The following is a 71,521-nucleotide window of genomic DNA, read 5'->3' on the forward strand; positions in this document are numbered from 1 at the left end:
TTTTCTTTTTTTTTTTCCCCCGAGATGGAGTCTCACTCTGTGGTGTGATCTCGACTGACTGCAACCTCCACCTCCCAGATTCAAGAGATTCTCCTGCCTCAGCCTCCCAAGTAGCTGGGACTACAGACCCCTGCCACCACGCCCAGCTGATTTTTGTGTTTTTAGTAGAGACAGGGTTTCACCCTGTTGGCCAGGATGGTCTCGATTACTTGACCTCGTGATCTGCCGATTCGGCCTCCCAAAGTGCTGGGATCACAGGCATGAGCCACCGCACCCAGCCTATTGCCTCATTCTTAAAAGTGGATAGATTATCAAAGATTGCCAGACTTTTAAGGAAAATCTGTAATGTGAATGAGAAACACAAAAGAAAAGAGAGGAATGTATTAAGAGAACTAAAGATAAATTTATAAGACAATTCATAAAACATAAAAAACTTTTTAAAAAAAAAGATTAGGCTGGGCACGGTGGCTCACGCCTGTAATCCCAGCACTTTGGGAGGCTGAGGTGGGCGGATCACCTAAGGTAATCAAGAGTTCAAGACCAGCCTGGTCAACATGGCAAAACCCCGTCTCTACTAAAAAAATACAAAAATTAGCCAGGCGTGGTGGTGTGCACCTGTAATCCCAACTACTCGGGAGGCTGAGACAGGAGAATCACTTGAACCTGGGAGGTAGAGGTTGCAGTGAGCCGAGATCTCGCCACTGAACTCCAGCCTGGCGACAGTGCAAGACTCCATAAAAAAAAAAAAAAAGATTACTATGTATCCTCAAAAATATACAGAAGATACTACACTTATAAAACAAGAACCAGCTGCTATAAAATTTTTAAATATAATAATTCAATTAAATAACAGAAAGAGTTTTGGGAGATTAACAATTTGATGGCTGAAAAAAATAGAGGTTAGAAGGTAAGGTCAAGAAAGTCTGTCAGAAAAAAGAAACAAGACAAAAAAGTACACCAAGAAGAAAGTTAAGGCCAAGCACAGTGGCTCACACCTGTAATACCAGCACTTTGGGAGGCCAAAGTGGGAGGATCACTTGAGTCCAGGAGTTAGACCAGCCTGAGCAACATAGGGAGACCTCCATCTCTACAAATAATTTAAAAATTAGCTAAGCTTGGTGGCACATGCCCGTAGTCCAGCTACTTGGGAGGCTGAGGTGGGAGGGTCACTTGAGCCCTGGATGTTGAAGCTGCAGCAAGCTGTGACTGTGCCTCTGCATTCTATCCTAGGCAACAGAGCGAGACCCAGTCTCAAAAAAAAAAGATGAAAGTTAATACACATGAAGACCAATCCAGAAGCCCAATATTTAACTAAAATGATAATTCAAGAAATAGAAAATGAAAGGATTTTAAAATTAATAATACCAGAAAAACTCCCAGAATGACAGACTGGACTCGGGAAGCTGAGGCAGAAGAATTGCTTGAACCTGGGAGGCAGAGGTTGCAGCAAGCTGATATCACGCCACTGGACTCCAGCCTGGGCAACAGAGTGAGACTCTATCTCAAATAAATAAATAAATAAAAACACACAAAAATGGAAACATATTCCATTTTCATGGATTGGAAGATTTAATATTGTTAAAATGATAATACTACCCAAAGTAATTTACAGGTTCAGTACAATCCCTATCAAAATTATAGTAACTATTCTTCAAAGAAACAAAAAAAGCAATCCTAAAATTTATGTACAACCATGAAAGACCCCAAATAGCCAAAGCAATCCTGAGCAAAAAGAACAAAGCTGGAGGCATCACACTACGTGGCTTCAAAATATACTACTACAAAGCTACAGTAACCAAATCAGCATTGTACTGGCATACAAACAGACACACAAACAAAAGAAACAGAATAGAGAACACAGCTATAAATTCACATATTTAGTCATTTTCAACAAAGGTGCTAAAAACATATATTGGGGAAAGGATATGTTCTTCAATAAATGGTGTTGGGAAAACTGGATATTCATAAGCAGAAGAATGAAAACAGATCCCTATTTCTCACCATATACAAAAATCAAATCAAAATGGATTAAAGACTTAAATCTAAGCCAGGCACGGTGGCTCACGCCTGTAATCTCAGCACTTTGGGAGGCCAAGGCGGGTGGATCACGAGGTCAGGAGATCGAGACCATCCTGGCTAACACGGTGAAACCCCATCTCTACTAAAAATACAAAAAATTAGCCAGGCGAAAGGGAAAGGGAAGGCAAGGCAAGGCAGGGCAGGGCAGGGCAGGGCAGGGCAGGAAAGGGAAAGTGAAAGGGAAAGCAAGGGAGGACAGGGCAGGGCAGGGCAGGAAATCCCAGAAACAGTGGATCCAAGTTAAAAGAAAAATGGAAGATAGTCAAGATGAGAGTTGAGCAGCAGGCTAGAAAATACTGAGAATAGATTAAACAAATTGACTCCAAAAAAGTTATTTAATAACCAGTGTCCAGACGCCCAGACATTTTTTTCTACTACCTTTCTCCAATAAAAGAAGACATTAGTGATTCTAGGTCTGGAAAAGGAAATACAAAAGATAAGCCTTGAGCATCTTGTAATACCATAAAGTAAAGTACTTCAAAAAATGATGGGAGTGGCTGGGTGTGATGGCTCACGCCTGTAATCCCAGCAGTTTGGGAGGCTGAGGCGGGTGGATCACTTGAGGTCAGAAGTTCTAAACCAGCCTGGTCAACATGCCAAAACCCTTCTCTACTAAAAATACAAAAATTAGCCAGGCGTGGTGGCAGGCGCCTGTAATCCCAGATACTCGGGAGGCTGAAACACGAGAATCGCTTGAACCCAGGGGTGGGGGGGTGGAAGTTGCAATGAGCTGAGATGGTGCCACTGCACTCCAGCCTGGGCAACAGAGCAAGGCTCTGTCTCAAAAAGAAAAAATAAAATAAAAAATAAATGATAGGGGTATGTCAAAGGGACACAAGAACCAAGGGAAAGAAGATCCCAATTGCCAAAGCTGGAACAATTTGAACAACAAAATTTAAAAAGTACTACTGAATTATAACCCAAATTATAAAATATATATCCGTGAGTCTATATTCACATAAATGATTGAATAAATTAATACATCAGGGAAAAGAAACAAATCTCTGTTTCAGAACAATTTCAAATAATTTATGTAGATACTCTGTCCTCAAGGAAGGAGGAACATAAATGGAACACAAACCTTCATTCCTTAAGTATAGATTACACACAGTTACTTCCTTCCAAAGTGTTCAGTGTGGAAAGGTTGGGGGAGAGTGAAAGAATAACTTTACAGTAGAAAAACAACAAACACTACCTCATCCAGGTGATCAAAGTCAGCATGAACAGTGATGAAATATGTTGACAGTATGTACCCTTAATATGATATAGTAAAAATGACACTTTACCTGTGTGGTCTTCCTCCCAGAAACCAATTAGCCAGTATCATAATGAGAAAAACATCACACAAATTCCAATAGAGGGGCATCCTACAAAATACTTGACCAATACGCCTCAAAGCTGTCAAGGTCATCAAAAACAAGGAGAGTCTGAGAAACTGTCACAACCAAGAGGAGAGTAAGGAGACATGACAACTAAAGGTAATATAGCATCCTAGATGGGATCCTGGAAGAGAAAGACATTAGGTAAAACCAAGGAAACCTACATACAATATAGACTTTGGTTAATAATGTAACAATATTGGATCATCAGTTGTAAGAAATGTACCATACTAATGCAAGATGTTAATAATAGAGCAAACTGGGAGTAGAGTATATAAGAACTCTCTACTATCATCTCAAATTTTCTGAAAATCTAAAAAGCCTTTTTTTTTTAAGGAGGTATCTAGAAAAGTAAGAGATGCAAGAGATTTGATATTGTCTGTAAGAAGTTGGAAGAACTTAAGGATGAGAAAAAGGTGGGAATACCCCCAAAATGGACAGCAAATAACCTCCCCATCGCCCAAAAAAATCTCTGCAAAAAGACTGGTAATGCCAATATACTACACCTAACAACCTATGCAATCACCAATATTTAAATAGTTGTAATAATGTGATCACTGCTTGACGTTTAACCTTTAGAATAAGCTTATAGCGGAAACAGATGTCATAAATCAAATTAATTAACAGAATGCAAACTTATCAGTCTGATAATGTTGAAGTATGTTGAAGTATGAGGAGACATTAAGTAGAAAGGAAAGTTAGGAGTACTAATTAGACTATTTTGTAATATGAGTAGTCAGGAGAAATGGCCTATAGTTATAATAAGAAATCAAAGTGTAAGTTCATCATGTCATGGTTTTGTTTGTTTATTTGTTTGTTTGTTTTTGAGACAGAGTCTCGCTCTGTCGGCCAGGCTAGAGTGCAGTGACACAATCTTGGCTCACTGCAACCTGTTTCCTGGGCTCAAGCAGTTCTGTCTCAGCCTCCCAAGTAGCTGGGATTACAGGCGTGTGCCACCACACCCGGCTAATTTTGTATTTTTGGTAGAGACGGGGTTTCATCATGTTGGCCAGGCTGCTCTCAAACTCCTGATCTCAGGTAATCCGCCCGCCATGGCCTCCCAAAGTGTTGGGATTACAGGTATGAGCCACTGCACACAGCCCATCATTTCATGTTTTAATAATAGCCAATAAAGAAAACCAAAAAGAGTTTTGTAATGGATGGAAAGAAGAGATGCAGGAATCAAGTGAATTAAAGTTTTATCAGAGCTAACTTGACAGGTAGAAGTCCAAATAATGGAAATTCCCGTATTATTTAAAGAACGAGGACAATCAATAGATACACTAAAAACAGACCTTAATAGGCAACATCCGTCTCCCTGGGGAGCAGAATGGGAGTGGGACGTGGGTAACAGTGAAAAAGAGGATTGCTACTTTTTATCATGGGTCTTTCTATACTATGTAATTTTGCAATTATGTTTATGTATTGCTTTGATAAAAGGATTTTAACTTTCTAAAGAAACATTCTTTGTAAAGCATTTAGCACACTCAGCAAGGAGCTCACAACCTTGGCAAAAATTCTTGGATCCATGTATGGCACAAAAGCTTCAAATCCTACTTTGGTAAAAACAGTAAACAGAAAACAAAGAACGCCATTTCTCTACTCACATCCCATTTCTAGCACCGATTCTAGAGTGTTTTTCCAACACCAACAACCAATTCTCTGATTCTCTGGACACAAACTGGGTGTCCAATAATTCAACTCAATACTGAATTCAATTCAATTCAATACTAACTACCCGGAGTTAAAGCAGACACCACAGGTTAAGAGCTCAGTCTCACAAGACTGCTCCCCACATCCAAGTCCAGGCCACCTGTATTTATGACCAACTGGGTATAAATCAGGGGTTCCCACAAGCCACTCCTTGGGTTCAGTAATTTATTAGAACATCTCATAAAACTCAGAAAAACAATACTTAAATTTACAAGTTTATTATAAAGCAAACAATTCAGTGAAGGAGGGGTCAGAGCTTCCATGCCCTCTCCAGCTGTGCCACCCACCCAGCACTTTGATGTATTCACCTGGAAGCTCATCAAATCTAATTATTCAAGTTTGTATACAGAGGTGAGTGGGTGGGGCAGAAAGTTTCCACCTTCTAATTACTTGGACTTTCTGGTGACCAACTTGATCCTGAGGCCTTTTTGGGGCCCCACCCTAAGTCACTTCATTAGCATAAACTCAGATGTATTCAAGAGAGGCTCCTTGTGAAAAAAAAGGGACACTTACGTGAGTTATTTTACAACTCTATTAATTGTAGATAACTGATAGCAATACAAAACAACTCTTGCCTTGTTCACAGTTTTTTTTTTTTTTTTTTTGAGACGGAGTCTTGCTCTGTCACCCAGGCTGGAGTGCAGTGGCGCCATCTCGGCTCACTGCAAGCTCCGCCTCCCGGGTTCACGCCATTCTCCTGCCTCAGCCTCTCCGAGTAGTTGGGACTACAGGCGCCCGCCACCACGCCTGGCTAATTTTTTGTATTTTTAGTAGAGACAGGGTTTCACCGTGGTCTCGATCTCCTGACCTCGTGATCCGCCCGCCTCGGCCTCCCAAAGTGCTGGGATTACAAGCGTGAGCCACCGCGCCCGGCCTTGTTCACAGTTTTTTAAAACTTTTGTAGAAATAGGGTCTCACTATGTTGCCCAGGCTGCTCTCCAACTCCTGGCTTCAAGCAGTTCTCCTGCCTTAGCATCTCAAAGTGCTGGGATTACCCATTTGAGCCACTGCACCCGGCCTTCTCTTTGGCTCATGTCTGTAATCCCAATACTTTGGGAGGCCAAGGTGAGAGGATCGCTTTATGACCAGCTTGGCATAGGGAGACCCCATCTCTACAAAAAGTAAAAATAAATTAGCCAGGTCCCAGCTACTCAGGAAGCTGAGGTGGGAGGATTGCTTGAGCCCAGGAATTGGAGGCTGAAGTGAGTTATGATTATGAGTTATGACTGTATCACTGCACTCTAGCCTGGGCAACAGAGTGAAATCCCGTCTCCAAAAAATATATTAAATACATAAATTTAATTAATTAAAGAAAGAAGAGAAATAATCCCATATTAGGCCTTTTATCAGCCAGTGTGATGGTACCAAGTAGGATGAAAGTAATAGTAGGAGAGGCAGACACAGAATTTCTAAATGGTTTGTTTTGGCTCTGCTTTATCAGTTAATTCAGAATTGTTGGTATAAACTTGTCCTTACATAACAGATAAAAGTATTTGCCTTTGGTGCTGAGTAGTGCATTTCAATTAGCTAGTGACTATGAATTATAATATTAATTATGTGGAACAGTTTATGTAAAGTAGTGTTATTCTTAATATTTTGGAAGAATTCAGTGGGGAAGTCATGAAGGCTGGGAATTTGTGGGAAGTCTTTAAATCACAGATTCTGTTTTTAATTTTTAAATTTTAGAAATATATTAAATCACACACCATAAAAATCACCCCTTTAAAGTACACAATTGAGTGGGTTTTTTTGTACACTCACAAAGTTATGCAACCATCACCACTATCTAACTCTAGAACACTTAAATCATCCCAAAAAGGAACTCCGTATCCATATCCATATCCATTTGCACGGGAGTCCTCAACCCCCAGGCCACAGACCGGTAGTGGTCCATGGCCCTTTAGGAGCCCAGCAGCACAGCAGGAGGTGAAAGGTGGGAGAGCAAGCATTACCACCTGAGCTCCACCTCCTGTCAGATCCGCAGGGGCATTAAATTCTCATAGGAGCTCAAACCCTATTGTGAACTGTGCACGCAAGGGATCTAGGTTGCATGCTCCTTATGATAATCTAATTAAAGCCTGATGATCTGGGTGAAACAATTTCATCCCAAAACCATCTGCCTTTCGCCCCCAATCGGTGGAAAAATTGTCTTCCATAAAACCGGTTCCTGGTGGCATAAGGATTGAGGGCCACTCACCATTCATCCCCATGCCTCTGCTCCCCAGCCCTGGCAACCACTAATCTGCTGTCTGTCTCAATGAATTTAACTGTTGTTGATATTTTGAGTTAATCTTATACTAGTGAACAACACAGTGATTAACTATTATGGATGTTATGGATATTATGTGTATGAACATTCACGTACAAGTTATTCTGTGAGCATACCCTTTCAATTCTTTTTTTTTTGCTTTTTTTTTTTTTTTTTTTTGAGACGAAGTCTTGCTCTGTCATCCAGGCTGGAGTGCAGTGGCGCGATCTTGGCTCACTGCAAGCTCCACTTCCAGGTTCATGCCATTCTCCTGCCTCAGCCTCCCAAGTAGCTGGGACTACAGGCACCTGCCACCACGCCCGGCTAATTTTTTGTATTTTTAGTAGAGACAGGGTTTCACTGTGTTAGCCAGGATGGTCTCTATCTCCTGACCTCGTGATCCCAAAAGTGCTGGGATTACAGGCGTTAGCCACTGAGCCCAGCCCCTTTCAATTCTTTTAGGTAAGAATGAAATTGCTGGATCACATGGTAACTCTGTTCAACTTTTTGAGGAACTGCCACACTGTTTTCCAAAGTGGCTGTACCATTTCACATTCCCATCAGCATTATATGAAGGTCCCAATTTTAAGTAATGTGGTTATGTTATACATCATTTTAATGGGCATTTTTTGCTTTATTGTTTTTGCTAATGACTTATTACTTGCTGTTTGTTGATTTTAAACTATGGAAATGATGTTAGACAAAAAGCAAATTTGAGTGATTTTCTTATCTGAGTTCAAAATGCATAGTGGTCGGCCATGGGAAGTTGACAACGACCAATTGAGAGCAATCGTGGAAGCCAATCCTCTTATAACTACCCATTTCTCCATTGGGTTGTGATGTACCACAAAAGGGGATTTTATACAACAACCAGCGATGGCCAGCTCAGTGGTTGGACAGAGAAGAAGCTCCAAAGTACTTCCCAAAGCCAAAGTTGCACTACAAAATGGTGATGGACACTGTTAGATGTCCTGCTGCCACTCTGATTCACTACAGGTTTCCGAACCCCAGCAAAACCCTTCCATCTGAGAAGTATGCTCAGCAAATCAATGAGATGCACCAAAAACTGCAATGCCTGCAGCCAGCATTGGTCAACAGGAAGGGCCCAATTCTTCTCCACAACGCCCAACCATACATTGCACAACCAGTGCTTCAAAAATTGAACAAATTGGGCTACAAACTTTTGCCTCATCTGCCATATTCACCTGATCTCTTGCCAACCGACTACCACCTCTTCAAGCATCTCAACAACTTTTTGTAGGGAAAACTCTTCCACTCATCCAGCAGGATGCAGAAAATGCTTTCCAAGAGTTTGTTGAATCCTGAAGCACAGATTTTTATGCTACAGAAATAAACAAACTTATTTCTCATTGGCAAAAATGTGTTGATTGTAATGGTTCCTACTTTGATCAATAGTGTTTCAGCCTAGTTATAATGATTTAAAATTGTCTGAAACCACAATTACTTTTGCACCAACCTATTAAATATATGAAATGTCTAACCATTTTTTCTAGCTTACTTTAATTATGATCAGAGAATATACTCTGGATCGTTATAATCTTTTGAATCTTATTTAGACTTGTATTATGGTATAGCAGATTGTCAGTTTTTGTAAATGTTCCACATGTACATTAAAAATGTGTACTATAGAGCCAGGTGCAGTGGCTCATGCCTGTAATCCCAGCACTTTGGGAGGCCAAGGCAGGTGGATCACCTGGGGTCAGGAATTCGAGACCAGCCTGACCAACATGGTGAAACCCCATCTCTACTAAAAATACAAAAATTAACTGGATGTGGTGGCAGGTACCTGTAATCCCAGCTACTCAGGAGGCTGAGGCAGGAAAACTGCTTGAACCTGGGAGGCAGAGGTTGCAGTGAGCCAAGAATGTGCCATTGCACTCCAGCCTGGGCAACAGCAAGACTCCGTCTCAAAAAAAAAAAAAAAAAAAAAAGAAGAAGGTACCACGCATGTTTTCTATTAATTTTGACTAGGTCGTTTAATTGTATTTTCTGTATCTCTGCCAACATTTTTGATTGTGTGTGTAATCTTCCTTTATGGTTGTGGATTTTCTATTTTTCCTTATAGTTCTCTGATAAATTTAGAAGCTATTATTGAATTGTATGTCTAGCATTGTTAAACCTTCCTTGTGAATTAGCCCTTTTATCATTGGCAACTGTTTCTCTTTACTAAGTCTTTTGACTGAAATTCTACTGTTTGATATTATTATAGCCACGGCAGCTTTCTTTTGGTGTTTGGACATCTTTTTATAACCTTTCCCTTTCATCTTTCTCTATCTTTGCATTTTATGCATCTTATAAATTGGCTGTATTATTATCTTGTTTCTCTTAGAGGATTTAGCCTATTTACATTTAATGCAATTTCTAATAGATTTGCATTTAAATTTATCACCTCACCAACTGCTTTTCCCCATATGCCACACTTTCTTTGTTATTTCCTCTTTCCTGCCTTCCTTTGGGTTGAGTGCAATTTGTTCTGTATTATCAAATTTTTGTCCCATTAGCTTGGTGGCAATACTTTTAAGATCTTAAAAATCTTTTAAAGTGGTTACCCTGAGTATTATAAAAGCAACTTTGAATATTCGAGCTTAATATATCTGTAGGCCAGGGTTGGAAAGGAAAAATAAAAACTTTAAAAAAGAAAAAAGTTTAATATAAAACTACAGCTTAATCTTTTCTCAGAAAATAAGGCCATTAAAATATTTTAACTTGATTTATCCCTCTCCCAAGTTATATGCTTTTTTTTCTTTTTAAAATTCAGATTCTCACTCTGTCACCCAGGCTGGGCTGCAGTGGCGTGATCTTGGCTCACTGCAACCTCCACCTCCTGAGTTCAAGCAATCCTCAAGCCTCAAGCCTCCCAAGTAGCTGGGATTACTGGCATGCACCACCATACCCAGTTGATTCTTGCTATTTTTAGTACAGACAGGGTTTCACCATGTTAGCCAGGCTGGTCTGGAAATCCTGGCCTCAAGCAATCCACCCACCTTGGTTTCCAAAAGTGCTAGGATTACAGGTGTGAGCCACTGAGCCTGGCCTGTTTTAAAATCACTATTCATTTATGCTGGGTGCAGTGGCTCATGCCTGTAATCCCAGCAACTCGGGAGGCTGAGGCAGAAGGATCGCTCGAGGCCAGAAGCTCAGTATCACCCTGGACAATATCGTGAGATCTTGTCTCTACAAATTTTTTTTTTTAAACTTAGCTAGGTATGGTGTTATGCACCTGTAGTCCCAGCTACTAAGGAGGCTGAAGCGGGAAGATTGTTTGAGCCCAAGAGTTCAAAGCTGCAGTGAGACATGATCACATCACTGTACTCCAGTCTGAGTGAGAGTAAAACCCTGACTCCAAAAAAAAGAAAAACAATCACTATGCATTTAATCCATATATTTACCCTTTTAATTCATATTCCTTCTTGCATCTCCAAGCTTCTATCTGGTAATGTTCTCCCTCTGCTTAAAGGCAATTTTTTTGTGTGTGCAGGATTTGTTAGGGGGAAATTCTAATTTTTCGTGTGAAATGTTTTGCTTTTTCTGCTTTTTGTTTTTTAAGACAGTCTCACTCTGTTGCCCAGGCTGAGTGCAGTGACATGATCTCAGCCAACTGCAACTTCTGCCTCCCGGGTTCAAGCACTTCTCCTGCCTCAGCTTCCTGAGTATCCCAAGTAGCTGAGATTACAAGTGCACACCACCACGTCCGACTAATTTTTGTATCTTTAGTAGAGACAGGGTTTCACCATGTTGGCCAGGTTGGTCACAAACTCCTGACCTCAAGTGATCCATGGGCCTCAGCCTCCCAAAGTGTTGGGATTACAGGTGTTAGCCACCATGTCTGGCTGAAACTTTAATTTTTCCTATTGCACCCTATTTTTAAGGACAGTTTTGCTTATTATAGACTCTAGGTTAGCAGTTATGTCATCACATTGAAAATGTCAGTCCATTATCTTCTGATTCCCATTGTTTGTATTGAGAAGTCAGTTGTCACATTTTGGTCCTTAGAAGGTAATATACCTCATTTTTGTCACTGCTCTACATTTTTTCTTTACTTTTCAACTATATTAGTAATATTTGTATGTGTATTTTTAAAATTTATTTTGCTTGAGGTTTGCAGAGCTTTTGAAATCTATAGCTTGATGATCTTCATGAGTTTTATGAAATTCTTAAGCATTAACTCCAAATATTCTCTACTTTGCTCTTTCTAGAACTCCAGTTGCTTAATGTTACCCCTTCTGTTACATTGCTTTCTGGTTCTTTTCCATCCTTTTGTCTCTGTATGTATCATTCAGAATTTTTTTCTTCTGACCAAACTTATTTCACTGTCCTCAGCTTTGTTTCATCTGGTTTGAAACTCATTCATCAAAAAAAAAATTTTTTTTTTTTTTTTTGAGACAGAGTTTTGCTCTTGTTGCCCAGGCTGGAGTGCAAAGGCGCGATCTTGGCTCACCACGACCTCCACCTCCTGGGTTCAAGTGATTCTCCTGCCTCAGCCTCCCGAGTAGCTGGGATCACAGGCATGCACCACCACCCCAGGTGATCCGCCCGCCTTGGCCTCCCAAAGTGCAGGGATTACAAGCGTGAGCCACAACACCCGGCCTCATCAAATTCTTAATTTTAGCTCTTGTTTTTGTTGCTGTTGTTGTTGTTAGAATTTCCACTTAGGCTAGGCACTGTGGCTTACACCTGCAATCCCAGTACTTTGGAGGCCAAGGCAGGTGGATTGCTTGAGCTCAAAGTTTGCAACCAGCCTAGGTAGAAATGGCAAAACCCCATTTCTACTAAAAACATGAAAAAATTATCTGGGCCTGGTGGCGCATACCTGTAGTCCCAGCTACCCAGAGACTGTGGAGGGAGGATCGCTTGAGCCCAGGAGGTCGAGGCTGCAGTGGGCCATGATTGCACCACTGCACTCCAGCCTGGGTGAAAAAGTAAGACCCTGTATCAAAAAAAAAAAAAAAATCTATTTAGTTTTTCAGTTCCCAGTTAACTAAAACTTTCAATCTTGTCTTTTTTCAAGCATACTACATTGTTAAGTCTAAAAATAATTGAATGTCTAAGAGCTTCATGTGGTGCCTACTAACTCCAGAATTAGGTAGACTAACCCACCAAGTCACAAGCAGTACTGGACCCAGGACAAGGGCCAACCAATTAAGACTTAAGAATGAACAGGCAAAGAACATATACGGTCAACCCTCACACCCATGGATTCAACCAACCATGGATCAGAAATATTCAAAATAAAAATGCATCTGTACTCAACATGTACAGACATTTTTTCCTTGTCATTATTCTCTAAACAATACAATATAACAACTATTTACATAGCAGTTACATTGTATTAAGCACTTAAGGAGGCAGAGGCAGGACAATTGCTTGAGGACAGGAGTTGGAGACCAGCCTGGCCAACATGGTGAGACACTATCTCTACAAAAAAAGTTTAATTAGCTGGGCGAGGTGGCATACAACTGTGGTCCCAGCTACTCGGCAGGCTGACACAAGAGGATCACTTGAACCCAGGAGGTCAAGGCTGAAGTAAGCTGTAATTGTGTCACTGCACTCTAGCCAGGGTGACAGAACAAGACCCTGTCTCAAAAAAAAAAAAAAAAAGAATTATAAGTAACCTAGAAATTAAATTATTTAAAGTATATAGGAGTATGTGCATAGGTTATATGCAAATACTGTGCCATTTTATATCAGAAACTTGAGCATCTGGATGTTGGTATACGTGGAAGGTTCGAAACCAGTCCCTCATGGACACCAAAGGACTATTGTACTCTGAAAGCAGAGTCACTCCCAAGAGAAAGAGAAAGCTCATCTGATTATGCTTATTTTTTTCTTCCCATTTGCTACTCCCAGGAACTCTTAGGATCATTCTTTTTTGTGTTAAATTATTAGTCCAGAGATATCGTGTAGGTAACTTTTAAGTGTCTGGTTAGCCCCAACATAAGCACAGACCTATGGCTACAAATTCTCAGGGTAAAGAACACATTTCCCCCCACCCAACCAGAATCTAAACCAAGTCATCCAAGTTGTCTCATAGTCACTCTTTACTACAGGCCAGATTTTTCTAATCTATTTTTTTTTTTTGAGATGGAGTCTCACTCTGTTGCCAGGCTGGAGTGCAGTGGCATCTTGGCTCACTGCAGGCTCCGCCTCCCGGGTTCAAGCAATTCTCCTGCCTCAGCCTCCTGAGTAGCTGGGACTACGGTGCGCACCGCCATGCTGAGCTAATTTTTTTTGTATTTTTAGTAGAGACAGGGTTTCACCATGTTGGCCAGGATGGTCTTGATCTCCTGACCTCGTGATCCACCTGCCTCAGCCTCCCAAAGTGCTGGGATTACAGGCTTGAGCCACCGCGCCCGGCCCTAATGTATTCTTTCACTAAAGAGGGCAGCTCTTTGAGATGCTGTGTATGCATAGGTGTCAGGGCTTTAAGTACCATGCTATTGGAATGGATGACGGGAAATCACAAAAGATATTAGGCAACAGAAGATGATCAGATTTGATGAAATACTTACTGGAGCTACAAGGTAAACACCTCAACCATACCGTCAAGCAGCTTATATTCCAACAGAACAATGGTTCTCAACTGGGGGCATCTCTAGCTCCAGGGACTATCTGGCAATGTCAGGAGAAATTTTTGGTTGTCACAACTGGAAGGATACTGCTCACATCCAGTGGGCAGAGGCCAAAGATGTTGCTAAATATCCTACAATGCACACAGGACAGCCCCAAAAGACTTATCCTACCAAAAATGTAGCAGCAGAATAACAGAGAAACAAGCATAGTAAAAACACACATAATATTAGTCTGTACAACGTACAGGAGGGCATGCAAGTGGGCAGGGGAATTCATGAAACACTGTAACAGGCACCTAAAGCTTAAACTGAATGATTTAGGAAGGTAGGGGGATCAGGCACTATAAGCATGAGTATGAAAGTAAGAGGTATATTCTTTCACATGTTTATTGCACTACAAATAACTTGGTACCCCTAAAACTCAGAGGCAAAGAGTAATGGGGCAAGATAAGGCTAAAAAAGAAGTCAGGGGCCAGATCATGAAAGTCCTTCCATACTCAATGAGGAGTTTGGACTTCACCCTATAAGTAATGGGGTGGGAGGAGGTTGGTATTAAAGGTTAATGAAGAGAAAACAAGAAGAAATTTATTTTCGAAAGATCACTCTGGTAACATTATGGAGCATGGTTTGAGGGCAAAATAAGGTAAAAGACCAATTAGTAAACCACTGCAGTAATCCAGGCCAGAGAAGACTAGAAACAGAATGCACCAAGAACCAATATAGTAGCATAGATTGATAAAAAGTACGATAGCCAGTCTTTAATGACAATATGAAAAGAAATTCTAATCCCAATTTTCAAGCCCCATTCACAGAGATAAGAGTATAGAAGGAGAAAATTTAATGAAAAGATAATGAAAGATAATGCTATCCCATTCAGATCACTTATTAAAAAGCTATGCAAGTATATAGACAAGATTATTACTAGGGCATATATCAGCAATATCTGTGTCCTGGTGCTTTGAACCCTGATACAACAATGAAAATATTTTAAAAATCTTTCTCTTCTATTATCATATTTTCATACATGTATTTATCTTCCTGATATTTTGTTACATTATTTTCAATAAAACACCAATGTATTTTGTTATTTAAGGATTTCTTTAATGTTTTAAAATTCAAAGCACTTTAAATCATTTTAAGAAAAAAGATTAATAAAAACAACATTACCTTTCAAATGAAACTTTATAACAGCACAGTGGAAGAATGGTAAACAGTCCCTCTTTTTTTTAAAAAAAAAATCAGTACTTAAAACCAAAGGAAGGCTTATATGTACAGCTAATTCAGAAAGGGAACAATGACACCTAAAGACATAGATAAATGCCTCATTTTAATCCAATAAATGTCCTGCCTACTGGATCTTAATAATGATGTTTTCAATATGCCATTTAAAATAAACTATCCTTGAAAATAAAGTTTTAAATCATTCGATATAATCTATGAAATAGCATCTAGTTAACTAGATTACCTTAAATATACCAAATATTATAATCAGCAAAATAAAAACCAGTAAATCAATTTGCATCTGAAAGCCTGATGTTCTGATCTACTGGATTTTAATTTTTTTTCCCTAAGATTAACAATATAAACAAATCTTTTGGGTACTCAACATATTACGACAAGCTCAGGCATGTTCAGGGTGGTATGGCCATAGACAGTACCAACATATTAGAAGGAAATTACCTATTTATAATTATTAACTTTCAACAACTCACCACTGAACACCAGTACAATATTTTAGCAATCATCTTATGTGACATGACAAGTGGAAAACAAATTTCTCAACAATAGTGGGTCACCATATTCCTCTATCTGACAGTTACTTTTAAAAAAATTAAATTTTGGAGGCCAAGACAGCAGGATTGAGAGGCCAGGAGTTTGAGACCAATCTGGGCAACATAGCAAAACTCTGTCCCTACAAAATAATAATAGTAATAATAAATTAGCTGGGCATGGTGGTACATGCCTATAGTCCCAGCAACTCAAGAGGCTAAGGCACGAGGATCGCTTGAGCTCAAGAGGTTGATGCAATAACCTATGATCATGCCACTGCACTCTAGCCTGGGCAACAGAGCAAGACCCTGACTTTAAAAAAAAAAAAAAAAAAAAAAGATTATTTTCAAAAGCTCCACATATAACAAACATGATTAAACACTTTAAAATTAAACTGAAATAAGCTATGAAATTTCATTTTTCCTTTTTACACAAAGTCTCATAAGTAAAATTGTGAACAAATTCTAAATATTTCCTTGTTGTTTTTAATTGTTCCTAACACTATTTTAGTTTAATTATTTATTTAACCGCTTCTTTAGATTCTCAAGGTGTTCCATATTAACATCTTGTAATGCCAGTACCATTGCTTTAGACAAGGAAGGATTAAATGAAATAGTCATTAGACAGCACAAATCTATTAGATCTCTCTGACATTTCTGCAACCCTTCCAGGAACTTTTGGTATTGAAGAGGATCCTTTTTTGACTGTTTCATTTCTGGTACTGAGAACCCTATCAAGCTAGTAAGTATTTCATCCACAAAGTCTACATCTAGATATGCAGTACCGTCAGACACCTTTGCAGTTATACTCCAAATGCCACCAGAACTTGAGAGATTTCCAGTTAAGGTTACAATAAATGCTTTCACTTTCACTGTTGTAACTTCCTTTGGTTTGCTGGCCATTAGAACAGACAAATAGATAAAGGGTGGAGAATACAAATCCATGGCAATAGAAAGATTAATGCTATTCTCTGATGATCTTAAAGAACAACTCTGTAAATTACGATCATTTTCATTAGAAATTTGTGAACCCCTCTTCTGTACATAGTTGACCACCTCTCTATTTAATATTTTATTATTTAAGGAATGTCCATCTGAACTGCTGGTTTGTTTCATTTTATTATCTGTCTCTAAGTTCTTTTCTTTATTTGTAAAATCATGGGCTAAGGGTACATTACAATGAACTGAAAAAATACTCCTGTTTTGGTCTCTACCAGAAGGACAACCAAATGATTTGTCTTCATTAGTCATTTCTTCAGATATATTTTTTTCACTCCAATTATTGTTTCCATTTTTGCAAGTCAAAGAAAAATTATTCGTAGTATTAGGATTATGTGAAAATCTCTCTATACTTCGATCGGCATTTCTGTTAAAAGTCAATGGTTGCAATTCTTTAGTTTCCATCTGTTCTTTCTGGACAGTTTCTTCCAAAAGCAAGGCCTCCTCCAATGAAAAGTCATCTAATTCCCCATCCATGACATGCACAGATAGGTTTGATGGTTCCTCTTTTAGTCTTGGAGAAATAACAAATTCTGGCTCAAAACTTGACTGTCTTGTGGGAATGGTATTTGAGGAACTACCTGTGGTGAAACATCTTTCTGAAGAAGTGTCATTATTTGCTGTAAGCTCATCATTTTCATCAAGACTTGCCAAGAGTTCTTCATCAGAAGGACCTAATGCAGGATCTAGAACATCTGTAACTCTGGGAATGTTTTCGTTAGAATTGTTTGGTATGACTGAAACTACAGGATCAGGTTCCCTTATTAATCTTGCAAGTACTTTTTCTTGGGCATATTCTTCTAAAAGAGCATCTACTTCACCTCCTAACACTTTCACATTTTCTGGTTTCAATAAGAGAACACCAAGACGGAAAGATATATTTCCATAAATCAAAATTTTTGTACCTGGAGGAAGATCACCATGAAGAATTGGAATAGGCTGATATTCCATTCCCTGTATTTGTACAATTCCATCAGTTAGCTGCAGCATCAACATTCGTGAAGGCTTTGCTTCCCAAGGTTTTGGGGTTACTTGTGTTTCAGCTGTAACTAGATCATTTGTTGTATTCTTTCCTCTCAACTTCTGTATCTGGGAGTACGCAGGCTGACTTACATCAACCAAGGAATTAATCTGCAGAGCATAAAATCCATTTAATTCTCCTTTTGGAATTTCTAAAATGCCATCAGGTAAAAGAGGATGCTCCAAATCCCTCAGATCAGTAAGGAGCCACTGCTCAAACACTTGTTTATTCATTTGGGCCTGACTCAAGTTAACATTATTATTTTCTTCTTGAATCCAGTTAATACAAGCTTCCAGCCACATCGGAGGTACTTTAACATGCCATGTAGCTAAAAGCCAGGTTTCAGCTCTTAATGCAATACTAGTCACATTCATTTCTTTTAAATAAAAGAAATAATATGCATCTATTACCTGAAAACAAAAAACAAAAAAATTAGATAATTCAGTATATTTGAATATAGCTTCTGTAATTCTCTACAATGCACAGACAGGCACACCCTTTAGATTTTTCACTCTTCAGCATCTTACATGGTCGAAATTGAAACACTACACATCATCAGATGGTATAATGAGAAAATCAAAAGGTTTGAGACAGCTATACCTAGGTTTGAAAGCTGGCTCTGTCAAGTTACAAGCTATGTGACCTACTATAAAATTATCAACTTCTGTAACCAGTTTTTTCATCTATAAAATGTCAACACTACCATTTATCTTATAGGATTGTTAACAGGATCACATGAATTATATTTGTAAAGCATAATGTCAGACCTATAAAGGATACTCAGTAAACAGTAGTTACAGTAGCCTCCCTTATCTATGTGGAATATGCTCCGATACCCCCAGTGGATGTCTGAAACTCTAAATATTATCAAACTTAATATATACTATTTTTTTTAAATCCGATAACCAACCAGCTACTAAGTGACTAAAGGGTGGGTAGTGTAAACAGCATAGATATGCTGGACGAAGGGATGATTCAAGTCCAGGGTATGATTTCATTACACTATTCGGAACAGCACTAAATTTAAAACTTATGAATTATTTCTGGAATTTTCTGCTAAATATTTTCAGATCTTGGTTGACTGCAGATAACTGAAACCATGGAAAGCAAAACCACGGAGAAAGGGAGACTACTGTATAATATATTATAATTGATCTAATAATCACATTCTAATTTAAAATTTAGTTAAGAAACAATGTTCACTAATGTTCTTTATGTATGTACAATAGTTCTAATTTAACTCTATTAAAACATACCACTGTGTCTGTCCATTTAGTACTTGAATATGCGGTCTAAAGATAAAATTATAACAAATAACAGCAGACTCTGAGCTGACAGATGTAAAGCATCTTATTTGTTGGGCTAAATATTTTCAAAAGTCTGGCCAAGCAAATATATAAATATTTAACTTCTGATTTTCTCAGTATGACAAAGCAGTAGCAAAACAATAAAGCCCAATCAATCATGGGTTCACAAAAGTATACTTTGTTCCTTCTACAGATTAAGATATTTACGAAGAAAAATATATTAAAGTTTTACTATGTACATAAGAAAACTTACCACGAGGAACAGCAGCACAGGATTTGATGACAGAATTTGGAACTGGTTGTTAGTGGATTACTTGAAACCTCCACTGCTCAGAAATGGCCCTGGGAGATAAGACAAAAAGCAGTAAGAGTTATAAGATGAAGTTGTAGAAAGACTGGACTATTTTCTTAAGTGCAAAAGTTTGACGGTATGGTTCATGGGGATCAGAAACAAGCGACCATAAGAAAGTTACACATTCTCTCTAAGCCTGTTTCCTTTTCTATATACTTACCTCATAGGCTTACTGTGAAAATTAAAGAAGATAGGAGGTATAGTATTTGATGTTAAGAGTACATCTCTGGTGCTAGACTTTTTTTTTTTTTTTTTTTTTTTTTGAGACGGAGTCTCACTCTGTTGCCCAGGCTGGAGTGCAGTGGCACAATCTCGGCTCACTGCAAGCTCCGCCTCCTGGGTTCACGCCATTCTCCTGCCTCAGCCTCTCCGAGTAGCTGGGACTACAGGCGCCCGCCACCACGCCCGGCTAATTTTTTTGTATTTTTAGTAGAGACGGGGTTTCACCGTGGTCTCGATCTCCTGACCTCGTGATCCGCCCGCCTCGGCCTCCCAAAGTGCTGGGATTACAAGCGTGAGCCACCGCGCCCGGCCATGGTGCTAGACTTATAAACTCTTACTTAAAAACTCCGACTCTAAACAAGTTACTCAACTTCACGATATCCTACTTATCCTTATCTGATTTGTAAAACAAGAATAACAGGATTTTCCTCAGGCTTATTATGAAGATTAGATTAATATGAAAAAAGCAGCACCTGGCACATAGCGAGAACTCAGTAAATGTATACTATTATTAGACTTACAGTGCCTACTATAGCAACTGACAAAAAGCAGCCACTCAAAAACTATACTTACTGTTATTTTATTTTACTTTTTTGAGACAGTCTTGCTCTGTCGCCCAGGGTGGACTGTAGTGGTGCAATCTCGGCTCACTGCAACCTCTGCCTCCCAGGTTCAATCGATTCTCCTGCCTCAGCATCCCCAGTAGCTGGGACTACAGGCGTGCGCCACCACACCTGCCTAATTTTTGTATTTTTAGTAGAGACAGGGTTTTGCCATGTTGACCAGGCTGGTCTCAAATTCCTGACCTCAAGTGATCTGCCCACCTCAGCCTTCCAAAGTCCTGGGATTACAGGTGTGAGCAATTGCGCCCAGCCATTATTTTAGACTGAATGACCAATTCCTACATTGGATAAGTCCTACACTGCTCTGAAATTACTGAAATGAGACTTTTTTGTAGGTTCTCAAGAAAATAATATATACCTACCTGAGATTTTAGGGGTTTAAACCCTGAAAATGCTAATACAGCTCACCTTAAGCTACTGCTATAACAAAACTATTTTACATTGCATCCCCAAAAACAGCTGAAAGAAATGCAGCACATGCCTGAGAAATGGAAGGAACTAAAACTTCAGTTTATTGCTGATTCTAATGCTAGCAGTTGAACATCTTTTCACATTTCTCAGTGATATGGATTCCTTATCACTGCCTCTAAACAATTTCTCCTCTTTTGTTCTGTACTTCTGTCCTAGCACATAGTAAATGTATGTAAGTGCTTGCTACCATTAAAAATTTTTAAATATCCCATAAAAGAAGACATAGAAGCATATAGTTCTCAGGAACCTATAAACAGTGGGTACATTATTAATTTAATTTAATGGATGATTAGAATTTAAAGGACATGGGGAAGTTAAGGTCATAATTATAGAACTGATTAATCTTTATATTAAAGAAAATGAGAGTATAAACATTTTTTAAACTATATGTAAAAAACAATGTAAAAATTCAAAAGTATGAAAAGTCTTTACTTGTGATGAAGATAAACTATGCAGGTCAAATCAGCAGGTCGCCTTAACAAAGAAACCAAATCTCCATGCCAGCTCTCTGATTTACCAAATGGAAATACTTCCTATCTTGGCTGGGCATGGTAGATCACGCCTGTAAACCCAGCACTCTGGGAGGCCAAGGTGGGAGGATCACTTGAGTCCAGGAGTTCAACACCAGCCTGGGCAACAAAGCAAGATCCCATCTTTAAATTTTTTTTTTAATTAGCTGAGCATGGTGGTGCATGCCTGTAGTCCCAGCTACTAGGGAGACTGAGGTGGGAGGATTGCTTGAGCCCAGAGGTCAAAGCTACAGTGAGCTATGACTGTACCACTGTACTCCACCTGGGCGACAGAGTAAGACTTTGTCTTTTGGAAAAAAAAAAAAAATACTCCCTATCTTATTAAGAAAAGCAAAGTATAGGTGATACGGTTTGGGTCTGTGGCCCCACCCAAATCCCCAGTGTTGGAGGTAAGACCTGGTAGGAGGTGACTGAATCATGGGGATGGATTTCCCCCTCAGTGCTGCTCTCACGATAGTAAGTGCTCCTGAGACCTGGTTGTTTAAAAATGTGTGTGGCACAGATGAGGAGAAGAAGCCCCTATGCCAGTTTTCCATGTGACACCCTCCTCCCAGTGGGTGCGGAGCCCTCCTCACTCCTCTCTGACCCGCCCTGTTACATAGCCCACCAGGGTCCAGGGAGGCATTTGTTCTTGCTTTAAGTCAGGAGTAACAAATAATTTTTTTTTTTTTTTTTTTTTTTCAATTAAGGGAAAAAAAGGGCCAGGCACAGTAGCTCACACCTGTAATCCCAGCACTTTGGGAGGCCAAGGTGGACGGATCACCTGAGGTCGGGAGTTCGAGACCACTAAGACCAGCCTGACCAACATGGAGAAACCGCATCTCTACTAAAAATACAAAATTAGCCGGGCGTGGTGGCGCATGCCTGTAATCCCAGCTACTCAGGAGGCTGAGGCAGGAGAATTGCCTGAACTTGGGAGGCAGAGGTTGTGGTGAGCTGAGATTGCGCCATTGCACTCCAGCCTAGGCAACAAGAGCGAAACTCTATCTCAAAAAAAAAAGGCGGGGGAGGGGACCCACCTCTACCTTTAAAACCACCCAGAGCCCTGCAAAAAAAAAAGGAGGTGGGGGAATCCACCTCTATCTTTAAAACCACCCAGAACCCTGCATCCCGCCCCATGTCCTATGTTGTTGCTAATGAAAATATGATGCTTACTCTGTTATTCAAAAACTATTTTTATGTAATTAATGTATGCTTTCTTGTTTATAAATGCCTGATTAAAAAAAAAAAGTGTGTGGCACCTTCTCCCTTTCTGCCCTCCCCCTGCTCTGGCCACATAAGATGCACCTGCTTTGCCTTCACTTTCGCCATGATTTTAAGTTTCCTGAGGCCTCCCCAGCCTGCTTCCTGTACAGCCTGCAGAACCATGAGCCAATTTAAACCTCTTTTCTTTATAAATTATCCAGTCTTAGGTATTTCTTTACAGCAGAACGAGAATGAACTAATATAATAGGATATATAGTATGCTAACTTTTGTATACAAAACAAAGGAAAATAAGCACATTATTACTTAATAAACATAAAGTACCTCTAGATGGATATACAAGAAACTAGACAAAACTTTAAATATTTGGCTACACTCAATAACAAGAGTAAGATCTTCATGGGTCAGGAACAGATGACAAACTTAAGAGTGGTTAAGTGGGCACTAAAGCCATGCAGCCCCCAGGAAAAGGGCACTTAGCTAAAAACAGTGTAGCTAAAGATACAAAGCTCCAGAAATCCAGCATGCCATGGATGGGACAGAAGACCAGAAACAGACTCCTTGCTGGAACTGAGCCAAAAAAAGTTCCACCCAACACCTACATGTGGCGGGAACAGAGTTGCCCTGAGAATAGACACTGGGCCTGCATAACACATATAACACACGTAGTGTGGTCCAGAACTGGGCTATTCACAAAGTAAAAACCCAAATTCCTAATGAAACAGCTGACCTAGAGCTATGTCAGCCAGAGGGACAGGTGGAGTAAACTCCAAAGCCACACAAAAAGGGTAAAACACACACAGGAAAAAAACAATCCAACGTGAGCCTGCAAACCAAAATTATAATATACTTTAGGAAAATTACTACCAATCAGCAGACAGAGCAAATAGAATTTACACCTGAAGACAGTTTTTTAAATGAAGAATCTTAATTTTTTTTTTATCTCTTTGAGCATACTAAATATACTTAAGTGGGACTAACATCCTAAAAGAAGAAAAGAAGATAATTAAATGATCACAGGCATTTATAAAAAGAATCTACTGCAAATCTTGGAAACAGAAAATGGTCTCTAAAATTAAAATCAATAGATGAGATAAACATCCAGCTAACAACAAATGAGGAGATAACTTATGCATTAGAAATTACCTAGAACACAGTATAAAGAAAGATTAAGATATTACATGCTGGGCGCGGTGGCTCATGCCTGTAATCCCAGCACTCTGGGAGGCTGAGGTGAGTGGATCACCTGAGGTCAGGAGTTCAAGAAGAGCCTGACCAATACGGTGAAACCCCGTCTCTACTAAAAATACAGAAATTAGCCGGGTGTGGTGGCATGTGCCTGTAGTCCCAGCTGCTTGGGAGGCTGAGACAGGAGAATTGCTTGAACCTGGGAGGCAGAGGTTGCAGTGATCTGCGATCATGCTATTGCACTCTACCCTGCACAACAGAGTGAGACTCCGTCTCAATAAAAAAAAAAAAAAAAAAAAAAAAAGATATTACACAATGAGGAAAAAAGAACTAAGAAGTAGGGAATATAGGTTCCAACAGTGAAATAATTGCAATTTCAGAAAGAAAAAATAGAAAAGGTGAAGGAAATGTTTTTTAAAAAATAATGGTTGAGGCCGGGGGCAGTGGCTCATGCCTGTAATGCCAGCATTTTGGGAGGCCAAGGCAGGTGGATCACAAGGTCAGGAGTTCAAGACCACCCTGGCCAACAATGGTGAAACCCCATCTCTACTCAAAATACAAAAATCAGCTGGGCAAGGTTGCACGCACCTGTAATCCCTGCTACTCGGGAGGCTGAGGCAGGAGAATGGCTTGAATCTGGGAGGTGGAGGTTGTGGTGAGCCGAGATCTCGCCACTGCACTCCAGCCTGGGTGATAGAGTGAGACTTCATCTCAAAATAAATAAATAAATAATGGTTGAAATTTTTCCAAGATTTTTTTTTTTTTTTTTTTTTTGAAACGGAGTCTCGCTCTGTCGCCCAGGCTGGAGTGCAGTGGCGCGATCTCGGCTCACTGCAAGCTCCGCCTCCCGGGTTCACGCCATTCTCCTGCCTTAGCCTCTCCAAGTAGCTGGGACTACAGGCGCCCGCCACCACGCCCGGCTAATTTTTTGTATTTTTAGTAGAGATGGGGTTTCACCGTGGTCTCGATCTCCTGACCTCGTGATCCACCCGCCTCGGCCTCCCAAAGTGCTGGGATTACAAGCGTGAGCCACCGCGCCCAGCCTAAGATATTATTTTCTAGGTTGAAAAAACTCTCTACTGCTAATCAGTACTTTTTTTAATCTACACTTATACACAGTAACATGGCAAAATACAAAACATTAAGGATAAAGAAAAGTATCAGAAGACCTAACAAGCTGGATGTAAAATATAAGATAACAAAAATGTGGGAGCTAGACGTGGTGTTTCATGCCTGTAATCACAACACTTGGGAGGCCGAGATGGGCAGAACGCTTGAGCTCAGGAGTTCAAGACCAGCTTGGGCAACATGACAAAACCCCATCTCTACAAAACATACAAAAATCAGCCAGGTGTGATGTCACCTTCTGGTGGTCCCAGCTACTTGGGAGGCTGAGGTGGGAGGATCACTTGATCCCAAGAAGTAGCTGGTCAAATAATCTTTGACAATGGTGCCAAGACTCCACAATGGAAAAACGATACTCTCTTCAGCAAATGGTGTTGAGAAAACTGGACACGCCCATGTAAAAGATTAAAGATGGACCTTATCGCACACCATATACAAAAATTAACTCAAAATGGATTACAGGTCTAAAGGTAGCACCTGAAACTATAAAATTTCTAGAAGCAAACATAGGGAAAAAGCTTCATGACATTGAAATGGGCTATGATTTCTTGGATATGACACCAAAAGTACAGGTAACAAAAGCAAAAATAGACAAATGGGACTACATCAAACTGAAAAACTTCTGTGCACCAAAGGACACAATCAACAGAGTTAAAAGACAATCTATGGAATGGGGGAAAATATTTGCAAACCACGTATCAGATAAGGGGTTATTACCCAAAATACGTAAAGAACTTCTCAACTTCATAATTAACAACAAAAAATAATCCAATTTGAAAATGGGCAAAGAGCTTGAATAGACATTTCTCCAAAGATATACAATGAGCTGGTAACAGTGGCTCACACTTGTAATCCCAGCACTTTGGGAGGCGGAGGCAGGTGGATCACTTGAGCCTAAGAGTTCAAGACCAGCCTGGACAACATGGCAAAACCCCATCTCTACAAAAAAATACAAAAATTAGCCAGGCATGGTGGCACACGCCTGTAGTCCCAGCTACTCACAAGGCTGAGGTGAGAGGACTGCTTGAGGTCAAGGCTGCAGCAAGCCATAAGTGTGTGACTGTACTCCAGTCTGGGTGACAAACCAAGACCCTATCTTAAAAATAATAATAATAATAATTAAAAGATATACAATGGTCAACAAGCAGATGAAAAGATGCTCAACATCACTAATCATAAAAGAAATACAAATCATAACCACAATGAGATCTCATCTTCATACCCATTAGAATTGCCAATATCAAAAAAACAGAAAATAACAAGTATTGGAGAGGATGTGGGAAAACTGAAACCCCTGTGCACTGTTAATATGATTGTAAGATGGTGAAGCTACTATGGAAAACAGTATAGAGCTTCCTCAAAAAATTAAAACTAGAACTACCACATTATCCCACTTCTAGGTGTATATCCAAATTAACTGAAAACAGGATCTTGAAGAGATACCTCACAATCCACGTTTGTTGCAGCATAGCTCGCATTAAGGATATAGAAACAACCGAAATGTCCAGATAGAAGGATACAGAAAACATAACATATACATACCATGGAATGTTTAGTATTATAAAAGAAGTAAATCCTATCATATGCCACAACATAAATTAACCTTGAGGACATTATGCTAAGTAAAATAAGCCAATCACAAAAGGACAAATACTGCATGATTCCACTTACATGAGGTACCTAATATAATCAAGCACATAGAAATGGAAAGTAGAATGGTGGTTGTCAAGTGTTGTGGGGAGGGAGAAATGGGGAGCTGTCACTAAATGGGTAGTTTCAGTAATCAAGGTGAAAAAGTTCTAGATAACTGTTGCACAACAACATGCACAAAATTAACAATGCCATAAAATGTATTTAAAATTTGTTAAGAGGGTAATTTTTTTTTTTAGGCTACTCAAGCAGTGGAAATGGAGAAGGAATAAAGAAATCTATAATTGGTTGTGATCAATTAGTTGTAAACATCACTGCAATCAGACCAGTAGGTAAATTTATTTGATGTGCTTTTTACTACAATTTTAAAAAAAGATGGGAGAGAGAAAAAAGGAATAAAAGCACCCCTATTTGCCAATGACATGAATATTGAAGAAGAAAATGCCAAAGAATCTACAAAAAAGCTCTATCACCTGAGTTAGCAAGATATAAGGCCAATATATAGCACAAAAGTCAACTTTACTTTTATATAGTTGATCTTCATTCACAGATTCCTTATTTGCCTACTCACTAAAATTTATTTGTAATCCCAAAATCAATATTTACTGCACTCTCATGGTCATTCATGAACATGTGCAGAGCAGTGAAAAATCTGAGTCACCCAACATGCACGTTCCCAGCTGAGGTCAAAGTGATACTGTGCCTTTTTGGTTCAGGTCTCATACAATAAACAAGTCTCCTTTTAGTGTTCTACTTAGTGCCATGTTTTTGCGCTTTTTTTTTTCCCAGTAATTTTGATGTTTAAAATGGTTCCCTGGCACAGTGCTCAAGTGCTTCCTACTGTACCTAAGCACAAGAAAGCTGTGATCTGTCTTGTGGAGAAAATATGTATTTTAGATAAGCTTATTCAGGCATGAGTTACAGCACTGTTGGCTGTGTAAGTTCAATGTTAATGATTCAATTATATATATTAAATGAGGTGTCTTTAAACCTTCAAATAAGGTTGCCAACTGTACAAGCAATGGACAAAACAGTACATTTTATAATAGCACCTAAAAGGCAAACACTATGCTGAAAACTATAAATTACAGATTAAAGAAATTAAAAACAACCTAAGCAAATGGAGAGATATGGATGTGTTCATGGACTGGAAGAGTTTATCTGGTTAAGGTTTTAGTTCTCCCCAAATTCATCTATAGATTCAATGCAATTGCATTCAAATCCCCAGCAATCTTTTTATAAAAAATGACAAGCTGATTCTAAAATTTATATGGAAAGGCAAAGGAACTAGAATTGCCAAGACAATTTTGAAAAAGAAAAACAAAGTTGGAGGATTCACACTATCTAACATCAAGACTTCATATAAAGCTACAATAATCAACAGTGAGATGCTGACAAAAGGATTAACATACTGGAAAATAGGAAGACAGTCTACAAATAGACACACATATATATGATCAATTGATTTTCCACAAAGTTGTAGAAGTAATTCAACAAAAACAGGATAGTCATTTGAACACATGGCACTGAAACAACTGGATATCCATACGCAAAAAAACTATGAGCTTCAACCAACACCTCAAACTATGTATAAAAATTAACTCAAAATGGATCACAGAGCTAAGTGTAAAAACTAAAACTACAAAATATGTATCAGAAAAGTTTGCAGAAAAAATCTTTGTGACCTTGGTTTCCTAAAAGTTTTCTTAGAAAAATGACACCAGGTTGGATGTGGTGGCTCATGCCTATAATCCTAGCACTTTGGGAGGCCAAGGTGGGAGCATCACTTGAGGATAGAAGTTCAGGAGCAACCAGGGCAACATAGCAAGACCCCATTTCTACAAAAAATTTTTAAAACAATCTGGGGTGTGGTGACATACATTTATATCCCAGCAACTTGGGAGATAAAATGGGAGGATTCCTTGAGCCCAGGAGGTTGAGGCTGTAGTCAGCCATGTTTGTGCCACTACACCCTACCCTGAACACAAAGTGAGAACCTGTCTCTAAAAAATATTAATTAAAAAAAAAAAAAAGAAAAATGACATCAAAAGCATGATCCATGATGCATAAAAGAAATTTAAAACGTCTGTTCTATGAAAGACACTGTTAGGAATATAAAAAGACAAGACACATACACATGCATATCAGTCTAGAAGAAACATCTAATTGACAAGAGAAAGATCCTAAATATCCAAAGAATTTTTAAAATTCAGTAAGAAAACAAATATCGTCCAGGCGCAGTGGCTCACGCCTATATTCCCAGCACTTTGGGAGGCTGAGGCGGGTGGATCACCTGAGGTCAGGAGTTTGAGACCAGCCTCACCAACATGGAGAAACCCTGTCTCTACTAAAAATACAAAATCAGTTGGGCGTGGTGGGACACACCTGTAATCCCAGCTACTCTGGAGGCTGAGGCAAGATAATTTCTTGAACCCAGGAGGCGGGGGTTGTGGTGAGCCAAGATCGTACCATTGCACTCCAGCCTGGGCAACAAGAGCAAAACTCCATCTCAAAAAAAAAAAAAAAAGAAGAAAGAAAACAAATATTAAAATGACTAAAATACTTTTTATTGATACATAATAATGTATATATATATGGAGTACATGTGATATTCCGATACATACATATAGTGTGTAATGATCAAATCAGGGTAATTAGGATATCTATCACTTCACACATTTATCATTTCTTTCTGTTGAGAACATTCCAAACCTTCTATTTTGAAAGAAATAATAAATTGTTAACTATAGCCACAATGCAGTGCTATCAAACACTAGAACTTATTCCAATTGTATTTTTTTTTTTTTTTTTTTTTAAGACAGCATTCTAGCTCTGTTGCCCAGGCTGGAGTGCAGTGGCGCTATCTCGGCTCATGGCAACCTCCGCCTTCTGACTTCAAGTGATTCTCCTGTCTCAGCCTCCCAAGCAGCTGGGACTACAGTCACGTACCATCACGCGTGGCTAATTTTTGTATTTTGAGTAGAGACAGGGTTTCACTATGTTGGCCAGGCTGGTCTCAAACTCCTGACCTCGTGATCCGCCCACCTTGGCCTCCCATGCTGGAATTACAGGCATGAGCCACTGTGCCCGGCCTCTAACTGTATTTTTACACCCATTGACCAATCTGTCTTCCTACCCTTTGCCCCCCTACCCTTCCCAGCCTCTGGTAACCATTGTTCTACTCTCTACCTTCCCGAGATCAACTTTTTTTAGATCCCACATGAGTGAGAATATGCAATATGTCCGTGCTTGGCTTATTTCATTGAACATAATGTTCTCCAGTTACATTCATGTTGCTACAAATGACAGGATATCACTCTTTTTTATGGCTGAATAATATTCCATTGTATATATACCACATTTTCTGTATCCATTCGTCTGCTGATGGATTCAGGTTTTTCCATATCTTGGAAACTGTAAATAGTACTGTAATAAACACTGGAATGCAGATATCTCTTCAATACACTGATTTCCTTTCTTTTAGTTTATACTCTGCAGTGAAATTGCTGGATCATATGGCAGATCTATTTTTATTTTTTTGAGGAACCTCTATACTGTTTTTTACAGAGGCTACACTAATTTATATTCCCAATAAAACTCTCCTACCATTCCCCTTTCTATCCTCACAAGAATCTTTTTTATTTTTGCTTCTTTTTTTTTTTGTCTTTTTGATGGCCATTTTAACTGGGGTGAGATGATATCTCATTGTGGTTTTGATTTGCATTTCCCTGATTCATGATGTCGAATATTTTTTCATGTACCTGTTGGCCACCTGTACATCTTCTTTTGTGAAATGTCTATTCAGATCATTTGCCCATTTTAAAAATCAGATTATTCGGCTTTTTGCTACTGTTTCAGCTCCTTATAAATTCTTGTTATTAATCCCTTGTCAGATGGATATTTTGCAAATGTTTTCTCTGATTCAATAGGTTGTCTCTTTACTCTGTTGGTTATTTCCTTTGCTGTACAGAAGCTTTTTAGCTTAATATAATTCCATCTGTCTATTTTTGCTTTTATTGCCTGTGCTTTTAAGTTTTTACCCAAAAAAAATATTTGCCCAGAACAGGCCGGGCGCAGTGGCTCACGCCTGTAATCCCAGCACTTTGGGAGGCCGAGGCGGGCAGATCACAAGGTCAGGAGATCAAGACAATCCTGGCTAACACAGTGAAACCCCGTCTCTACTAAAAATACAAAAAATTAGCCGGGCATGGTGGTGGGCGCCTGTGGTCCCAGCTACTGGGAGGCTGAGGCGGGAGAATGGCTTGAACCCGGGAGGCAGAGCTTGCAGTGAGCCGAGATTGCGCCACTGCACTCCAGCCTGGGCGACAGAGCGAGACTCCATCTCAAAAAAAAAAAAAATATTTGCCCAGAACAATGTCCTGAAGCATTTCCACATTGTTTTTGCCTAGTAGTTTCACAGTTTCAGGTCTTAAATTTAAGTATTTAATCCACAAAATGAGAAAGAGATTTGAAAGGATACTTCAGTCCAGGCATAGTGGCTCACACCTATAAGCCTGGCACTTTGGGAGACCAAGGCAGGAGGATCACTTGAGCCCAGGAATTAAAGACCAGCCTGGACAACATACTGAGATCTTGTCTCTACAAAAATATAAACAAAATTAGGCGGGCATGGTGGCATGTGCCTGTGGTCCCAACTACTCAGGAGGTTGAGATGGGAGGATCACTTGAGCCTGGGAGGTCAAGGCTGCAGTGAGCCAAGGTCACACCACTGCATTCAGCCTGGGTAACAGAGCAAGACCCTGTCTCAACAAAAAAACAAATGGAAGGCAAAAAGAAAAATGATATGGAAACTTCGCCAAAGAAAATATGCAGATGGCAAATAAACACAGGAAAACATGTTCAATATTATTAGACATTAGGGAAATGCAAAATTAAAATCAAAGGTGATATCACTACACATGTAAAATAAAAAATAACTGACAATACCAAGTACTAGAATTCTCATTGCTAGTGAGAATGCAAAATGGCACAGCCACTGTGGAAAAGAGTTTGGCAGGTTTCTACAAAGGAAAACAGTTGGGCCAGGTGCAGTGGCTCATGCCTCTAATCCCAGCACTTTGAGAGGCTGAGGAGGACAGACTGCTTGAGCCTGAGAGTTCGATACCTGCCTGAGCAACACAGCAAAACTCTGTCTCTATGAAAAACGCAAAAATTAGCCAGACATTGTGGTGCATGCCTGTAGTCCCAGCTACTCAGAAGCCTGAGGGAGGAGGATCACCTGAGCCTAGGAGGACAAGGCTGCAGTGAGATGTGACCATGCCTCTGCTCTCCAGCCTGGGCAATAGAGCAAGACCCTGTTTCAAAACAAAACAAAAGGAAAACAGTTTAGCATTTTCTTAGAAATCAAAACATACACTTACCATACAACCCAGCAATGCAACTGCAAGGTATTTACTCAAGAGAGTAAATAATTTTGACATCCATTAAAATCCTGTATGTGGCCAGGTGTGGTAGCACACACCTGTAATCTCAGCACTTGGGGAAACTGAGGTGGGAGGGTCACTTGAGGCCTGGAGTTCAAAACCAGCCTGGGCAATATCTCTATCTATCTGTCACAAAAAATTAAAAAACTGAGTGTGGTGGCACATGCCTGTAGTCCTAGCTACCCAGGAGGCAGAGGTAGGAGGATCACTTGAGCCCAGGAGGTTGAGGCTGCAGTGAGCCATGTTTGCACTACTGCACTCCAGCCTGAGTGACAGACTGAGACTCTGTCTCAAAAAAAAAACCCACCCACATGTTCTTCATTTGGTCAACGGATAAACAAACTGTGATAATATCCAAACAATGGATACTATTTAATAATAAAAATAAATTATGGACACAAAGAATAATATGCATGAATGTCAAATTCAGCATGGTAAGTAAAGGAATAATTCCATTTATATGACATTCTGGAAAAATGCAACACTATACAAACGGAAAACAGTTCAGTGGTTGCCAAAGGCTGGAAATGTGGAAAGAGGTTGACTACAAGGGGCAAAAGAAAATTTTGGGGGTGATGGAATTGTTCTATAACATGACGATAGTGGTAGCGGTTGGTGGTTACATGACCATTATCTGTTTATCAAAACTCAGAACTATACACCAAAAAATATGAATTTTACTGAAGGTAAATTGTACTTCAATTAAAAAACTGAAGGTAAACACCAAAAGAATAGAAATGTAACAACTAACTTTCAAACTAGCTGAGGAAAATACAGAATAAAGAAAACAATCTAAAAGAAGGCACAAAAGGAGCAGAAAAGTGATAAAAATAGAAACAATAAGAAGGCAGGCCGGACACGGTGGCTCACGCCTGTAATCCTAGCACTTTGGGAGGCTGAGGCGGGTGGATCATCTGAGGTCAGGAGTGTGAGTCAACATGGTGAAACCCCATCTCTACTAAAAATACAAAAATTAGCTGGGCGTGGTGGCACATGCTTGTAATTCCAGCTACTCAGGAGGCTGAGGCGGAAAATCGCTTGAATCCAGGAGGCAGAGGTTGCAGTGAGCCAAGAGTGTCCCACTGCACTCTAGCCTGGGTGACAGAGTGAGACTCCATCAGAAAGGGAAGGGAAGGGGAAGGGAGGGGAGGGGAGGGAAGGAAGCCAGCCATGGCTCTTAGTTGCACCAATTCAATAAGGTGCCTATTTCCTCCAGTAAAATTTAAATAACACAGTGCTGGCAAATGGACCTAGTATAATTTTCAAAGGTGTTGTAAAAATGTGATGAGAGACATTAGATTAAGTAAACTGAAATGAGGACAAAGTGTACTTTCAGTTGACTTTGAAACTTCAAAAGAAATGAATCAGTAAGAAAAGAAGAAAGACTGATTGGTTATGAACTGAAAAGGTCAAGGCTGGACAGAAAATAAACAAGAATGAATTTCAGAGATATTAATCCTATATTTCCCAGCAGGTACAGATGTATAAACAGAGAAATGAAGACTGCTGAAAATAAATTAAAAGCTATTTTGTAAGACTTAAAATTTTTTTAAAGATATCAATAAAAAATGTACTTCTACATCTACAATGTTATCTAAACCTCAAAACAGTAATTTTTTGATAGAAAGAGTATTCTCATCTATTTTTGACAATGATGAAACTGAGGCATGAAGATTAAGGCATAAATATCATACCCAACAGCAGACCCAGAACTAGAACATAAATTCTGCTAATCTCCATTCTTTTACCTTTTTCTGTCAACTTAAGTGGAAAGAGGAAGTAAAATCAGTCCCTCAATTCATCTATAAAACCCACTTATGTATAAAATCCACATATAAACGGCCATTCTATACGAGTGGTTTGCTGCTACTATAATGAACAGACTTCTCAGATCTCACGTAAATAACCCCATCTAATGCATTCTAAATTGTTTCATTTACAAAATCAAATGAAATAAAAACTTAAAAATATCACCTACACCTACTATATTTATCTTTGTGATAGCTTCGACATAGTGCTGCGGTTAAGTACTACTTTTCCTTTTGCTATAACTCTACTAACATAGCACATAAAATAATTTTTACATTTTTTGAATATTACAGACTGATATTCTAAGGCTTATGTATCAGTTTATTCTTGAATTCTTTTTTTTAATTCCAAACTTGCTCTTCCTTGTATATGCTATTGTTTTGTTGGTGTTTTTTTTGGAGTCTTGCTCTGTCGCCCAGGCTGGAGTGCAGTGGTTCAATCTCGCCTCACTGCAAACTCAGCCTGCCAGGTTCCCGCCATTCTTCTGCCTCAGCCTCCCAAGTAGCTGGGACTACAGACTCCTGCCACCACGCCCGGCTAATTTTTTTGTATTTTTAGTACAGACGGGGTTTTCCCGTGTTAGCCAGGATGGTCTCGATCTCCTGACCTTGTGATCCACCCGCCTCGGCCTCCCAAAGTGCTGGGATTACAGGCGTGAGCCACCGCGCCCGGCTGTATGTGCTATTGAACACTGCAAGTGGCAAAACTCCTTTCAGCCAAGAGTTGGGATGAATTCTGAAAAACACTGCTCAGTGAACCCCAACAACTAAACTGTTCCATTAAATGTGTCAGCACTAATTAATAACTCTAAGTACCACCCTCAACTTCTGAAGCTGACATACTATAAATTTACAGTAATGTTATCATAACTAGGCAAAGAAAAAAAATTCCATTGACTAAACACCCAAAAGATAACCAAGACACCTGTAAAACACAAGCAAATGTGGTAAGAGATACTTAACACCGTACAAGCATTCCAATACAACTGTTCTCAAATATTTTACCAAAAAGTCAAGAACTTTAGGGGAAATAAAATAACTGCTAACGTACATCTGTTACACAGATTTCATCACTTAACAACAAAGTTAAGTAGAAAGTAGGACTGATCTAGGATATGGATATAATTCCTACAACTGCATGTCTTAATTATAATAAAAAGATGACGTGTAATAGGTTATTTTTCCTACGGATTAGAAAGAAAAGCTTATTAAAATGTTTAATCAAATGGAAAAATATTATGTAAGATCTATATTATAAAGTTTAGACTGGATATTAATAATTGAGACCTTTAATAATTTGGTAAATTATATTAATGGCATCTAGTCCTTCAGATAATTTCTAAGGTTTTCATCCCTTCTTTGCTTAGGAAATTAGGTAACCATAGTCACAAGCAGGTAGAAGCAGCTCAGAGGCAGAGGTTAGCAAGGGCAGCACAAATTCCCATGTGCAAAGAACAGCTCCTGATCCTGAAGAACTCCACTGTCCAAGAAAATAATAATAAATTTGGAAAACTGTCTTTTAAATTATAAAGATATGTTCGGGCTGGGCGCGGTGGCTCACGCCTGTAATTCCAGCGCTTTGGGAGGCTGAGGTGGGTGGATCACCTGAGGTCAGGAGTTCAAGACCAGCCTGACCAACATGGAGAAGCCTGTCTCTACTAACAATACAAAAAAATTAGCCGAGCCTGGTGGCGCATGCCTGTAATTCCAGCTACTGGGGAGGCTGAGACAGAAGAATTGTTTGAACCAAGGAGGCAGAGGTTGCAGTGAGCCGAGATTGTGCCACTGCACTACAGCCTGGGCAACAAGAACAAAACTTTGTCTCAAAAGAAAAGAAAAAAAGATGTTCAAAGCTGGTAATCCCAGCACTTTGGCAGGCCGGGTGGATCACCTGAGGTCAGGAGTTCCAGACCAGCCTGACCAACATGGAGAAACTCCGTCTCTACTAAAAATACAAAAAAATTAGCCGAGCTTGGTGGCACATGCCTGTAATCCCAGCTACTCGGGAGGGTGAGGCAGGAGAATCGTTTGAACCCAGGAGGCAGAGGTTGCAGTGAGCCGAGATTGTGCCACTGCACTCCAGCCTAGGCAACAAGAACGAAACTCGTTCCAGAATTAAGGACACAATCATAAATAAGGACAAAAAAAAGCCATATATTTAAGGAGATAATATCCCCGGTACTGTGATTTGATCTTTACAAATTAAGTGAATATATTAAATTATCACATATACCCCAAAACCATGTACATCTTTTATGCATCAATAAGTAACAAAATAAAGACAAAGATTTATGTGGCAGAGAGTTTACCACTGAGTTTTTATATTTTGAAAAAAACAAAATGTTCAAAATGGGAAAAAGGTTAAATACATTGCACTACCACCATGAAATGAAAAGCTATGAAATCTTTAAAGAAACCATTTTTAAGAATTATTTAATGACAAAGAAATAACATTCACATTTTGTTGGGAAAAAGAACACATATAAAATTACATACAGCTTAATCCCCATTGATTCTATAATCAGGAAAAAACATTTTTAAGAAAGCTGATTAGCATTGCGTGAATGATAAACTTGGCTGACCACACTAATCTACATTCTAGATCTGAACTGCCAGGAACTGAACAAAAGAAAATAAAGTGGGAAAATTTTATCACCTACCACGAAGGTCTAGGCATATTTGATTTACAGATTAATTTTCAGTCAGCCTCATATATTCCAATTTTTTTTTTTTTAATAAAAAGCGAGGCAGGAGTGTCATCCTTTTGGACATTACGTGTGTCATTCCGACAATAGCTGAGACTTAAAAGCACTAACGAATATTTAAATCTACTCCACATTTCCATTATCTTCATCTAAACAATAAAGGTAAGTCTACATTTTAACTCATTGAGGATGAGTTCAAGGTAATCCTGGAATTTTTGAGAAGATACTCCAAAAATTAGGGAGGAAAAATTTATACTGTATATGACTGAAATTAGAAGAAGTAATCAGAGGAGATTTTTGTGGATCCTTCATAACCCAAAGTAAGGAAAAGACAGAAAGAGAATCTGGAACCCCATTTTGCTATGTGACCTTGGATATGTTCCTTAGCTTCTCTTAGTGTTAGTTCGTTTGTCCACAAAACAAAGATAACTAACAACTTGCTCAAAGAACTCTAAAAAGTATTAAACTGCCAGCACAAGGTTTAGCACAGTGGGGAACTCAGGAAATAGCAGTTATAAATACTATTTTAAACAATAATGCAGCTGGATAGTGTACATTCTCAATTATATTAGCCCATCTAAAGTAAATCCCCCATCTAAGTAATATTGGGTCTAAATTCACTGAGTCCAAAATGATCACTACACCATTACACCATTGTAATGACTGGAGTCAATGAATGTATTGGTAAGTTCTTGAATGAACATAGGTATAAAATTATTGGGTTGAAAAGTCTTCATTTCAAACAGAGAATAAAAGGATGGAGAAAAAACAGACTTTCCTGTTATTTAAAGAGCAAACCTAAAAATTAAAAGAGGTAAAGAAGAAATCAAATGGGGGAAAAATAGCAACCATCCCACAATGGCATCTAGAGGGGATGAATAATTTACATCAGTCGGGGTCCAGTCTGGACAATGAAATTGGGAGGAAGAGGTTCTTTTTTTTTTTTTTTTTTGAGACAGGGTCTCGCTCTGTCGCCCAGGCTGGAGTGCAGTGGTGTGATCTTGGCTCACTGCAAGCTCCGCCTCCCGGGTTCACGCCATTCTCCTGCCTCAGCCTCCCGAGTAGCTGGGACTACAGGCTCCTGCCACCACGCCCGGCTAATTTTTTTTTTGTCTTTTTAGTAGAGACGGGGTTTCACCATGTTAGCCAGCATGGTCTCGATCTCCTGACCTGGTGATCCACCCGCCTCGGCCTCCCAAAGTGCTGGGATTACAGGCGTGAGCCACCGTGCCCGGCCAGAAGAGGTTCTTACATAGGGCTGCTTACTTGTGATTCCCACTCATCACTCCTTATCAAGAAAATGATGACTGCAACATAAATACTAACTTGAACGAAAGCACAGCATCATTACCGTACCGCTATTTGTGCATATTAGTGTCAGTGACATGTCTCAGGTTTTCAACGACAAACTCAATTAAATGTTGCAAATACTAACCGGCGGATTAAATCTCTATGATCCAAGTATCCTCAGCCCTACATAAACATATCGGTTTTGAATATTTAATAAAATTCTGAACTTTGTTTTAGAACTGAAATGTGAGTTTTTACGTACCCAACAAGACTACACACTCTACATGGTGGGGACCATTTAAAAAATTATATTACCACTTAAAGAGAACTTTTATAAACTCCACAATCCCGGACATTATGTTCTAACAGTATGTGTTAACGTATCCTCCCAGAATGTAAATACTGGTGTTTATCATGAAATCCTCAGTGCGCCCTAACAAGAGTTTTCCTCTAATCAGTCAAGTAAAAGATGCTGGGTGGATGCAATCATGGCCATTTAAAAGAATGCTGGTATATATCTTTTGCAAATTACCCAAGAAGGAAACATTATAACAGGAATGAATCAGCACAAATTCATCACCACTAAAATATATGCATGTATTCGGCCAATGGTGGATTTCACTTTATGTGCAGATTATAACATCTTTATGCTTCAAAATGAGTTTGGGATTGTGGGCGGAGGCTGGAAGGTTGACGAGTAAGGATGTGGAAAGCGGGTATTACCAGGGCTGGAGATTTCCCAGGGCTGTCACCGATTGAAAGTGACCTTATGTGCCTTAACAAAGGAAGTCATGAAAGCTTGGCGCAGGAGCCTTAGAAGTAAGGAACCGAATACAATGCAAGTGTGCGCTGAACCCGCTAGAACAGGAGCACGTTTGAGGGCGAGGGTTTTTGTCTGTTTTCATCACTGCCACAAGGCAGGCGCTTTGAATGGAACGTGGAGATGTGCAACGTATTTAGCGATATGCATTCATTTTAGGAGACAAGGGCAATATTTATTGCCTAAAAATTTTATCGGAATAAACTACAGCGACGACACTACAAAACACTTCCATCTCAGGTCCCATTACCCAAGAAGAAAGTCTCAGAACGGAGAGCCCTGTGAAACTGCCTGTGCCCTCTCGGCGAGAAGTTCTCCAGTACTCCCAGGCTCGCACCGCGTTTCCCTGGCTCCCGCCCCAGCGCAAGGCGGGCCGAGAACCGCCAGCTGCGCCCCCGGGCCCGGCCTTGGCTGACGGGCGCCCCGGACCGTTACAAACAGCGGGTTTCCGAAGCGTGGGCCCGGCCCAGCGGACGCAGACGGCCCGCACTTACCGCGCCGCAGCTCGTCCCGCAGCCCACAGACCACAGCCTGGGCGGGGGTAAGGGGCTTCGGGCACGAGTGTGGGCTGTGAAAACAGGGGCGTAAGTCTGGGCCGAGCACCGACCTGGGCGTCCCGCATTTCCCTCGCGCAACATCGGTCCCTGGGCCGCGCAACTGTAAGGACAGGAACCGCCGCGGCGCGCTCCCAGATCCCTTTTTGCCTCTTCCCGCCCGATTTGCCGCGCGCTCGCGCCCCTCCTCCAACCCCAAAGGACTCCTTCAGGGCTGGGAAACGCCCCTTCCCCGCCCCCTCCCTGTGCGCGTGAACTAGGCAGTTGTTAGATCTCGCGAGAGGTTCGCCCCCTAGCCGCCCCTCCCCCCAACTAGAGAGTGCGCGAACGAGAAAGAAGGAGGGCGCTCCAGGCGACAGCACTGCAGACGCCATTATCCTCTGTTTCTCTGCTGCACTGACCTCGACGTCTTGCCTGTGTCCCACTTGTTCGCGGCATATAGGTAATTGGAGTTATTGGAGCTTGGGTATTGCTGATTCGGGTAAGGGTTGGGCCTCCCTGAAAGGCTGCGTTGACTTTTCCCAAGCCCGGGTTTTCTCGAGCCCTTAGTGGCCTCCCAGCCCGAAGGGAGGCGCTGGCGGTAGGCGGGGTTGTCGCCTCCGTCGCCTTGATTGACGTGGCCTCGGGCCAATCGCTTCGCCCTCGCACCATCGCTGAAGCCCTGGCAGCCAATAGGGCGCGACGGCGGGGAGGACGCGAGAAGGCGGGGGAGGGGAGCCTGCGCTCGTTTTCTGTCTAGCTCCGACCGGCTGAGGCGGCGCGGCGGCGGAGGGACGGCATCCTCGCGCGGTGAGAAGCCGGGTTGGGGGAGCGGCTCGTGGAGGTGAGGGTCGGAGCCCAGTTTTTCCGCTTGAGGGAGGCGTTCTGGGGGCCGCTTTGGTGTTTGGCCGCTTTTCCGAGTGGGAACGTTGCCCGGCGTCCCCTCCCCCACCTCCGCCATTTCCCTGAGCGTGTATCCGCAGTCCGCGTTGTGGTCCTAGAGACTTCGGGGATTCCTGAGGCATGTGCTTCTAGGATGAGTTGGAGCTATGTGGCACTGGGAACTAGAAACCTCGTGGAGGAAAGGAGGCTGGTGCGGGGAGAAGGTCGCGCCGCCGCTCTCTTTGTGTGAGCCCCGCCTCACCTTGGGTCTCCCGGCCTGGGGTCGGAGCTGGAGCGGCGGGGTTGGAACGGTCGGGGCTGCCTCGATGGCTTTGTCTCGGGCAGTGGGGGGGAGGATGCGGGGGATGAGACCTCGGGACCGCGTGGTGGGTGGGGGAGGGGGTCGGCGCTCGGCTCCGCCTAGTAGCACGTAGTCGCCATTACGCGGGCCGCCATTTCCTGTCGGATCCGGGTGAGGAGAGGTGCGGCGCTTCTGCTGTCGGCTTTCGCTTTTTCCCGTCCTGTTACCCGGCTATTTCTGATCCCGGTACCGGGAGGCGGGGAGGGGAGGGCGCATTGGCGCTCGGCCAGTCGAGCGCATACTTAGCGGATTTTCGGGGCCTGAGGACTAGCGACTGCAGGACCCGAAGGGTGAACGGCACGCGGCAACGTTATTCTTACAGATAAGCCCTGCTGTTTTTGCTTAAACTTTCTTATCCAAATCTCCCACCACACCTCAGAAATTGACTGCTGGGCCCGAAGAATGTCGTTTCAGTTAGTCGTTAGGAGAACAATAAGTCGACCAACGGTATGGGAGAATGGGAGGCATAAATGTGCCTCGCTTGTTGGCTCTTTGCTGTCTAGCCAACCTTCTAGTAGAGGCCGCTTGCCAACTCCTAGTCCCGACAAGAGGGAAGCTTAAAAAAGGGCTGTTTGCAGTCTTATCGACCGTTCTGGCACGTAGACGCTTTAGTTTTCGTATTATAGGCATAATTGTCGTGTTGTACTCTGTTAAGCCTAATTTAAAATAATCCGCTAGTGACTGTTAGTTTTCAAGGGCTCCATTTGCTTCGCTGATTAATAGACTGGTAGTGTGGTAGTTTGAGTCTGGTCCTGTATTAGATTTTTGGATTTATCCCTCCGGTAGATTGTTCTGGTTGTTGGATGTGTTCGCAATTGCCGTTGTTATTTGTAAACTTTGGAGATGTCACATAAGATCGCTTCAAGCATCAGTCGAAAGAAATAGAAAAGCAATTGGAAGTTTTAGTATAAAATTAGTTTTTCCAGTGAATAAGATGCATTGTGATTTTTCATAAATGTATGCTTTGTGCATGACATTTATCTTTTCAGGCTTTTGGGAATGTGCCGTATAAAACAATTCGTTGCTGTGGTGGGACTTAATCTAGTGGCTAAAAGTTATTGTTCTAACTTAGCAAAAAATGAAACCAGGCTCCCTTGAATTTTGTATTTTTTAGGCAGTCATTTGAATTGTGAAACCCTAAAATGAAGAATCAAGTTTTAGAAACAGCTAGTTTTTTGGGTTCGAATCAGTGTTCACTGTGATCAGAAACAAATATTCAGTAATAAGAATAAACAAAAGCAAAAGTGATTTGTATTGATTCTTACAGGCTACTGCAGCACTGGGGTGTCAGTTGTTGGTCCGACCCAGAACGCTTCAGTTCTGCTCTGCAAGGATATATAGTAACTGGTACGTTCTAGAAGCAATGTCTTTTTTTTTTTTTTTTTCTACAGCTCGCTTTCCAATAAGCCAAATGTATTAGCTTCTTTATTTTTCAACAGATTGGTGTGCCCGTTTAATAAAAGAATATGGAAACTGAACAGCCAGAAGAAACCTTCCCTAACACTGAAACCAATGGTGAATTTGGTGAGAAGAAATTTTAGTTTTAACAGTATTTTTTTATTTTGTTAATAAATTGCCTTATTCTGTTAATTATTGCCTTAGGAGTGTGTGGTGAAATTTGGGTATTACTGTTTATGTAGGTAATTTTAATTCTGCGATTTATCAGTAGTTACATCTTAGCTTTTATTTATGAAGTAGAAGTAACTGATTTGCATAAAAATAATTTTTCCTTGCATTTTGGGATTTCAAGTCCTTTGAAGTATTTTGTTGCAGTATTTTGTGTTTGGTGCATTTTACTAGATGGAAGCATAACGTTCAAGTCTATAGCAATGCCTTTGGTCTTTTTAAAACATGCCTAAGATTAGCAACAAGTCTCTTGAAACAGAATGGAGTTGCTTTGGAGACTTCGCTGCTTTTTTTGAAATCTGAACTGTTAATTTTTAGGTAAACGCCCTGCAGAAGATATGGAAGAGGAACAAGCATTTAAAAGATCTAGAAACACTGATGAGATGGTTGAATTACGCATTCTGCTTCAGAGCAAGGTATAAATTTTATTCTTGAAAATTTGAAGGTGGTTCATATTCAAGTAGAAATTAAGGTCTGGTTTGGCTTTCTAGAATGTCAAAGTTTTACAGATTGAAGAATATAAAACATTTGGTTCTTACTAAACAGACTTGAAGGCTCTGATGGTTTTGTTATTCCACTAATAGTTAAGATTAAAGCCTTTGCTGTAGTGAACCACCACTACAGGTCAAACTAGGAGGAGGGTGTGATTCTTAAAGTGTTAATAGATTAAATCTTAATTATGTGTGGACTCCTTAGGAAACTGCTTGGTTGGCAGTTTATTGTTTTATCATGGGGCACAATATGAAGGTACCTACCAATATTAAATTAATTGACTTATTTTACCAAAGGGTGCTATAAAATCTGTGCTTAGTTTTATTTTTACTTGGTGTTATTTCTGACGTTGAGTATTCCAAACTAGTCCTCACAGCATTTAGAATTATGTTTTGATTTTTGGTTTGGTTTTGGCCTGGTCGTTTTTACATCCCCAAATAGATTTTTATTCTTATGACAAACAGGTTGGAGGATTTTTTAGCAAAATCTAAGAGCATAGGTAGCTATTAATTTTAGGGAAAGGCAAAATAATTTTTTGTTTTTGTATCTTCTGCAGAATGCTGGGGCAGTGATTGGAAAAGGAGGCAAGAATATTAAGGCTCTCCGTACAGACGTAAGTATTAAGAGTTTAAACTACTACACGAGCAGCTTCAGTTTATATGTCTATAGAAATTTAAAGATTTACATCCTAGAAATCATTTCATAGTTTAGCTACAAAGACATTTGTAATAATTTATTATTACAGAATTGATTTCGAAGTTATCCATTCCTGTTTTAACAAAAGCCCAGATTGAGCAGGGTGAGGGGGTGGTTTCTTTTAAACCTCTTCACATTCTAATAAGAGTCCACCAAATTATTCACTTCATCAAGCAAGATACCATCTTAATTAGAAATAGCGACAAAGTGTAAAAATCCTTGATTGCACCATTTCCTGTGTGTGAATCAATTACAGTATTACTGAAAACCATTGCAGGTGGCTGGTTAAATCCAGAAAAATTTTTTTGTTTTCTTTGGGAAGAAAAATGTCCATCTGTTCTTTAACAGCTTGCACATGGAGCACAAAGAATTTAATGTTAAGGTTGCATGATTTAAATATGGGTAAAGAATAGAGTAGGCACTTAATCTTATAATTGGGAAACTGTTCGTCAATGCCTATGATTTGTTTGAGTCTTCATTTTACAGTGGGTTGACTCTTGTGATTAGACACATTAAATGTTGGCAGTGCCAGAAGTGAGCACATTTATAGGACTTGGCTACACCAAAATTTCTAAATTTTTTTTCTCATAGTGTACACATTTCTTAATGTTTTTCTTGCTAAAAATGAGGCAAATAACTTTGTGTCGAGTACTTATTTGACAGTATTTCATTTCTCTCTTGGTCGCAGATCTTTGTATGTTCCTCTTGATTACTGTAAACTGAACTTGAAAATTTGTTTAAAATTTTACAAACTTGCCTGTTAGGATCTAGGAATGCGTTTCAAAACCTCCAGAAAACCAAACCAGTCTTATTAGTTAGGGTTTTTGGTGGTGTGGGAATTTTTGTTTTGTCTTTTATAAACCTCTCTCCTCTTAATCCAGATGTTCTGTATAATTATCTGGGTTATTAATTTCCCCATTTCCTCAAGAATTTCAGTAAACTTTGAGTCAGGTTTTGTGTCTACCCTCATGAGCCAGCCTGCTACTGAAACATCATTTGTTTTTCTTAAAAAATAAAAAGGCTAGAACCATCATTTGAGGTCCTTAATGTTAAGCCACAGTCAGATTTAGAGAAGTCCATTATTGTGTTAGTCTTCAGAACAACTTAAGCTTGTTTCATTAATTGAGAGTATGAGTATAGTTTGTATTAAATTAAAATTTATTGCTTTTCCCCCTTTTCCCTCTCCTTGTTTTTTTGGCCATATATCTCCGTTGCCCATGTACTGGATCGACTTACCCCTGCGTTGCCCACCATGACGTTGGCCCATCCGCCCCTGAACGCCCATGTGAAAACCCTGGTTGGCTATGCCCAAAAATGTGCTCGTTGCCAAACGGGTACCATACTTGACAACTTCTGATTGAATGCCCATGCCCAATGCCAACATCCACGAACGCCAATGACCAATGCAGTACAATGCCAGTGTTTCAGTCCCAGACAGCAGTGGCCCCGAGCGGTATGTCCCAACAGTTTATGCCTCACTGCCTGATTAGAAAGAGAGAAATGTATTTTATTACCTGCCTTTTATATAATTAAATAGTATCCCCTTTAGACGGTGTATTGTTTTTCAAGTTTCTGTCTTATTTTCCCCATTAAGTCTTTTTGTCACTGAACTTTTACCGTGAGTTGCCCACCCAAACGATCCACTAATTTTATTTCGATGGAAGGAGCACAGCTTCAAGTGTTGCATATTTGCCGCATTGTAAATCAAATTGTTACCAAAATAGTCTCTCGCTCTGTCTTTGTGGCCCACCTTGCTTCCCAACATTGCCTGTTCATAATTTTTTCTGATGAAATGCTAACTCTGGTTCACTTTCCTTCACTTCTCATTTGTGTTGTCTTTGTTTTGTCTTGCATTTGTATTTGTTTTCTTGCAGAGCCCATTAGTGATCTAATTTCTAACTGGTATTCATAACCTTACTCCAGATACAATGTTCACCACTTGCATATTCCCCCACTTTGCCTAAGAGAAGGTGTGCCAGTTTTACCAATGTAACAGCGAGGGTATCCTTACCTTAGTGGTGGCGGGGAACATAAATATTCAACTCTGCTTCAGTTCTGGTCAGTTTATTGCCCACTTAATCTGAGCCCTTCCAAAAGCCCATTCTCTCTGTCTCTCTGCAAGTCTCCTAATATTGTTACCATGTCTGTATTGGGTATAAAACAAAATGCATGTGAGAAATCTATAAATAGGCTACTTTAAATGGGGAATATTAAATAATCGTATGTTACATCTCTGTAAAAGTTTGTATGATTTGGTGACAAACACAAAACTCATTTTTCTTTTCCACCTTTTTTGTACTATCTGGTATTTGTGGTGTTTGACAGCATATTGAGTATCAGTGCTGATATTGAAACAATTGGAGAAATTCTGAAGAAAATCATCCCTACCTTGGAAGAGGTAGGCTCATTTTCTTTTAAATGTATTTGACGATATGAGGGGGGAATGTTTAAAGTATGTTGTATTGGTGTATGATGGGGGAGGTGGAGAGACAATGGATATGACAGTTTGTAGCAGTATCTTAACCTGCTACATAATTTTGTACATGAGTAACTTGTTTTAAAAAAAAAAAAAAACAGGCTGGCCACTCCTGGAGTAAATGTGAACTTATCTGTGGTCATGTGCTTTCATGGGTTTAGTATGTATTTTATGGGCTTTAGTTTTAGAAGAGAGATTTTTACAATTAGAATATTTGTGGGAATATGTTGAAAAGGAGAATTACTTAGATTTAGTTAGGATTTTAAGACTACATAATTCACTAGGTATATAGAGAAGAGTATTTTATGTTTTGTATCATCTTAATGTTGAATAAAGCAGTTTCTCATTATTTAATAATGTAGATTTAAAATATGTTGTAGTAGCTTTACCAATATATGCGACAATAGCCTGATCACGCTAGACACTTAACCTATTACTCTTATTTTTCTACTTTCAGGGCCTGCAGTTGCCATCACCCACTGCAACCAGCCAGCTCCCGCTCGAATCTGATGCTGTGGAATGCTTAAATGTATGTCATAGTGCCATTGAACCCCACTGAAGTATGGAGCCTGGCCCATAGGATCGATTATATTTTTAACATAGTGTGCTTTTCCCATCTCTATAGAAAAAGGCTTAAAAACATGATACATGAATGGTCTTACAACTCACTGTTGACCCTGCTCCATGCTGCAGTGGGAATTAACTACATTTGCAAAGTGCTTTGCAGTCATTTTTATTATGGTGTTATTTGAATGTTAATAATAATTTTGTGGTAACAGCGACATGCTAAATGGCTGCAGTGTGGGTATGGTGTTGCAGGACCTGAAAATAAAATAGTTTTTTAAGGTGGTGCAGAATGTCCTTTTTGGGCCTGGCTATTGAGGATAATAAGCACATAACTGGTAAAGTTATTGAAATATAAATTCAGGTTGCTCACTGCAACAGTATATTATTGTTATGCTTATAGCAGATAAGTGTGTATTGGGGAATTGTTGATTTGAGACTAAAATTTTATAACTCTCCCTCCACAGTACCAACACTATAAAGGAAGTGACTTTGACTGCGAGTTGAGGCTGTTGATTCATCAGAGTCTAGCAGGAGGAATTATTGGGGTCAAAGGTGCTAAAATCAAAGAACTTCGAGAGGTAAAAAAAAAAAAAAATTCTGCCATATTCTTTGCTGGAAAGTAAATTTTCATATAGACTTGTTTCTGTGAGCTTCTCTCGCTTCCCCTCTCAGTTCCCTCCAAAGATTGCTTATCACAAATGACAAAAAATGTCGCACTGCCAGACATGTTATTATGTCAAATTTTTATACCATTGCAAAGCCCTGTGATAATTAATGAAGTTTTTATATTGTGGGAGGATAATTGTTGAATTCAAATGCAATTTTCACTGAACCTAGGAAAGCTAATTTTCTTCTAATTATTTTTTTTTTATGATCTTACTACAGAACACTCAAACCACCATCAAGCTTTTCCAGGAATGCTGTCCTCATTCCACTGACAGAGTTGTTCTTATTGGAGGAAAACCCGATAGGGTTGTAGAGTGCATAAAGATCATCCTTGATCTTATATCTGAGGTACTTTAGAACACTTTTTTGTTTACACTTGATTTTATGACACAAAGTGATAACCTTCTGCAAAAGTAGCTTCAGAGCATTTAGTCTAATAGTCGTCATTTGCCCTTTCCCTGGCAATTTTCTATCACCTGGCTTCAGCCATCACTTTAATTTAAAAATGGTTTTGAAAGAGAGTGGTAATTTGTTGGTGGTATTTCTATAGACTTTGATCCTTCGAATGAATTTCCTATAGTGTTGCTTGTGTCTTTGTAACTACGCTGCAGGGCTTCCTATCTCAGGTGCCTCAGTATGGATTACAGGCTTGCCAAGACTCATCTCTTCAGCCCTTGTGAAATGTGCATTGTAATTTGTCATGTAAAATGGGAGGGCTTTGTGGTTTCTTATGATCTAAGTGTAAGAGCAAGCTGTTACTTCTCCCTGTACAGGGAATAGAACTCACTTTTATTTAGTACTTGCCAAAAGTATTGGATTTCTTTGGAATCTTTACTTTGCTACTGTTAGCATGGACATAATTCCTGTTTCTGCCTCTACTGCCTCCTGATGGGGGAATGACTTATATTTTGTTTGATGATGATGTTAGAAGGGTTGATATGAAGCCGGACTCTTTTTCTTCAGTCTGTAAGTTTGTTCCATCTCTGTTTTTAGTCTCCCATCAAAGGACGTGCACAGCCTTATGATCCCAATTTTTACGATGAAACCTATGATTATGGTGGTTTTACAATGATGTTTGATGACCGCCGTGGACGTCCAGTGGGATTTCCCATGCGGGGAAGAGGTGGTTTTGACAGAATGCCTCCTGGTCGGGGTGGGCGTCCCATGCCCCCATCTAGAAGAGATTACGATGATATGAGCCCTCGTCGAGGACCACCTCCCCCTCCTCCTGGACGAGGCGGCCGGGGTGGTAGCAGAGCTCGGAATCTTCCTCTTCCTCCACCACCACCACCTAGAGGGGGGTAAGTTTTTTTTTTTCCCCATCTATGAATTATTAACCCACAAGAGGCTGCACTTAGTGGTAGACAAGGTAGACTTTGATTTGATATGTTTGGCATGTAAACACGTTTAGATTACAACAAGTACTATGCTTGCAGAGACCTCATGGCCTATGACAGAAGAGGGAGACCTGGAGACCGTTACGACGGCATGGTAAGAACTTTGGTTTATTACCAGTGTGTTGTGTCTGTGAGGGTTGTCACAATGTAGTTCACGTTTTGTTGAAGGTTATAGTGATTAAAAACTTTTCTTACAAGTAAATTTTGTTTGGATTACTAGTTAAATAATTACTTCTATTATTTGCTGCACTTGATTGAGCTTTGTTCCCCTCGATTACATAATTGCTGCCTATATATGTACCCTCTTTTGTTTTAATGTAACATGTAAATTAGGCATATAAAAACGGCTCTATAACGAAATACAGTGCAGGTTCATGTTAATATTTTTATCTCTAACAGGTTGGTTTCAGTGCTGATGAAACTTGGGACTCTGCAATAGATACATGGAGCCCATCAGAATGGCAGATGGCTTATGAACCACAGGTTGAGTATCATAGTTGTTCGTGTGTGTATCAGTGATAATTTAAGATACTTACCTGCTCTCCAGTAAGTTTTTTATCCTCCCCTGAGGATACTTACTGAAAATAGGATACAGGAGGACTTTGGTTTCCTGAAGAGGGATTTTATGAGTATTAAAATACTTGAATAGTGAAGCTGCGTGCAGTGGTGCTCACTCATAATCCCAACTACTAAAGAGTGAGGCAGGAGGATCACTTGAGCCTGAGAGTTTGAGACCAGCCTGGGCAACATAGCAAGACTCCATTTTATTAAATGAATTTTTTAAAAGTACAGGTAGTAATTACAACGGCAAAGTAATTTTCTATTTTTTTCTTTCTGTTTTTAGGGTGGCTCCGGATATGGTAAGTTCTCTCCTTTGTGAAGTCAAACATTAATTTCATACTTTTTAAATGAACTTACTGCTCATTATTTAAATCAGATTATTCCTATGCAGGGGGTCGTGGCTCATATGGTGATCTTGGTGGACCTATTATTACTACACAAGTAACTATTCCCAAAGATGTAAGTATCTTTAATACTACCAGGAACATTTTATCACTTTTATGATTATTCCTCCTTTCTGTATATTTTTTAATTCAGAAGGTTTTAACAAAAATACATTTAGGATTGAGGTTATGTTAATGGGCTTTAGTGAGCTGGGTTGTCTGCTGTTTGAGTCTTGTCAAGTGATCAGTGCTATTAATAAAAGTAGTTAAGAGGGTTTTGAGCCCTTAACTAAGGGAAACATTAGTAAGTGTGACATAAATACATTATAACTCAAACCTTGACAGGTTTAGGGAGCGTTAGATAATCAGTTAAGGGTCTGAATGAATAAAATTAATACACTTCATGTTCCTTGAAAATACAGGTAGTAAATGTTAAAAGTATATCGTAAACACATACTTCTAAAAAATCTTTTCAGTTGGCTGGATCTATTATTGGCAAAGGTGGTCAGCGGATTAAACAAATCCGTCATGAGTCGGGAGCTTCGATCAAAATTGATGAACCTTTAGAAGGATCCGAAGATCGGATCATTACCATTACAGGAACACAGGACCAGATACAGAATGCACAGTATTTGCTGCAGAACAGGTCAGTTTTAAGTTTAGCTTTGTGTTAGCTTATATGTACTAAAACCTTTAAAAAGCTTTTCTTCTCAATTGATTTTTTTCTTTTAGAAGCCATGGTGTCTCAACCTTTTGGGGACCTAACTTCTAAACATTCTAATAGTTTGCCTTAATTTTCTTCTGCTTTCTTACTAAAACGAAGACATTCAATACTAATCTTGCTGGAAGAAGCCTTAACCAAGCAAACTTCTCATTTCTCTGGTGAAAACTGCTGCCAAAACCACTTGTTACAAAATTGTACAGAGCCTGTAGAAAATATAGAAGATTCATTGGATGTTGGCCTAGTTCTGTGTGGAAGACTAGTGATTTTGTTGTTTTTAGATAACTAAATCGACAACAAATCACAGTCTGCCATATGGCACAGGCCATGCCTCTACAGGACAAATGATTGGTGCTGTAAAATGCAGCATTTCACACCTTACTAGCATTCTTTGTCTTTTCTACCAAATATTAACAACTTTCAATTCCGTTTTCTTAATTCTGTTCTACTAATGTCTGATTTACTACTCATCATTTTTCTTGACACTTAACATTGCTTTAATTTGTAATTGCTAATGGTTTTTGAACTCTTCTAATTGTAATGGACATGTTTATCATTTTAATTTAGCATTGAAATTGTCTTGATGTTGATTAAGATGTTACGAGCAAAAATTCTAATTCGCACTTTTTTTTCTTTTCTTTTATAGTGTGAAGCAGTATGCAGATGTTGAAGGATTCTAATGCAAGATATTTTTTCTTTTTTATAGTGTGAAGCAGTATTCTGGAAAGTTTTTCTAAGACTAGTGAAGAACTGAAGGAGTCCTGCATCTTTTTTTTTTTATCTGCTTCTGTTTAAAAAGCCAACATTCCTCTGCTTCATAGGTGTTCTGCATTTGAGGTGTAGTGAAATCTTTGCTGTTCACCAGATGTAATGTTTTAGTTCCTTACAAACAGGGTTGGGGGGGGGAAGGGCGTGCAAAAACTAACATTGAAATTTTGAAACAGCAGCAGAGTGAGTGGATTTTATTTTTTGTTATTGTTGGTGGTTTAAAAAAATTCCCCCCATGTAATTATTGTGAACACCTTGCTTTGTGGTCACTGTAACATTTGGGGGGTGGGACAGGGAGGAAAAGTAACAATAGTCCACATGTCCCTGGCATCTGTTCAGAGCAGTGTGCAGAATGTAATGCTCTTTTGTAAGAAACGTTTTATGATTTTTAAAATAAATTTAGTGAACCTATTTTTGGTGGTCATTTTTTTTTTTTTAAGACAGTCATTTTTAAATGGTGGCTGAATTTCCCAACCCACCCCCAAACTAAACACTAAGTTTAATTTTCAGCTCCTCTGTTGGACATATAAGTGCATCTCTTGTTGGACATAGGCAAAATAACGGCAAACTTAGTTCTGGTGATTTCTTGATGGTTTGGAAGTCTATTGCTGGGAAGAAATTCCATCATACATATTCATGCTTATAATAAGCTGGGGATTTTTTGTTTGTTTTTGCAAATGCTTGCCCCTACTTTTTCAACAATTTTCTATGTTAGTTGTGAAGAACTAAGGTGGGGAGCAGTACTACAAGTTGAGTAATGGTATGAGTATATACCAGAATTCTGATTGGCAGCAAGTTTTATTAATCAGAATAACACTTGGTTATGGAAGTGACTAATGCTGAAAAAAATTGATTATTTTTATTAGATAATTTCTCACCTATAGACTTAAACTGTCAACTTGCTCTAGTGTCTTATTAGTTAAACTTTGTAAAATATATATATACTTGTTTTTCCATTGTATGCAAATTGAAAGAAAAAGATGTACCATTTCTCTGTTGTATGTTGGATTATGTAGGAAATGTTTGTGTACAATTCAAAAAAAAGATGAAAAAAGTTCCTGTGGATGTTTTGTGTAGTATCTTGGCATTTGTATTGATAGTTAAAATTCACTTCCAAATAAATAAAACACCCATGATGCTAGAGTTGATGTGTGCCCAATTTGAACAAGGGTTGATTGACACCTGTAAAATTTGTTGAAACGTTCCTCTTAAAAGGAAATATAGTAATCTTATATATTTTTTTGTGTGAAGTGTTTTTCTAGCATTTATAAGTGAAAGCTGGCAGGGGTGGTAGTTGGGCTCATAATTTATTAAAGTGGTAATTTAGCAAAATGAGAGCCTAGTCATCCAATTTTTTTTTTCTTATAGTCAGCCAGAGCTTTCCTCATTACCTATGAGAAATTTTGAGTGAGTTACTTGGTTCCTTTCTCTCAAATAGCTTTAGCTTGATGTTTGAGAATATCGGAGATAATGTAAAATAACTGCAGAGTATGGTTCCCGGCCCATATTCCTGAAATACTACTAATTAACCTCCAGCTGTCCAGAAAGCTTGAAAACTTCTAGTTTTGTTTTTTGAGACAGTGTCTTGCTCTTTTTCCCAGTCTGGAGTGCAGTGGCATAATCTTGGCTCACTGCAACCTCCATCTTCTGGGCACAAGCAATCCTCCTTTCTCAAAACAGATGAACAACTATATAGGAAAGGAGTCATGAGTGTAATTATTGAATTTAGGTCAGAGGCTTGTGTATAATAAAAGTAACAGTTGGGCAGTTCTAGAATTCATGTAAGTATTAATAGTATAACAGAATAATGTCTTTTAAGGGAATTAGAGTTGAGTGACAGTTTGGGGAGGGGCGTAGAGTGATCTTTTGATTAACGAAGAATATGAAATAAATGTAAAAATATCACTTAAAACTAGTGAATGCTACCTGTAGTATGGTTTCCCCAGTGTGGGTGAGTTGGGGTTGCTCAGGGTGAAATGAGCCTTTACCCCTAAGGAAAAATGACAACACTTCAGTCAAATTGTTAATCCTACTGGAGGAAAGCATCCCTGGAGAGAACACTGGCTTCCAAAGCTTTTATCTGTTACCTGTAAATGAGTTATGTAAACACGTGGACTATTAGCTGCAAATGTTTTCACTTTTGCATTTTCCAATAATTTCAGACCTTAAACACATTCTACTGAAGACTTAATGGATTGAAGAATATCTGGCATTGATATCTTTGATATACAGCTTTGGGAGGGAGAGGGGCCTTTTGCATTGCCACTGCTATTGATTGGTAAATGGTATTTAAAATTTGGGTGAGAATTGGGACAGGTTGGGAGAATTTTCACAAAGGGTGGGAGAAGTGAACATAAGCTCTTTAATTAAATGGAATATTGAGCCAATTTTGTAAGAAGTTACTGGTGCATAATGCTGACTTAGTTTCAAAAATTTAGCCTAACTTTTTGAACGTTAATTACCAAAATGCCAACAGACGGAAACCAAGTTGTACTAGTTATCTCAAGAATTTAAAACCTTTCCCTACTATTAATGAATTCAAATTTTGTTTGCCTTTGTTTTATTGTACTGAGACATATAATGTAAAATACTAAATCTGATGTAATAGCAAAGAAAATCAAGAAACCAAACGGCAAAATTTTCTTTTAAAAAACCCTTTCATTAGTTTTAAGTTTTTTTAGTACCCAATTGCTATCGTTCCATGTGAATTATGTAATGAATTGCTTCAGATTGCTGTGATTCGAAGTAAATTTAATCAGCCTCGTGCGGTGGCTCACACTTGTAACCCCAACATTTTGGGGGCTAAGGTGGACAGATGGCTTGAGCCCAAGAGTTTGAGACAGCCTGGGCAATATGGTGAAACCCCATCTCTACAAAAAATCAGCCAAGCATGGTGGCACACACCTGTAGTCCCAGTTAGGAAGCTTGAGGTGGGAGGATCGCCTGAGCCCGGGAAGTGAAGGCTGCAGTGAACCTTGATGGCACTACTGCACTACAGCCTGGGTGACAGACCCTGTTTCAATCCAGTAAGTTTTTATGTTAAAGAGAACCAAAAAAAGGAGAATTTTTTTTTTTAAGATGGTCTGGCTGTGTCACCCAGGCTGGAGTGCAGTGGTGCTCAGGCCATCCCCAGAGACCACCTTATATTTCAGCCTGGGGCAAGAGCAGTGGGAGATGATTAATGAGAGAGCAGAAACTTCAGATGGGTTGAAAAGGACGCCAAAAGCTCAAAAACAAGGCACTTGCCTCACTTCTAGTTTGAAACCCTCAAAGTGTTCTATGACCACATGGGATAGAAAGCACAGAAGACCAAGAGATATACGTTTGGCATGGAGATGATCTGAGATTACAGACACAAACACCCCACAGAAGTTCCTTTGATTCCCAGATGTCGTAAGAGGGACATCACTTGAGAACCAATGGGGCTTGTGATGGGGTCATTATGGTGAAAGATAGGTTACTGCATAGCAGCCCAGCTAGTGGCTGGATAGAGATGGCAGAATAGCAAAAGATTTGCAGTACCAGTGAAAGCCAAGGCGAAATAGTCATGGAGAGACCACTGAATTGAGTGCCAGTTATACTAGCTTTGGTGGTGCACACCTGTAATCCCAGCTGCTCGGGAGGCTGAGGCAGAAGAATTGCTTGAATCTGGGAGGCGGAGGTTGCAGTGAGCCGAGATTGTGCCACTGCACTCCAGCCTGGGCAACAAGAGAAAAACTCCAACTCAAATAAAAAGACCAGTTTTTTTCTGCTATCAGTGGGAATGGGAATTTATGAGAAAACTCACAAGGCATATCTAGGAATTTACAGACCCCGGGATTCCCAAGAAACAGGAGAGTTAAGACTAATGCTATCAAACCATAAATTCTAGGTGGAGGTGATCTCACTTGGAATGAGCCTTCAGATCATTTATTCATACTTTGTGTCTCAAATTGGTACCAATTCTGTGTATAGTTCAGACTCCGGAACTCGGGATCAGGCTGACACTGCTGAGACTGCATCATGGTTTGACCAATTTTCCCTGCCCTGTGCTCCTTTCCTCATTCTGCTTCAACTGAGAGCACTCTCGAAGTGAATCAATTGCACAAAAAACCCTGGCTTAGACTGCTTCTAGGACTTGATCTAACACAGTTAAGCTGAAGCTAAAGCAGAAAGGTACATCAACCACATATCCTGGACTTGATTGTGATGCAGCAAATAATGAGACTGGGTTGTCTCCCTCAGAAGAGGAGGTGAGAAACTTTTTATGAAGAATAACTGCATTATACTAGTATTTCTGAAAGTACATGAGAAAATTCTTGAATGCTGAACAGCTAAAGGGTGAATTATAATGGACATCTTGTTAATACCACGTCAGTTTCCCCTTTCTAATTGCACACAGTTTTCCTTGTGGAGTTTTTCTCTCTCCATTGTACATAGGCTTGAGGAGAAAGAAATCCTGGTCCTTACGGGTTATTTTGTCACCCCAGAGGGTGGGCATTTGATTTAGGCTTGGCCAACCAGACTCTTTCTCCTGGGATTTTCAATCTTGAGAATGATGCAAGCAAGCTGTAATGCTTATAGGTTTTTTTGGGTTTTTTGTTTTTTGAGACAGTCTCCCTCTGTCACCCAGGCTGCAGTACAGTGGCATCTCGGCGCACCGCAACCTCCACCTGCCAGGTTCAAGTGATTCGCCTGCCTCAGCCTCCGGAGTAGCTGGGACTACAGGAACTACAGCCGCCACACCCAGCTAATTTTTTTTTTTTTTTTTTTTTTTTTTTGAGACAGAGTCTTGCTCTGTCACCCAGGCTGGAGTGCAGTGGTGTGATCTCCGCTCACTGCAAGCTCCGCCTCCCGGGTTCTTGCCATTCTCCTGCCTCAGCCTCCCAAGTAGCTGGGACTACAGGTGTCCGCCACCATGCCCAGCTAATTTTTTTGTATTTTTAGTAGAGACAGGGTTTCACCGTGTAAGCCAGGATGGTCTCCATCTCCTGACCTCGTGATCTGCCCACCTTGGCTTCCCAAAGTGTTGGGATTACAGGCGTGAGCCACTGTGCCCGGCCTTTTTTTTTTTTTTTTTTTTTTTTTCAGTAGAGATACAGTTTCACCATGTTGGCCAGGCTGGTCTTTTTTTTTTTTTTTTCTTTTTTGAGATGGAGTTTCGCTCTTGTTGCCCAGGCTGGAGTGCAATGGCACAATCTTGGCTCACTGCAACCTCCGCCTCTGGGATTCAAGCAATTCTCCTGCCTCAGCCTCCCAAGTAGCTGGGATTACAGGCAGGCGCCACCAGACCCGGCTAATTTTTGTATTTTTAGTACAGACGGGGTTTCACCATGTTGGCCAGGCTGGTCTCAAACTCCTGACCCCTCAGGTGATCTGCCCGCCCCCGCCTCCCAAAGTGCTGGGATTACAGGCGTGAGCCACCACACCCAGCACAGACTGGTCTTGAACTCCTAAACTCAGTTAATCTGCCTGCCTTGGCCTCCCAAAGTGCTAGGATTACAGGCATGAGCCACCATGCCCAGCCTATAGTTCATTTTTTAAATAGCACTAATTAGAAGAGAACTTTGGGCAGTTTCTGCTCTCAATACTCTAAAGCTGCCTGTTTTCTGTTTATGAGTCTGGTTACCCAGCCTTCTCTTCCATCGTGTGAGCTTTCTCATAAACTTTCAAAACATTCCTCTCACCACAAAAATAATAACTGTGAGGTAATGCATTTACTAATTAGCTAGATTTAAACATTCCACGATGCAAATATACTTCAAAACATCATGTTGTACATAAGTACATATAATTTTATTTGCCAATTAAATTTTTTTTTTTTTTTTGGAGACAGTCTTGCTCTGTCGTCCAGGCTGGAGTGCAGTGGCACAATATCAGCTCACTGCAACCTCCGTCTCCCAGGTTCAAGCGATTCTCCTGCCTCCGCCTCCCGAGTAGCTGGGACTACAGGCACATGCCACCACGCCCGGCTAATTTTTTGTATTTTTAGTAGAGACAGGGTTTCACCGTGTTAGCCAGGATGGTCTCACATCTGACCTCATGATCCGCCCACCTTGGACTCCCAAAGTGCTGAGATTACAGGCATGAGCCACCCCACCCGGCCTTAAATTTTTTTTTTTTATTTTGCTTAGCCATTCAGTTGCTATTACATGCAGCCCTTCAATCAAAGAGGTTTATCTTATACAGGCAGCATTGCTAATTTAAGGGAGGACAGCAACAAAATAATGGATGACAGCTCTTGCTCCACCTCAGCTGCCACTGCTGCCAACCAGTTTCACTAGACCATAGTTATGCCATGTCTGGGGCTGATCAGTCATTTCCTAGAAAGTGCCAGGCTCTACCTCAAGGTTGAACAGGGAGGACAATGAGTAACATACCTGGGCTCTTTTTTTTTTTTTTAGATAGGATCTCACTTTGTTGCCCAGGCTGGAGTACAGTGGCAGGATCTCTGCTCACTGCAACCTTTGCCTCCCAGCCTCAAGCCATCCTCCTGCCTCAGCCTCCTGAGTAGCAGGGACTAGAGGTGCATGCCACCACGCCCAGCTAACTTTTTAAAATTTTTTGTAGAGATGGGGTTTCACCATGTTGCCCAGGCTGGTGTTGAACTGATGGACTCAAGACGATTCGCCAGCCTCGGCCTCCTATAGTGCTGGGATTACAGGTGTGAGCCACCATGCCCAGCCCATACCTAGGGTTTCTGGCTTTTCTTTCACTTTCAGACTTGGATAAAATGCCACACCTCACAGGGATATGACTTCCTGAGTAACCACCAAAGGAGATGGATGATGCAACCTGGAATTATGGAGGAGTTAACTTCCTGTGGGGTAAACTCTAACCAATGGGAATTTGTTTTCCTTCCTCTCAAAAACTGCCCTGAGGCAGTTTGTCCAGAAAGTTTGTCGAGAGACTTCCCCAATAACTGTGCCAGCACTCCTACTGAGTGACTAGCTGTGTCTCTCTGAGCTCACCATTAAGCAGTGGCAGGACAATACAGTGTCCCCCTCAATGTCCACGCCCAAAGATTGCACCTCATAGATTAAATATCAGCACTTAACCCCTGCCCCAGGTTCTGTTTTCAAGGGAATCCAAGTTAAATAATCCTTTGTACCTGTTTTTTTTTGTACTGTTTTAAAATAATACTTAGCTCTTCCTCCTAAGTAGGAAATATTAACTTCACTAATTAAAAGCAAAATATGGGCCGGGCACAGTGGCTCATGCCTGTAATACCAGCACTTTGGGAGGCCAAGGCAGGCGGATCACGAGTTCAGGAGTTTGAGACCAGTCTGGCCAACATGGTGAAACCCCATCTCTACTAAAAATACAAAAATTAGCCAGGCATGGTGGCACATGTGTGTAATCCCAAGCTACTCAGGAGGCTGAGGCAGGAGAATTGCTTGAACCCAGGAGGTGGAGGTTGCAGTGAGCTGAGTGAGCTGAGATCACACCACTGCACTCCAGCCTGGGCCACAGAGACTCTTTCTAAAAAAAAAAAAAAAAAAGCAAAATATGGTTCAAAAAACTGTAACTGGTTTTGAACTGTAGTAATAATGTTAATGATATATAATGAGAAACAATAGATTTATTCCATTGTAATTTAATATTTTAAATCAGAAATTGAAGTAATTAATAGGCATGATTTTCACAGAAAGATACCATTCTATCCCTAAGTCATATAAATATGTTCCCTATAAATAGGAAACATTCCAAACTCAGTAAGGAGAGAGTAGGAAGAGATTTCAATGACACTAAGAAAACCAGGATAATATAAATGCTCTGCAAGCCAACTGAGAATTTCAAGGAAGTGCTCAATCTTAATGCTAAATGTGGGTAAATCAAGAAGAAAAGGAACATAAAAATTACACTGTAGTGAGCCATATCTCTTTTCTGCTATGGCTTCATGGGGATTCAGTCTGTCATTTTGTGTATATAAAGAGAAATAAAAATAAGAGATGTCTTACCTCCACAAAATCCATTTCACTTCTATGCGTAACTCTTTGAGCATATATGGGAAACTATGTCCTCCCCACTAGCGATGTCTATTGTCCATCCACTGCTCTAGGCAACTTTTGCAACTTCCTCTGTTGCCCAGGCTGGAGTGCAGTGGCACGAACACAGCTCACTGCAGCCTCGACCTCTTGGGCTCAAGCGATCCTCTTGCCTCAGACGCCTAAGAAGCTGAGACTATAGGCACATGCCACCACACCTAGATAATTTTTTTTATTGTTTTTTGTACAGACAGGGTCTCACTATGTTGTTGAGGTTGGTCTCAAACTCCTGAGCTCAAATGATCAGCCCACCTCGGCCTCCCAAAGTGCTGGGATTACAGGCATGAGCCACCACACCTGGCTGACCCTCCATTTCTTTAATGCTATAGCCTATCATAGAAAATAGAAGCTATAGCAATAATCATTCCCAAGAGCTTGACATGTAATTTAGCTAATCAAAAATGATGACTCTCTTGATGATTGGAATAATCTAACTTGGATACTGTTCAAGGGGGGGAATGTTATACGGACACATCATTGATCATGTCTTCCTCCTTTGTTAACCTTTAAAATGCAAGCTTAGAGGTTATTTAGAGGTCATCACTATCTCTTCAAAAGCCTACCCCTGCAAGGCATAGTAGCTCACACCTGTAATTCCAGCACTTTCTGAGGCCGAGGCAGGCAGATTGCTTGAGCCCAAGAGTTAGAAGGCAACCTGGGCAACACAGCAGACCCCATCTCTACAAAAAATTTAAAAATTAGCTGGGTGCAATGGTACATGCCTGTAGTCCCAGCTACTCAGGAGGATCACTTGAGCTGGGGAGGTCAAGGCTGCAGTGAGCTATGACTGCACCACTGCACTCCAGTCTGTGTGACAGAGTAAGACCCTGTTTCAAGTAAATAAATAAAGCCTATGCCTACAGGGTACAGCTTCTGCCAAAGATTTTCAAAAGAAACATACTCAGCTGACATGTTGCTTTGGCTTTTTGCTGCTCTCATTTTCTTAAGTATATAGTCATTTTACAACCATAAAGACAAAAGCCACATGATAGGGGTGGTAAGGCAGGAAAGTGAGGAGCCTAGATCTTTGCTGACATTCTCACCAGCCCTGTAGTACCTACGTCCAGACTTCTTATTGTGAGAAAAACAATAACTTTTTTGTTTAGTCATTATTTTCTGGCTTTCTGTTGCTTCAAGTACAATCCTACCCAGACACTCGATTGTTAACCTTACCCACCCAATCATTAAGATGTCAGATACCATTTCTGTCTTTGCTCCCTGTGTAAGATTGTGTAAGATTACTTTCATTTGAAATAAGAGAAAACCCAACTTAAAACTGCTTCAAACTAGAAGTTTGTTTGTTTGTTTGTTTGTTTATTTATTTATTTTGAGACACTCTCACTCTTGTTGCCCAGGCTGGAGTGCAATGACACGATCTTGGCTCACTGCAACCTCTACCTCCTGGTTCAAGTGATTCTCCTGCCTCAGCCTCGCAAGTAGCTGGGATTACAGGTGTGCGCCACCACACCTAACTTTTTTTTTTTTTTTTTTTTTTGAGACGGAGTCTCGCTCTGTCGCCCAGGCTGGAGTGCAGTGGCGCAATCTCGGCTCACTGCAAGCTCCGCCTCCCGGGTTCATGCCATTCTCCTGCCTCAGCCTCTCCGAGTAGCTGGGACTATAGGCGCCCACCACCACGCCCGGCTAATTTTTTTTGTATTTTTATTAGAGACGGGGTTTCACCGTGGTCTCGATCTCCTGACCTCGTGATCTGCCCGCCTCGGCCTCCCAAAGTGCTGGGATTACAAGCGTGAGCCACCGCGCCCGGCCCTGTCTAACTTTTTAATGTATTTTTAGTAGAGACGGTGTTTCACCATGTAGGCCAGGCTGCTCTCGAACTTCTGACCTCAGGTGATCCCCCCACCTCGGCCTCCCAAAGTGCTGGGATTACAGGCGTGAGCCACTGTGCCTGGCCTTAGAAGGAAGTTTATTAACTCACACAACTAAAGACCCAAAAGTAACCGGGGGGGCCGGGTACGGTGGTTCACACCTGTAATCCCACCACTTTGGGAGGCAAAGGCGGGCGGATCACGAGGTCAAGAGATCAAGACCATCCTGGCCAACATGGTGAAACCCCGTCTCTACTAAAAATACAAAAATTAGCTGGGTGTGGTGGCACCCGCCTGTAGTCCCAGCTACTCGGGAGGCGGAGGCAGGAGAATCGCTTGAACCCAGGAGGTGGATGTTGCAGTGAGCCCAGATCCCGCCACTGCACTCCAGCCTGGCGACAGAGGGAGATTCTGTCTCAAAAAAAAAAAAAAAAAAAAAAAAAAAAAATCCCAAAGTAGGACAGATTGAAAACTTGATGTAATCCCATTACTAAAGTCCGTTTATTTATCTTTTTTGGCCTTACCCTTCCCCATGTGTTAACTTTAAACTCAGGTTGCCGGGAGGCCGAGGCGGGCGGATCACGAGGTCAGGAGATAGAGGCCATCCTGGCTAACATCGTGAAACCCCCGTCTCTACTAAAAAAATACAAAATATTAGCCGGGCATGGTGGCGGGCGCCTGTAATCCCAGCTACTCGGGAGGCTGAGGCAGGAGAGAATGGCCTGAACCCGGGAGGCGGAGGTTACAGTGAGTGGAGATCGCGCCATTGCACTCCAGCCTAGGTGACAGAGCGAGACCCCGTCTCAAAAAAAAAACAAAAAAAAACCAAGGCCGGGCGCGGTGGCTCATGCCTGTAATCCCAGCACTTTGGGAGGCCGAGGCGGGCAGATCATGAGGTCAGGAAATCGAGACCATCCTGGCTCAATGGGCGTGGGGGCGGTTGATAGAACCGGGGCGTGGGGGCTGAGGCAGGAGAATGGCATGAACCCGGGAGGTGGAGCTTGCAGTGAGCCGAGATCGCGCCACTGCACTCTAGCCTGGGCGACAGAGCGAGACTCCATCTCAAACAAAACAAAACAAAAAAACAAACTAAGGTTGCCATCAAAAGGACTGCAGCAATTCCAGGCCTTACATTCAAGGTCAATCAGGTCCAGAGGGAGCCTGAATCACTTCTGGAAGTTCTCCTGGAAGAGTGAGGAAAACCTTTTCTGCAAGCATTCTGCAAATCTTGCAACTCACCGAGGTGAACTGGGAAATATGCATAAACCTAATCCAGTTGCTGGCAAGAGGGTGACATTACCAGTCCTGACTACCCTTGAGTCTGAGGATGCTAAACTAAGCTACAAGGGACTGCGGTTGAGAGAGGGATTCCTAAACAGTATCGCGGTATCTTTTTTTTTTTTTTTTTTTTTGAGACGGAGTCTCGCTCTGTCGCCCAGGCTGGAGTGCAGTGGCGCAATCTCGGCTCACTGCAAGCTCCGCCTCCCGGGTTCACGCCATTCTCCTGCCTCAGCCTCTCCGAGTAGCTGGGACTACAGGCGCCCGCCACCACGCCCGGCTCATTTTTTTTTGTATTTTTAGTAGAGACGGGGTTTCACCGTGGTCTCGATCTCCTGACCTCGTGATCCGCCCGCCTCGGCCTCCCAAAGTGCTGGGATTACAAGCGTGAGCCACCGCGCCCGGCCGCAGTATCTATTGGGAAGGAAAAAGCAGGAAAACCATGTTCAGTAGGTGAAGAACTCACCTTTTTTTTTTTTTTTTTTTGAGACAGTGGGTTGCCCAGGCTGGAGTGCAGTGGTGCCATTTCAGCTCACTGCAACCTCCGCCTCCCAGGCTCAAGGGATCCTCCCACCTCAGCCTCCGGGAGTAGCTGGGACTACAGGCTCCAGCCACCTGGCTAATTTTTTCTTTTTCTTTTTTTTCTGTAGAGACAGGGTTTTGTCATGTTGCCCAGGATGGTCTCGAATTCCTGGGCTCAAGTGATCCTCAAGTGCTGGGATTACAGGCCTGAGTCACCACGGCCAGCCCAACTCACTTTTTGTATTCTCAGCATCTTGTAGACACACTTAAAAAAACAAAAACAAAAATCCCAGACACACACAGTTTTGATTTATCTCAACGTTTAGTGAAGGAAGCATGTTTTATTCTTGTGTATACTACTTTTAGTGCTTAAATGCCTTGAACATAAGCAGGAATTTGACTTTTTGGGTGGGAGGGGGAACAGGGGGGGTCTCACTTTTTCTCACAGGCTGGAGTGCAGTGGCATGGTCTCACCTCACTGGAATCTCTCTGCCTCCTGGGCTCAGACGATCCTCCCACCTCAGCCTCCCTAGTAGCTGGGACCACTCACACATGCCACCACATCCACCTAATTTTTTGTGTTTTGGGTAGAGACAAGGTTTCCCCATGTTGCTCAGGCTGGCCTCGAACTCCTGCACTCAAGTGATCCACCCACCTTGGCCTCCAAAAGAGCTGGGATTACAGGTGTGAGTCACCACATCTGGCTGGCATTTGACTTTTTTCTATCAATAAACCTCAGTGAGAGAAAAGGGTCTAAGTTATTTACCCTTCTGGATTCTTTTGCAGATTGCTAGATTTCCTTGCTAAATCAATTTGTCTCCCAAGACTTCGGTGCTGTGGTAGAAAGGAAAAATCCCAAGCCAACAGACTTACATTTCCTTAACAACTGTATTAATGTACTAGTGACTTTTTCTGGAAAACGTATCATAGTGGAGTCCTTAAAGTTCCTTTTTCTTACCAAAATTAAGAAGCTGGAGTGATAAAGATCTGCTTTTCTAGGGTAACAGCTGTCAAATTTAAAAGCTCCATTTGGGGCCAGGTATGGTGGCTTCTGCCTATAATCCCGGCATTTTGGGAGGCCAAGACGGGCGGATCACCTGAGGTCAGGAGTTCGAGATCCGCCTGGCCAACATGGTGAAACCCTGTCCCTACTAAAAATACAAAACTTAGCTGGGCATGGTGGCGGGCACCTATAATCCCAGCTACTCGGGAGGCTGAGGCAGGAGAATTGCTTGAACGCAGGAGGCGGAGGTTGCAGTGAGCCGAGATTGTGCCACTGCATTCCAGCCTGGGCAACAGAGCAAGACTCCGTCTCAAAAAAAAAAAAAAAAAAGCTCCATTTGGGAGGCCGAGGAGGGCGGATCACCTGAGGTCCGGAGTTTGAGACCAGCCTGGCCAACATGGGGAAACCCCATCTCTACTAAAAATACAAAAATTAGTCAGGTGTGGTGGCAGGCACCTATAATCCCAGCTAATTGGGAAGCTGAGGCAGGAGAATCACTTGAACCGGGGAGGTGGAGATTGCAGTGAGCTGAGATCATGCCACTGCACTCCAGCCTGGGCGACAGGGTGAGATTCTGTCTCAAACAAACAAACAAATTTAAAAGCTCCGAATCCTCCAAAAATACCAAGATTTTCCTGTCGGTAACTAGAGATGAGTACTGATGATTATTTTTAATAGGTGATTTTCAAAGGTGTGAACGTTATCCATGGAGTTTTAAGTCTCCAAAAGGAAATAAAAATGCATACCTTTATACTAAAACTTCATCACCAGTCAAATTTGGATCATCACTAAATTGGCTTCTACACCTCTCTCCTAATATAAGGTACTTGTATAAGTTTGCAGTTGTGAGACACTTATTTCCTCATTTTTAATGTCTTCTCAGTAGGGCCACTGATATGGTCACTATTTGACTGACCAGAATGGTTGGCACCGGTGATTGGCTCATAAAGTGCCCTCGATTTAGGGGGCTCAATTATCAAAGGTTTAATCCTAGCCCAAACCATTGCTGTGATGGGGGTTAATCAATGAACCACTCAGCTTCACTTGCAAAAGCGGGATCACAATAGCCGCTTTTGTCATGACCCAGCCTAGGTGAGATTTAGTACTTAAGTACACTGCCAGGCACACAAGATTAATTTAACAATTTAACACATTTGTTTCCTCATCCATTTCTCCAAACCTTCCAACTAATCCTAACGTTCGTTCGGCCAAATGGGCCAGGAATTCACTTAAACAAAAACAAAAAACAAAACAAACAAACAAAAAAACACTCCCTGGGGCTTGGGGAAGGAGGCACCGCTGCCCCATGTTGCAGTCTGGGGGTGGTTCAGTCCTCAGCACCCAGATCTACGGCCATAATGCTCCTCGAGGCCAAGGAGCCCGGATGCGGAGCGTTGCCGAGGGCGTCTTGCCCAGGCTGCGGGAAAGGAGAGGGGCGGGAGCGGGGTAGGGGCATCGCGACCCAGGCCACGGCGGCGAGTCGCCGTCTTCGAGTCCCACCTGTCCGAAGCGGGGTGAGAAAAGGCACAACATGGCAAAGCCATGCACCTCCCAGGGTGGGCAACTCACGGCCGGTGAACGCCCGACCCTTGGCAGTTTCCAGACCTTTAGAACCGGAAGCGGAGCGTGGGAGCGCGCCCGAGAGGGCGTGAACGGGAGCGCTTTCCCGGAAGTGCTTGCGGCCTCGGCCCAGCGAGCTGCCCCGGGGTCTCTCCAGTTTCCTAATCAGGGCAGCGCCGCGGGAGAGAACTTTTACCTTGGCTGCACTAAGTTCTCAGTTCCACTCCCTGGCAGGGCGGGACCTTGTTTAGGCCCTGTGATACCGCGGTTCGTAGTAGCGCGAGGCGCAGAGTGGACCTTGACCCGCCTAGGGCGGGAAGAGTTTGGCCCGCCGGGTCCCAAAGGGCAGAATGGACGGGCTCCTAAATCCCAGGGAATCCTCTAAATTCATTGCAGAAAACAGTCGGGATGTGTTTATTGACAGCGGAGGCGTACGGAGGGTGGCAGAGCTGCTGCTGGCTAAGGCGGCGGGGCCAGAGCTGCGCGTGGAGGGGTGGAAAGCTCTTCATGAGCTGAACCCCAGGGCGGCGGACGAGGCCGCGGTCAACTGGGTGTTCGTGACAGACACGCTCAACTTCTCCTTTTGGTCGGAGCAGGACGAGCACAAGTGTGTGGTGAGGTACAGAGGGAGAACATACAGTGGGTACTGGTCCCTGTGCGCCGCCGTCAACAGAGCCCTCGACGAAGGTTGGTGCTATACTCGCCGTCGGACCTAACAGCCTTTGAGGTTTCCATTTACTTAGGGTGTGTGTAGGGGAGTTCCAAGGAGCGGGTTGGGAGATGGAATAATGAAAAGCGAACCTGAAGTTCGTTGCAAGTCCTTATGCTTAAAATGGAAGTATGAAAAGGGGCATATTTTAGTGGGAAATGATGTTAATATTTATCATTGCAGCATAAAAGTTACAGTAGCATAAAAATCAGTTTTATAAAGAATGCCATTTGAATGACACCTGAAGAACAATAGGGCGATGTTATAAAGCAATTTACTCAAAATACATCTGATGTAATATTGCAGTAGTTAGAAATGGATGAATAAGTACAGATGAACAAGTAGAAAATGAGAGTTTTGCTTTAGATTTTTTATTTTTCCACTTTTGGTGCATTCCTATAACACTCATTTGGTTCATATTAATTCCATGATGTAAAAGCAAGGGTTTAATGCATATGGAAGTATGACATTGGTCCTCTGAATTTTATTTTTTCACTAAAGGGATACCAGTAACTAGTGCCTCGTACTACGCGACAGTGACCCTGGATCAGGTTCGGAATATACTTCGTTCTGACACAGACGTTTCCATGCCTTTAGTAGAAGAGAGGCATCGGATTCTCAATGAAACCGGGAAAATTCTTCTGGAGAAGTTTGGAGGCTCTTTTCTCAACTGCGTCCGAGAAAGTGAGAATAGTGCGCAGAAGTTAATGCACCTGGTGGTTGAAAGTTTTCCTTCTTACAGAGATGTGACTCTGTTTGAGGTGAGTTGCTTCTGTTGGGGATTTTAGAAGTCTTAATCATCTCAGAGTTAACTCTTTTACTTCCAGAACTCATTTTAAGAATAAAAACTTAAATTTTTAAGTGTATTCCTTATGGAAGAAACTAACAAAATCAAGTAGTGTTTCAAAGTCATTTCTTATGTTTTCTTTTTGCTTGTTCGTTTGAGACAGAGTTTTGCTCTTGTTGCGCAGGCTGGAGTGCAATGGCGTGATCTTGGCTCACCGCAACCTCTACCTCCCGGGTTCAAGCGATTCTCCTGCCTCAGCCTCCCGAGTAGCTGGGATTACAGGGATGCGCCACCACGCCCGGCTAATTTTATGTATTTTTAGTAGAGACGGGGTTTCACTATGTTGGCCAGGCTGGTCTCAAACTCCCAACCTCAGGTGATCCGCTCGCCTCAGCCTCCCAAAGTGTTGTGATTACAGGCGTGAACCACCACGCCTGGCGTCATTTCTTTCTTTCTTTTTTCTTTTTTTTTTTTTTAAGATGGAGTCTCTCTCTGTCACCCAGGCTAGAGTGCAGTGGTGCGATCTTGGCTCACTTTAAACTCCGCCTCCCGGGTTCAGGTGATTCATCTGCTTCAGTCTCCCGACTAGCTGGGATTACAGGCACCTGCCACCGCGCTAGGCTAATTTTTGTATTTTTAGTAGAGACGGGGTTTCACCATGTTGGCCAGGCTGGTCTTGAATTCCTGACCTCTGATCCACCCGCCTTGGCCTCCCAAAGTGCTGGGATTACAGGTGTGAGCCACTGTGCCCGGCCTTTTTTTTTCTTTCCCTGAGACGGAGTGTTGCTCTGACTCCCAGGCTGGAGTGCAGTGGCACGATCTCAGCTCACTGCAACCTCCACCTCCCGGGTTCAAACGATTCTCCTGCCTTTGCTTCCTGAGTAGCTGGGACTGCAGGCGCATGCTACCTCACCCGGCTAATTTTTTTTGTATTTTTAGTAGAGATGGGGTTTCATCTCATTTCTTATGTTTTCTAATCAGTATTTCATTCTTTGCTTCCTTTTCTTTTTTCCTTTTAAAATGTTTCAAACCTAAAAAACATGGAACCCTCCGTGTAATGTTCTCCTTATGGAAAATTGAGTATTTTTAGTACTTCAAGAAGGTTACTTTATTGAATGAAGATCAGAATGTGTACTAACCTCTCCCTAATAAAAAGTATTTCTGGCTGGACTCGGTGGCTCACACCTGTAATCCCAGCACTTTGGGAGGCCTAGGTGGGTGAATCACCTGAGGTCAGGAGCTCAAGACCAGCCTAGCAACATGGTGAAACCCCATCTCTACTAAAAATACAAAAATTAGCTGGGTATGGTTGCACGCACCTGTAGTCCCAGCTACTTAGGAGGCTGAGGCAGGAGAATCACTTGAACCCGAGAGGTGGAGGCTGCAGTGAGCCGAGATTGCACTACTGCACTCCAGCCTAGGCGAGACAGAATTAGACTCTATCTCAAAAAAGTATTTCTTGAAAAGTTCAGTGTACCGTATATATATTTTGTGTTTTCTTTTTCCTACACAGTGTACTTGAACAAATGATCATTTTGTTGGACCCTCACAGGCTGCACCTGGATTTTGTTTTTGTAAAATTCTTTTGGAATCTTTTGAACCTGGGAGGTGGAGATTGCAGTGAGCCTAGATTATGCCACCGCACTCCAGCCTGGGCGACAGAGCTGGACTCCATCTCAAAAAAATAAAAGAAAAAATAAAAGAAATTGGCTGGGTGTGGTGGCTCACGCCTGTAATCCCAGCACTTTGGGGGGCCGAGGCGGGTAGATCACAAGGTCAGGAGTTCAAGACCAGCCTGGCCAACGTGGTGAAACCCCGTCTCTACTAAAAATATAAAAATTAGCCGGGTGTAGTGGTGGGTGCCTGTAATCCCAGCTACTCAGGAGGCTGAGGCAGGAGAATCACTTGAACCCAGGAGCTGGAGGTTGCAGTGAGCTGAGATCATGCCACTGCATTCCAGCCTGGACGACAAGAGGAAGACTCTATCTCAAGAAAAAAAAAAAGAATTCAATTGTATTAGTCTGTTCTCACACTGCTATAAAGAACTGCATTTCATTTATAGCACAGTGCTTTGGTTTTGCTTTGCTGAAAAGTTCAATTTTTTAAAAATGTACTAGAAAGTGGCAGTATCTTGGCTTGCTACAACCTCCACCTCCTGGGTTCAAATGATTCTCCTGCCTCAGTCTCCCAAGTAGCTGGGATTACAGGCATCTGCCACCATGCCCAGCTAATTTTGTATTTTTAGTAGAAACAGGGTTTCACCATGTTGGCCAGGCTGGTCTTGAACTCCTGACCTCAAGTGATCTGCCTGCCTCAGCTTCCCAAAGTGCTGGGATTACAGGCTTGAGCCACCATGCCCAGCCAATCTGATACTTTCTTTTTTTTTTTTTTTTTTTTTTTGAGACAGAGTCTCTGTCACCCAGGCTGGAGTGCAGTAACACCATCTCTACTCACTGCAACCTCTGCCTCCTGGGTTCAAGCAGTTCTCTGCCTCCGAGTAGCTGGGATTACAGGCATCCACTACCACGCACAGCTAATTTTTGTATTTTTTTTTTTGAGACGGAGTCTTGCTCTGTCACCCAGGCTGGAGTGCAGTGGTGCCGTCTCAGCTCACTGCAAGCTCCGCCTCCTGGGTTGATGCCATTCTCCTGCCTCAGCCTCCCTAGTAGCTGGGACTACAGGCGCCAGCCACCACGCCCGGCTAATTTTTTTGTATTTTTAGTAGAGACGGTGTTTCACCGTGTTAGCCAGGATGGTCTTGATCTCCTGACCTGGTGATCTGCCCGCCTCGGCCTCAAAAGTGCTGGGATTACAGGCGTGAGCCACTGCACCCGGCCTAATTTTTGTATTTTTAGTAGAGACAGGGTTTCACCATATTGGCCAGGCTGATCTTGAACTCCTGACCCTGTGATCCACCCATCTTGGCCTCCTAAGGTTCTGGGATTACAGGTGTGAGCCACAGCGCCCGACCTAATCTGTTACATTTTTAAATGAAAATTGGTACAGAAACCATTTCTCATGAGTACTTGTTTCTAAAATACATTTTTACAGAAAAATCCCCAAAATGGGCTAGGCATGGTGGCTCAAGCCCATAATCCCAACACATTGGGTGGCTGAGGTAAGAGGATTGCTTGAGCCCAGGAGTTCGAGACCAGCCTGGACAACACGTGAGACTCCATTTCTACAAAAAATTTAAAAACTAGCCAGGTATGGTGGCGTGCCTGTGGTTCTAGCTACTCAGGAGGCTGAGGCAGGAGGATCGCTTGAGCCCAGGAGGTGGAGGCTGCAGTGAGCTATGATAGTTCCACTTTACTCCAGCCTGGAAAAGCAAGACCTTGTCCTAGAAAAATAAATAAATAAAAATAAACAATTTGCACAAACTAGTTATGTGTTTTTAATGTATACCTATTTACTGAGATTATCATTCATTTTTAGACATGAACAGATTAATAAAGTTAACAATTTTTAATTTAGATAGATTTAGATCAGTGATTTCCCAACCTGGCTGTGCCCCAGAATCACTTAGGAGGCTTAAAATTCGGATATATTTCCAAAACACCACCCTCAAAGAGCCTGATGAATAGGTGAAAGAAGAGCTATTTTTTAAGCTCTTCAAGTTACTCTGATTTAGAGTAATGCAGTAACTTTGTAAAAGTTCTAATTAACAAATTGGCTTTCTTATGACTATTACTGTTACTGTGACATACTGATAAATATAAAAAACATAAGCTTTTAGATATTTCAATAGATAACATTTTATTTTTTATTTTTAGTTTTGTTGTTGTTGTTGTTGTTTGAGACAGAGTCTCGCTCTGTCGCCCAGGCTGGAGTGCAATGGCGTGATCTCGGCTCACTGCAACCTCCGCCTCCCGAGTTCTAGCGATTCTCCTGCCTCAGCCTCCTGAGTTAGCTGGGATCAGAGGTGCACACCACCACGCCAGGCTAATTTTTGTATATTAGTAGAGATGGGGTTTTACCATGTTGGCCAGGCTGGTCTCGAACTCCTGACCTCAGGTGATCCACCCACCTTGGCCTCCCAAGGTGTTGGGATTACAGGCATGAGCCACCGTGCCAGCCTTTGTTTTTTTGTTGTTGTTGTTTTTTGTTTTTTTGAGATGGAGCCTTGCTGGGGTGCAATGACACAATCTCGGTTCACTGCAACCTCCGCCTCCCAAGTTGAAGTGATTCTCCCACCTCAGCTCCTGAGTAGCTGGGATTACAGGCACCCGCCATCATGCCTGGTCAATTTTTATATTTTTGTAGAGGCAGGGTTTCACCATGTTGGCCAGGCTGGTCTTGAACTCCTGACTTCAGGTGATCTGCCCACCTCGGCCTCCCAAAGTGCTGGGATTACAGGCGTGAGCCACCGCACTTGGCCTATGTTGTTCTTAACTTTTGTAATCCTTGAACTTTCTATTTATTCATGATAAAATTATGGAATAATTTTTTCAAAAAACTTAACTGTCCAGGTGCGATGGCTCTTGCCTGTAATCCTAGAACCTTGGGAGGCCAAGGTGGGTGGATCACTTGAGCCCAGGAGTTCAAGACCAGCCTGGGCAACATGGGGAAACCTCATCTCTGCAAAATAACAAGAAAACTAACTGGCCTTGGTGGTGAACACCTATAGTCCCAGCTATTCAGGAGGCTGAGATGGGAGGATTGCTTGAGCCCAAGGAGGTCAAGGCAGCAGTGAGCTGTGATTGAGCCACTGAATTGAGCCACAGCCTGGGCGGTAGTGAGGCTTTGTCTAAAAAAAAAAAAAGAAAAAGAAAAAGAAAAGAAAAAAATTAACTCATGGTCATAGAGCTTTTTATTGACAATTATTTTATAAAGGTGTGATTTAGAAAATATTTAAATCACAAAACAATATCATGAAACATGTAAGCAATTGTTGTTTGGAGATTTACCAGTAGTTTTAGTGATACCAGTTAATATTTTAGAGATCCAGAATTTGATTATGAAAATCATTTGATTTCTAAAACCATAATGAGCTTACCAAGAAAATGTTTCATAGATGGCCGGGTGTGGTGGCTCATACCTGTAATCCTTGCACTTTGGGAGGCTGAGGCAGGTGGATCACAAGGTCAGGAGTTCGAGACCAGCCTGGCACACGTGGTGAAACCCCGTCTCTACTAAAAATACA

At 41.3% G+C, this 71,521-nt stretch overlaps 3 protein-coding genes across 20 annotated transcripts in view; 2 read left to right on the forward strand and 1 right to left on the reverse strand.

The window, feature by feature from the left end:
* Positions 1-15,088: 15,088 nt before the first annotated feature.
* On the reverse strand, positions 15,089-40,336 carry RMI1 (RecQ mediated genome instability 1). 6 transcript variants are annotated; one of them, XM_063636943.1, is made up of 6 exons: positions 39,145-39,291; positions 31,710-31,785; positions 29,095-29,185; positions 28,856-28,978; positions 19,359-19,447; positions 15,089-18,208 (listed from the first exon to the last, which is right to left on the reverse strand). In XM_063636943.1, the coding sequence occupies exon 6, from the start codon at positions 18,170-18,172 to the stop codon at positions 16,295-16,297; it is 1,878 nt and encodes a 625-aa protein (XP_063493013.1). In that variant the 5' UTR covers positions 18,173-18,208; positions 19,359-19,447; positions 28,856-28,978; positions 29,095-29,185; positions 31,710-31,785; positions 39,145-39,291; the 3' UTR covers positions 15,089-16,294. The 6 variants fall into 6 exon arrangements, with proteins under 6 accessions (XP_063493013.1, XP_063493014.1, XP_063493011.1 ...); XM_063636944.1 differs by lacking the exon at positions 29,095-29,185; XM_063636941.1 differs by lacking the exons at positions 28,856-28,978; positions 29,095-29,185.
* On the forward strand, positions 39,393-51,077 carry HNRNPK (heterogeneous nuclear ribonucleoprotein K). 13 transcript variants are annotated; one of them, XM_055272110.2, is made up of 17 exons: positions 39,393-39,533; positions 41,581-41,660; positions 41,753-41,837; positions 42,258-42,355; positions 42,988-43,044; positions 44,537-44,580; positions 45,453-45,525; positions 46,061-46,132; positions 46,635-46,748; positions 47,056-47,184; positions 47,830-48,137; positions 48,273-48,327; positions 48,633-48,716; positions 49,078-49,093; positions 49,171-49,253; positions 49,654-49,823; positions 50,545-51,077. In XM_055272110.2, the coding sequence occupies exons 3-17, from the start codon at positions 41,780-41,782 to the stop codon at positions 50,576-50,578; spliced, it is 1,395 nt and encodes a 464-aa protein (XP_055128085.1). In that variant the 5' UTR covers positions 39,393-39,533; positions 41,581-41,660; positions 41,753-41,779; the 3' UTR covers positions 50,579-51,077. The 13 variants fall into 13 exon arrangements, with proteins under 13 accessions (XP_055128085.1, XP_055128089.1, XP_063493019.1 ...); XM_055272114.2 differs by having other exon boundaries at positions 50,605-51,077; XM_063636949.1 differs by having other exon boundaries at positions 49,186-49,253.
* A 13,847-nt stretch (positions 51,078-64,924) lies between these two features.
* QNG1 (Q-nucleotide N-glycosylase 1) overlaps positions 64,925-71,521 on the forward strand; it is a 17,495-nt gene continuing 10,898 nt past the window's right edge. The window contains exons 1-2 of the mRNA XM_055272128.2: positions 64,925-65,569; positions 66,093-66,352. Coding sequence (XP_055128103.1) covers positions 65,233-65,569; positions 66,093-66,352 — 597 coding nt within the window. The 5' untranslated portion in view covers positions 64,925-65,232. The remainder of the gene's footprint in view (positions 65,570-66,092; positions 66,353-71,521) is intronic.

This window comes from Symphalangus syndactylus, chromosome 3, assembly GCF_028878055.3.
Source record: "Symphalangus syndactylus isolate Jambi chromosome 3, NHGRI_mSymSyn1-v2.1_pri, whole genome shotgun sequence".
Classification (NCBI taxonomy): Eukaryota; Metazoa; Chordata; class Mammalia; order Primates; family Hylobatidae; genus Symphalangus; species Symphalangus syndactylus.

Bases quoted from the DNA above. Each gene is read 5' to 3' on its own strand.
- RMI1 (XM_063636942.1), bottom strand. From the start codon at position 18,172: ATGAATGTGACTAGTATTGCATTAAGAGCTGAAACCTGGCTTTTAGCT.
- HNRNPK (XM_063636947.1), top strand. From the start codon at position 41,780: ATGGAAACTGAACAGCCAGAAGAAACCTTCCCTAACACTGAAACCAAT. The intron at 41,838-42,257 runs GTGAGAAGAAAT...GTTAATTTTTAG, and splicing joins TGAAACCAATGGTGAATTTG to GTAAACGCCCTGCAGAAGAT. The intron at 42,356-42,987 runs GTATAAATTTTA...TATCTTCTGCAG, and splicing joins GCATTCTGCTTCAGAGCAAG to AATGCTGGGGCAGTGATTGG.